The 72089-nt window shown below is 36.9% G+C and overlaps 3 protein-coding genes, 2 long non-coding RNA genes and 1 pseudogene across 6 annotated transcripts; 1 reads left to right on the top strand and 5 right to left on the bottom strand.

Annotated features, from left to right (window-relative positions):
- Positions 1-24938: 24938 nt before the first annotated feature.
- LOC147549481 (homeobox-leucine zipper protein HDG1-like) lies at positions 24939-26578 on the top strand. Its single transcript, XM_086665311.1, has 3 exons — positions 24939-25033; positions 25701-26057; positions 26156-26578. Exons 2-3 carry the CDS (start codon positions 25938-25940, stop codon positions 26576-26578), a joined length of 543 nt encoding a protein of 180 aa, XP_086521437.1. The 5' UTR covers positions 24939-25033; positions 25701-25937.
- Positions 26579-46356: 19778 nt separating this feature from the next.
- Positions 46357-63941, bottom strand: LOC147549478 (uncharacterized). The gene is made up of 11 exons (XM_086667210.1): positions 63712-63941; positions 55783-55909; positions 54659-54752; positions 48939-49203; positions 48775-48835; positions 48375-48457; positions 47488-47663; positions 47312-47398; positions 46991-47116; positions 46735-46890; positions 46357-46609 (listed from the first exon to the last, which is right to left on the bottom strand). The coding sequence occupies exons 7-11, from the start codon at positions 47527-47529 to the stop codon at positions 46586-46588; spliced, it is 435 nt and encodes a 144-aa protein (XP_086523336.1). The 5' UTR covers positions 47530-47663; positions 48375-48457; positions 48775-48835; positions 48939-49203; positions 54659-54752; positions 55783-55909; positions 63712-63941; the 3' UTR covers positions 46357-46585.
- On the bottom strand, positions 52817-54641 carry LOC147549480 (uncharacterized; annotated as a pseudogene). Its single transcript, XR_015237199.1, has one exon. The product of XR_015237199.1 is annotated as an uncharacterized LOC147549480 (transcript).
- Positions 61601-62971, bottom strand: LOC147549479 (uncharacterized). Its single transcript, XM_086667209.1, has one exon. The coding sequence runs from the start codon at positions 62601-62603 to the stop codon at positions 61626-61628; it is 978 nt and encodes a 325-aa protein (XP_086523335.1). The 5' UTR covers positions 62604-62971; the 3' UTR covers positions 61601-61625.
- Positions 63942-65575: 1634 nt separating the features above from the next.
- On the bottom strand, positions 65576-68132 carry LOC147549477 (uncharacterized). Its single transcript, XR_015237200.1, has 3 exons — positions 67877-68132; positions 67692-67756; positions 65576-67038 (listed from the first exon to the last, which is right to left on the bottom strand). It is a non-coding gene; the product is annotated as an uncharacterized LOC147549477 (long non-coding RNA).
- Positions 68133-69199: 1067 nt separating this feature from the next.
- Positions 69200-70066, bottom strand: LOC147549476 (uncharacterized). Its single transcript, XR_015237202.1, has 2 exons — positions 69623-70066; positions 69200-69426 (listed from the first exon to the last, which is right to left on the bottom strand). It is a non-coding gene; the product is annotated as an uncharacterized LOC147549476 (long non-coding RNA).
- Between the last annotated feature and the right edge of the window lie 2023 nt (positions 70067-72089).

Here is a 72089-nt window from a genome sequence, read left to right as displayed (position 1 = left end):
AACTAATCAAAATAAAAGTATAAAATAGACTAACTCATTTAAATTAAGTGACATAAATGTGGTGAATTCACACCACATCAAAGAACAAAAGATTTTTACCAAGTGAAACACCCAAAAAATCACCAACAATACCCTAAATGTTTGAAACAAAATCCCAAATGTCTTCAACATAACTGTAAATGTCTCCAAAAACAACCAAAATGCTTAACGAAGAACAATAGCTTTTTTACCAAGTAAAACACCCAAAAATCACTAACACTACCCAAAATGTTTGAAACAGAATCCCAAATGTCTTCAACATAACTGTAAATGTCTCCAAAACTCCCCAAAATGCTCAACGAAGAACAATAGTTTTTTTTACCAAGTAAAACAACCAAAAATCATCAACAAACCCCTAAATGTTTGAAACAAAACCCAAAATGTCTTCAACATAACTTAAATTTTTTCTCAAAATTTCCAAAATGCTTACGAAGAACAAATGTTTTTTTTACCAAGTAAAACACCCACAAATCACCAACAAAACCCTGAATGTTTGAAACAGAATCCCAAATGTCTTCAACATAACTGTAAATGTCTCAAAAAACCCTCAAAATGCTTAATGAAGAACAATATTTTTTTTACCAAGTAAAACCCCCAAAAATCATCAACAACCCCCTAAGTGTTTGAAACAGAACCCAAAATGTCTTCAACATAACTTTAAATTTTTCTCAAAATCCCCAAAATGCTTAACGAAGAATAAAAGATTTTTACCAAGTGAAACACCCAAAAATCACCAACAATACCCTAAATGTTTGAAACAAAATTCCAAATGTCTTCAACATAACTGTAAATGTCTTCAAAAACCACCAAAATGCTTAACGAAGAACAATAGCATTTTTACCAAGTAAAACACCCAAAAATCACCAACACTACCCAAAATGTTTGAAACAGAATCCCAAATGTCTTCAACATAACTGTGAATGTCTCCAAAACTCCCCAAAATGCTCAACGAAGAACAATAATTTTTTTACCAAGTAAAACAACCAAAAATCAGCAACAAACTCCTAAATGTTTGAAACAAACACTACAAAAACACGTCACAGTTATAACGGCCCAGCCGTTACAAATAGGCCGAAAAGCCGTTATAAAAAGGGTCTTGCAACGGCTTGGAACCGTTATAAAAAAAAATTGAGCCGTTATAAAAAGTCGCGTTGCAAATACAATTGTAACGGCTCCTGCCCGTTACAATAAATCTTTTTATAACGGCTAAGTATGGGTTAGCCGTTATAAAAGACCTCACCAAAATGGCCGGAAAAATGATGGCGCCAAATCAGAAAGAAAAGTTGTAACGGCTCCTTTGCAGGTAGCCGTTATAAATGCTCTTCTTGTAACGGTTCTTTTTTAGTAGGACCGTTATATATGTGTTCTCTTGTAACGGTTGGTTTGAATATGACCGTTATATATGTGTTCTCTTGTAACGGCCTTTTAGAAGGTAGCCGTTATAAATGCCTGATTTGAAAAAAAAAAAAAATTCAGTAGCTCTGCTGGAATCCAACTGCAATTATATTGCAGCTTTTACTGATGACCCTGTTTATAATTCAGAAAAATAAAACAAAAGAGACATTTGAAGCTAACCACACAATAAATAAAACAAAACAACTGTATTTGATTGATAGTAACACAAGTTTCAAGTTCATGCATCGATCCAACCCAAAAACGTATAACATTATATAGAATCAAAATCTCATACGCTTCCTTCACATGGTACATTCAAATCATCAGCAGGAGTTGGACCTCTTCCCACTCGGCCTTGTATAGTTCCACATTGCATCATCTTTAACTCCTATAGCTGTTAAATAAGAGTTACAACACAATTTAACCACATTTAGAATCAGAAAACCCCCAAATTCATGTAATGATATACACTCATCGCTCATTTGGTACTAAACTCATGTTCATCCTAAACAAAGGCTTTATCTGTGTTCTATATTATAGTAAATACTTGACACCTTACTCCAATAAAATTTGACACAATTTTTATAGTTGATTTTAAGTCATTATTGTTTTCAAGAAACAACTGAAGAGAATTTCTTGCCGGAATAGTCTATCTTCCTACTTGTGACTCCCCTGAAATGGAGGTGAATTTCTAGCACTACAGTCTAATAGACACTTGCTGTTACAAAGAAGCGAAAACATATGTGAAACAAAAAGACTACTAGTACCGTTTTTCCAAGTCATTTTTATTGAAGTAAATGTAATGAAACATGATATCCATGCCAAACAACACAATAAAGTTGTAAAGGATTACAAGATACCAAGAAAAAACATGTCCAACACCAAGAATTAAAATTGAGGTCGATCAACATTAAGCGACTGGTTGGTAGGTTTATTGCAAGAAATTGTGATGACTTGATTGGTAGCTAGCCACTATTTTATAGTTCATTCATTAGGTTTAGGTTTAGACACAGCTAAACCATTCTCTACCCAAGCAGCATAACCCCCTCCCATTCATAATGAACACATTAATCTCACCCTAACCACACTAGACTAGACTAAACTAGGCTAGATTCCATCTCCATACTTGCTTAAACAACCCAATATCCTCCATCATACAAAAAATAAAATGAAACACTAAAACCCTTTTATTGAACAAACATTCTTACTAGTTTCGATCCGGGAAGATACAGAAATCATTAATAAACTCCAAAACTAACAACCAAAAATGGGTATAATGTGATCATTTTGGAAATAAAATCTTGGAGTGGAAGATAGAGAAAAAAGATCCATTCTCAATAGTATCAATATTATTCATAAGGTCTTCTTCATTAATGAATTCCAACTAATTCTAACACAAAATCCACTTTAACTCATGAAATTAGTAAATTTCCACCAAAATCCATCAAAAAGAGACAGAAAGAGATGTTATTGATTCCCTTCAACATGTAAGTCTCCATAAAGCAACAACTATATCAATTCTTTTTTCATCTTTTTCTTTTAAAGATATTGATCTCCACTAAAAACCCTAGAAATTTTCACTTCTTGTCAATTCCAATCTGTTATTCATCTTTCATGATCACTTCAACATGATTGATTTTCACAATCACAAAATCAAGAAAAAAAAAGAAAACGAAACTAATCAATCTGGTGTTTACCTTTTTGAGATAGCCGATTGAGAGAGATTCCAACAAGTAACCCTAAAAAAGAATCCTAATTTCTCAAATTTAATGGAGATGGCTATTGTGAGAGATTCCAACAAGTAACCCTAAAAAAGAATCCTAATTTATCAAATTTAATAGAGATTGCTCTACTCACAGAAACAAGTAAGTAAAATTGGTACTTACTATTTCAGCGAGTGGCGGGGACGATCCCTGCGTCGAAGTCAGCAGTGGTGGCCGGTGGTGGCACCGCCGTGGAACTCTAGGGTTTTTTTGCCGGTGAAGATTAATGGGAGAGGAAAGCTTCGATCGCCGGCCGGAAGTATTACTTTCTCTCACTAATAGAAAGAGAAAACTGAATTTAGGACCGTGGGGTTTCTAGGGCTCACAATTATAACGGCCATAAATAATATAGGCCGTTATATATAGTATCGCTTGTAACGGACGTAGGCCGTTATAAAAGTACGACTCATTTATAACGGCTGCGCAGCATAAAGCCGTTATAACAAGTCGTTGTTATAACGGAAAAGCAACCGTTATAATAAAACTACAACACGCCAGACGCGGGAAATTACTTGGCGCCATCGAAAAGTTGGCGCTGAATTAAATAGTTCATTTGCAACGGCTATCTATATGATAGCCGTTATAAAAGAGTACATACGTATAACGGCTCACGTGGAAGCCGTTATGTATACTTTATTTGTAACGGCTCAGCGGAAAGCCGTTACAATTAGCCGTTACAAATAGGACGTATTTTTGTAGTGAAAATCCAAAATGTCTTCAACATAACTTAAATTTTATCCCAAAATCTCCAAAATGCTCACGAAGAACAAAAGTTTTTTTTACCAAGTAAAACACCCACAAATCACCATCAAAACCCTGAATGTTTGAAACAGAATCCCAGATGATGTCTTCAACATAACTGTAAATGTCTCCAAAAACCCCAAAAATGCTTAACGAAGAACAATAGTTTTTTTACCAAGTAAAACCCCTAAATGTTTGAAACAGAACCTAAAATGTCTTCAACATAAGTTTAAATTTTTCCCAAAACCTCCAAAACGCTTAAAGAAGAACATTAGCTTTTTTACCAAGTAAAACACCCAAAAATTACCAACAATACCCTAAATGGTTGAAACAAAATCCCAAATGTCTTAAACATAGCTGTAAATGTCTCCAGAAATGGTTGAGTCTTTTTGTGTTTTGAGGGAATGAAGAGAGATAAATAGAGAGATGGTTTGAGCGTCAGATCAAGTCGCTTCACATTGCAACTTTTTCCCTCGTTTTTCGGGAGGAAGGCTGAAACAAAAAAAGAAAAAGCGGGAAATGAGGGAGGGATACTAGAGGAAGGATGATTATCTGAAGAGGTTAAAAGTGACTTTTCATCTTTTGGGTGTTTTTTGGAATAATCTTCCGTGTTGGGCTGGGTTTGTGGTTTTGGGTAGGATTTTGGGCCTTAGATTTTTGCACTCTTTAAAATATTATGAATTTAAGCTTTCTAAACTATTACCGGGACCTGCCCAAGTATATGGGAGGCCCTATACAATGGATATTAGAAAAAAATTTAAACAATGTAAAAAGTAGGAATCAAACTCTTGACTTTTTATCCAAGATCTAAACTCTTTACCACTAAACTAAGCCTTAAATTATACTTGAAATTGGTTTAAAGTATAATTAGTTTTTCGAAAGTTACATACGAAATAGGAAATATGAGGCCCTTGATTATTTAGGGCCCAAAGCGACAGCTTTGGGGGCTTTGGTCACGGGCCACCCCTGACTATTACTTATCTTTAAAAAAGAAACAACAATATTTGTTTGACAATTAACATATGTAGTTAAGAGCCTGTATTCGCACAATAATTATCTTCTTCAAAACTAGTCATACGTATCGATTTTTTATTTCATACCGTTTTAATTCACGGTCAGCTCAGTCTAAAATAAAATTTTGGCTCCACGCTTGTAGTGTCCCTACTAAAATAGGGGGGTGCCTTTAGTAAAACGAATTTAATACCCCTAACCCTACCTCATCCTTTTCTTTTCTTTTCCTTTCTTTAGCAGTAGTAGTGAGTTGAAGAAGGGAAAGTTACTTAGAGAGAGAAAGTGATTTTTAGAGAGAAGAAGTGTGGGAAAGAGAAGAAGCTTCAAAGGGTTACTAAAGGGTTTTGATTTCTTCTTCATTGTGCTACATCTCAGGTAGGTTTCTTCTTCCCTAGGGTTTATATAGCCCTCTTTAATTTTTAACCTAGTTTTGGATAGTAGTACTATAATAGCTTTGAACCATTGTTGTTTGCTAGGTTATCATCAACTTAGAACTAATTAATGATACCATAGATATATATTATGATTAGGAACTAATTACAACAACAACATAGTAACCCTAGATCATTATAGTTATATTAATGGAGTATACATATACCGGGACAGCAACCTAGATTATTTAGGTTATATAAATATGGTGTATATATACACCCGGACAGCAGCCTAGATATTAAGAATTATTCGTGTTTATGTTATTGTTATTGATAATTGATTGTATGAGATTATTTGTGTGGTATTGGAGCATGAGTGCTACCAATAGTTGTGTGTGATATATTGCTTTAGGTTGTTAACCTAGAAAGCATAGGCTAGTCGGAACCAAGACTGGTTGGCTCGACATGTGAGTCGATTGCAAACACTAGTTATTTATGTGATATTAGATAACTTGGTGGACCATGATCTTGAGTTCCGTTAATGGAATGAACTAAGACTGGTTGGCTCGACATGTGGATCGATTGCAAACACGGGTTTGTCAATGTGATATTAGACAACCCAGTGGACCAGGGGTTTGAGTTCAAATATGGATTGACGATTGTAATCCATAAGTAATCGGTGGTTGGCTCGCTTCCTGCTCATATGTGCTCGTGTTGCACGGATCCCCTTTTTGGGTAGGTATCCATAGTTGATGAAGAGGTCTAAGTCGATGCAAAACACAAGATCATTCTTGTGGACCACATACTTCTAGTTTGAGAAGTAATTACCAACTAGAGGTTGGCTCGCCTCCTGCTCATATGTGAAGTGCTCGTGTTGCACGGATCCCCTTTTTGGGTGGTATCCTTTGTCTATTGAGAGGTTTAAGACGATGCAAACATGAATGGTAAGTGACGCCATCTCGTGGACCTCAAAATTGGTTATGCCCCTCCAAAAGGGAAGTTGTATTGTATGAATCTCTTCAACCGTGTAACAGGTTGACTTCAATTGTGTTAGCACGAAAGGTGTAACATAATGGACTGTTATTATTGTTCTGTTGTTCGATACTTGGTTTTGTGTTGAATTGGTCTATTTAGACCTTAGGTAATTAGAAATCTGCTAGCTGGGTTCTGACCCAGCCTACTATTTTTCAGGTGATAGAGATCGGGGAGCGCCACTAGCTTGATCCCAGTTCGTCAGCTCAGAGCTTCTTTCTTAGTCTTCGCTTTCGAGATTAGGTAGTTATTTGGAGTTTTACTTTCTAGATAGTTATTTGTTTCATTCGTTATTGTCCGACCTACGTGTCGATGATTCAGAACCATTGTTTGAGTTAAGACAGTTTAATGGATTTCTTTTAGATGATTTATTGATTCTTATGAGCTTCACATTTGATATTATTTGTCTCTTTTGATGGATATATCGACTATGTTTACTGTTCTGCGGAGAAATGTTCTGAGTTTAGGTTTTCATGGCGGCCGACGTGGAAATCTAGATTTGGGGCGTTACAAAGTGGTATCAGAGCTCTAGGTTCATAAATCCTAGGATCAGTGTGTAGGGTTCAACCCCTCTAAGCGCATAGTACGTAGTAAATTTTTGTACGGAGCTCTTGACTGTCTAAGTTCTGACTTGGTTTCTCTTTTGGATTTGAATAGAGTTATGGTTAGCGAAGGGGCTACTGGTCGTGGCAGAGGTCGTCGCAGTGCTCGCACTCGAGGGGGTGGTAGAGGTCGAGGTCGAGGTGTCCTACCTGAGGAAAGGGGTTCTACAGCACCAGAGGGTACACATGGACAGTCAGGGGGTCATGAGACTACAAATCCTAATCTGAACGGAGGAGAGACAGTGACAATTGATGCAGCCGCATTGCAAAATTTGATTAACATCGCAGCAGAGGCTCAAACAAGGGAACAAGCTCGGACGCAGAATCCGACACTAGAGACGGGAGGTCCTGCTGTGAATCTGAGGCCACCAACTGAGATGACCTGGTTGAAGTACTACCATGAGTTTATGAAAATGAAACCGCCAACATTTGATGGGACTGGTGGACCGGTAGAGGCATATGAATGGTGTAAGGAGATAGAGAGGATGTTCGTGGCGTTTGATTGCTCTGAGGAATATAAGCAGCGGATGGCAGTGTTCCAGTTGAAGAAGAATGCAGCTACTTGGTGGGACACTCAGTCTAGGCTAGTGGATCCGTTGAGGTTCACCTGGGAAGAATTTAAGAAGGTCTTCATGGAAAACTTTATTCCTTTCTCGGCACAACAAACACTTAAGAGGGAATTTCAGGAGTTGAAGCAAGGGGAGAATCAATCAGTTTTGGAGTATGAGAATGAGTTTCACAGACTCTCCCTCTTCGCTACTCAACTAATTCCCACAGAGGAGGAAAAGATTGAGAGGTTTGTCAATGGGTTGCGTGACAACATTGCTAGGTACATTGCAGGGCAACCTAGTTTCGACACCTATCAGAAGGTGGTTTCTTGTGCTAAGGTTCACGATGCTCGGATACAGGAGGCAAAGAAGCAGAGAGGAATCAAAGTGCAAAGCAAGGGTGAACAAAAGGGGAACAGTAGCAGTTATGGGAAGGTTGGTTGGAATCAGCGCAACAACTATAATGGTCAACGGGATGGTAAGAGGCCTCAGATCGAGGGAGGCAACAGGGATATGACAGTGGTGACTACAGGTAGGCAACCGCCAGTGGCTAATGTTGATGGTGTGGAACAGAGACCATTTAGAGGAGTTTGTTTTAATTGTCAGGAAGTAGGGCACAGGTCTTTTGATTGTCCGAGGAGGACTAGAGCTCAGACAGGAAATCAGGGGCGTCATCATGAGCGTAACCCACAGGGCAGACCACAGGGACGTGGGCAACAACCACAGTTGAATGCCATCCTTCCTAGAGATGACCGCGCACCTACTGATGTGGTGGAAGGTACATTCCTTATTCATACTAGAATGGGTAAAATTTTATTTGATCCTGGTGCCATGGGCACATTTATCTCTGTTTCTTTTGTTCGTAAGTTACCCATAGAGTTAGATCGATGTGGGAGATCTTTTTCGGTGTCTTCTGCTTGGGGTGGTTTGATTGTGATAGACCACATCTGTAAGGGGTGTATCATTAGATTGGGTGAGCGAGACTTCGCTGCAGACCTTTTTGTGCTTGAGTTGGTGCGGTATGATGTGATTTTAGGCATGGATTGGCTTGCCTCATACCATGCACTTGTGGACTGTTATGCCAAAACAGTCACATTTTCTCTTCCAGGGGAAGAAGTGTTTACAGTGTCAGCGTTGACTTGTCAGATGAGAGAGGTTCACCTGAGTCACGTAGAGCTAGAAGAGCATCCGGTAATGAGTGAGGGGCTTGATAGTATTGATGTGGTTAGTGAGTACCACGATGTGTTCAGAGATGTACCAGGGTTGCCACCACGCAGAGAGGTTGACTTCTGCATTCAGTTGGAACCGGGTACTAAACCTATAGCCCGAACTCCTTATCGAATGGCTCCGATAGAACTGCAAGAGCTTAAGGACCAGATTCAGAAATTACTAGATCAGGGGTTCATACGTCAGAGTAGTTCTCCTTGGGGTGCACCTGTTCTTTTTGTTAAAAAGAAAGATGGGTCAATGAGGTTGTGTATCGATTATAGAGAGCTCAACAAGGTTACTGTGAAGAATAAATATCCTTTACCAAGGATTGATGATCTGTTTGATCAACTGAGAGGGACCAAGTGGTTCTCTAAGATTGACTTGAGATCAGGGTACCATCAGTTACGAGTCCGAGAGGAGGACATTCCTAAGACGGCATTTGTGACACGTTATGGTTCATATGAGTTTCTTGTTATGTCCTTCGGTTTGACTAACGCACCTGCGGTGTTTATGGACCTCATGAATCGGGTGTTCCGGGACTTCTTGGATAAATTTGTCATTGTCTTTATTGATGACATTCTTATCTACTCCAAGACTAAGGAGGATCATGAAGATCACTTGAGATTAGTGTTAGAGAGACTGATGGAACATCAGTTATATGCAAAGTTCGAGAAATGTGATTTTTGGCAAGAGGAAGTAAAATTCCTAGGCCATGTTATTTCGAAGGACGGAGTATTGGTTGACCCTTCTAAGGTTGAAGCTGTGCTTAATTGGAAGCAGCCTACCTCGGTTACTGAGATTCGCAGTTTTCTGGGATTGGCTGGGTATTATCGACGGTTCATCAAGGGGTTCTCAAGTATTGCAGGACCTTTGACGAATCTTACAAAGAAGGGAGTGACATTCTCATGGGATACGAGGTGTGATGAGGCTTTCAAAGAACTTAAAACGAAGTTGACTACGGCACCGGTGTTGGTCATTCCAGAGAGTGGCACCAGATTTATGATTTATACAGATGCTTCTATTCAGGGTTTAGGGTGTGTATTGATGCAAAAAGATAAAGTGGTTGCTTATGCTTCTAGGCAGTTGAGGCCACATGAGCAAAACTATCCAACTCATGACTTAGAGTTGGCAGCTATAGTGTTTGCTTTGAAGATTTGGAGGCACTATCTGTATGGTGAGAAGTTCGATCTCTTTACTGATCATAAGAGCCTCAAGTATCTCTTCTCACAAAAGGAGTTGAACATGCGTCAGCGCAGGTGGTTGGAGTTGATGAAGGATTATAACTTCACGTTGCAATACCACCCGGGTAAGGCAAATGTGGTAGCCGATGCACTAAGCCGACAACCGAGGGGTATCGTGGCAACATTGATGATGAACCAGTGGAAGATGTTGGAGGATGTAGCAACATACGACATTGACGTGGTTGGGTCAGGAATTGACTCGTTATTTCTGGGTAGTATGGTTGTTAGACCATCTTTGTTGAATCGTATTGTGGATGCCCAAATTGATGATGAGTGGTGCCAGAAACAGGTTTCGTTAATGCAAGAGACTGAGACTGAGTTCAGTACCGGGCAGGACGGCGTATTGAGATTTCGAGGGAGACTATATGTACCGGCAGATCCGGTCTTGAGACGGGATATATTAGATGAAGCACACCGAAGTAAGTACACAGTTCACCCCGGGGGTAACAAGATGTACAAAGACTTGAAGAGGCAGTACTGGTGGTCAGGGATGAAGAAAGATGTTGCGGAGTATGTGAGGAAGTGTAATGTGTGTCAGATGGTGAAAGCGGAAAATCGACATCCATCCGGACTCTTGGAACCGTTGCCCATTCCGGAGTGGAAATGGGAGAATATATCAATGGACTTCGTCACGGGTTTACCGCGATCTAGTAGAGGCTTTGACGCTATTTGGGTGATAGTTGACAGGTTGACGAAGTCGGCTCACTTCCTACCAGTGAAGACGACAGATAGTGGGGACCGACTGACACAGTTTTACATTAAGGAGATTGTCAGGTTACACGGAGTTCCGGTGTCTATTGTTTCAGACAGAGATTCGTCCTTTACTTCACGGTTTTGGAAGAGTTTCCAAACTTCTATGGGGACATCTTTACATTTCAGTACAGCTTTTCATCCTCAGACTGATGGGCAGACAGAGCGAGTTAACAGAGTACTTGAAGATATGTTGAGATGCTCAATACTAGATCTTGGAGGGAGTTGGCAAGATCATTTGCCTTTCGTAGAATTCGCATATAATAATAGTTACCAATCTAGTATTGGCATGGCACCTTTCGAGGCATTATACGGGAGACCTTGTCGGTCACCATTGTGTTGGACAGAGGCAGGTGACGCTAAACTAGAAGGACCAGAGGTGATTCGGGACACTTCTGAGAAAATTGCTTTGATTCGAAGTAGGCTTCAAGCAGCTCAAAGTCGTCAAAAGAGTTATGCCGACAACCGACGAAGGGATTTGGAGTTTATTGTTGGAGATGAGGTTTTGTTGAAGGTGTCACCTATGAAAGGTATTTTGCGATTTGGTAAGAAAGGAAAGTTGGCTCCTAGATATATTGGACCTTTCAGAATAGTTGAGAAGGTGGGAAAAGTAGCCTATCGTCTTGAATTGCCTGCAAGCTTCACAGGAGTCCACAATGTCTTTCATATTTCGATGCTTCGAAAACATGTGAGAGATGGAGATCAACATTCAGTGATAGATTACCATGATTTGGAGCTCCAGCCAAATGTATCATATGAAGAGGAACCAGTTCAGATTATTGACCGTAGAGAGCATGTCCTTCGCCGAAAGACGATTCCCATGGTCAAGGTTCAGTGGAATCACCACAATGACAAGGAAGTTACTTGGGAGCGGGAGGAGGATATGCAACTTCGTTATCCCCATCTTTTCCTCTCATCAGGTACGTTCAATTTCGAGGACGAAATTTCCTTTTAGGAGGGGAGATTGTAGTGTCCCTACTAAAATAGGGGGGTGCCTTTAGTAAAACGAATTTAATACCCCTAACCCTACCTCATCCTTTTCTTTTCTTTTCCTTTCTTTAGCAGTAGTAGTGAGTTGAAGAAGGGAAAGTTACTTAGAGAGAGAAAGTGATTTTTAGAGAGAAGAAGTGTGGGAAAGAGAAGAAGCTTCAAAGGGTTACTAAAGGGTTTTGATTTCTTCTTCATTGTGCTACATCTCAGGTAGGTTTCTTCTTCCCTAGGGTTTATATAGCCCTCTTTAATTTTTAACCTAGTTTTGGATAGTAGTACTATAATAGCTTTGAACCATTGTTGTTTGCTAGGTTATCATCAACTTAGAACTAATTAATGATACCATAGATATATATTATGATTAGGAACTAATTACAACAACAACATAGTAACCCTAGATCATTATAGTTATATTAATGGAGTATACATATACCGGGACAGCAACCTAGATTATTTAGGTTATATAAATATGGTGTATATATACACCCGGACAGCAGCCTAGATATTAAGAATTATTCGTGTTTATGTTATTGTTATTGATAATTGATTGTATGAGATTATTTGTGTGGTATTGGAGCATGAGTGCTACCAATAGTTGTGTGTGATATATTACTTTAGGTTGTTAACCTAGAAAGCATAGGCTAGTCGGAACCAAGACTGGTTGGCTCGACATGTGAGTCGATTGCAAACACTAGTTATTTATGTGATATTAGATAACTTGGTGGACCATGATCTTGAGTTCCGTTAATGGAATGAACTAAGACTGGTTGGCTCGACATGTGGATCGATTGCAAACACGGGTTTGTCAATGTGATATTGGACAACCCAGTGGACCAGGGGTTTGAGTTCAAATATGGATTGACGATTGTAATCCATAAGTAATCGGTGGTTGGCTCGCTTCCTGCTCATATGTGCTCGTGTTGCACGGATCCCCTTTTTGGGTAGGTATCCATAGTTGATGAAGAGGTCTAAGTCGATGCAAACACAAGATCATTCTTGTGGACCACATACTTCTAGTTTGAGAAGTAATTACCAACTAGAGGTTGGCTCGCCTCCTGCTCATATGTGAAGTGCTCGTGTTGCACGGATCCCCTTTTTGGGTGGTATCCTTTGTCTATTGAGAGGTTTAAGACGATGCAAACATGAATGGTAAGTGACGCCATCTCGTGGACCTCAAAATTGGTTATGCCCCTCCAAAAGGGAAGTTGTATTGTATGAATCTCTTCAACCGTGTAACAGGTTGACTTCAATTGTGTTAGCACGAAAGGTGTAACATAATGGACTGTTATTATTGTTCTGTTGTTCGATACTTGGTTTTGTGTTGAATTGGTCTATTTAGACCTTAGGTAATTAGAAATCTGCTAGCTGGGTTCTGACCCAGCCTACTATTTTTCAGGTGATAGAGATCGGGGAGCGCCACCAGCTTGATCCCAGTTCGTCAGCTCAGAGCTTCTTTCTTAGTCTTCGCTTTCGAGATTAGGTAGTTATTTGGAGTTTTACTTTCTAGATAGTTATTTGTTTCATTCGTTATTGTCCGACCTACGTGTCGATGATTCAGAACCATTGTTTGAGTTAAGACAGTTTAATGGATTTCTTTTAGATGATTTATTGATTCTTATGAGCTTCACATTTGATATTATTTGTCTCTTTTGATGGATATATCGACTATGTTTACTGTTCTGCGGAGAAATGTTCTGAGTTTAGGTTTTCATGGCGGCCGACGTGGAAATCTAGATTTGGGGCGTTACAACGCTTGACTTGATATACATTCATAATACCCTATACCATATAATGTATTTATTTTTATAGTTTTTCTCTAGTTTATTATTGTGTTTGCAATACTTTTTTGTTTGTATATAATTTCGCACTCCTTGGGTCCAAATCTTGATTCTATCGTAATTGGCCAACGTTATAAAGTCCATTTGAAATATTATAGTCCAATAAGTGTACATAGATTCATCAACGAAAGTTGTCAAGTGTCAACCACAGTTATATATTTTTCAATCTTATTCATATAATTCAGTATAGAGGATAAAAAACTTAACGACAACTTTAGAAACTAAGTTTATTCTTCTTTCTTCTTGTTCATGTTCTCCAAGGACTTGTTTATATCAAATCGAAGCAGGTGTAATATTGCATGAGAAAAACAAAACCATAGTGGTGCTGAGGACCGATTACAATATATAATGATAGGGAATCTCTTCCAGAGGGTTCTGGTTCTGAAACATTTTGGTTGCACCTATGTGCGAGCAGGACCACGTGCCCGATGCCCAGATCGAATAACTTGGCGGGTAATGCCTTGGCAGATGTTAATTGTTTCATTGACTAGGACAATTAGAAATGGGTCTTCTACTATCAATCAATGTTAAAACTAAAGACCTCTTGCAACACAAAAAAATATAAAAAAAATCTAATTAAGACTCAAATTATGTGAATAATGAAATTTGACTAATATCAACCTAAATTGCGCCAGTTTTTTCTCCCTTAATTGTTCTTTTCGCTTTCAATTACTTGTAGAAATAAATTTGCGATAACATAATTAATTGATATAGGTGGCCGTATATATATAAGGAAAAGAAGTCCACCACCTCTTGTGGTGCAGTGGTTGATACCCACTCTGCAACACGAAGATTTGAGGTTTGATCTCATGAAAATATAAATCTAGGATTTAACGAACTTGTGTATAAATAAAGTAGATCTAGATTAGATGGGTTTTAACCCTTAAACGCACTTAGGATGGCCTTTGAAGGCAAATGTAAATAGTCTTTAGAGTTTAAATAAGACAATTATAGTACCTAATTATTTCATGAATCTTGATGTGTCTATGTGAGAACTTTGATAAACTCTGTAACTTTTCTCAATTAAAGATTACAGAAGAGATGATATCTATTTATATCATCTAGTGTGTGTGAGAGAGAGAGAGAGAGAGAGAGAAACGGTTCGTTATACAGATAGAGAGAGTGATTAACAACTATTAAAGGATCAGCTCCATATAGGATGTTTCGACTTGATCCTTTCAAACTAGATAATTCGATCCATCTAGTTTATCAGAGACAAGGTTAGCTATATTGGACATCGATTGATAAGAAGAAGAAGAAGAAGAAGAAGAAGAAGAAGAAGAAGAAGAAGAGTAAGCAGCGGAATTGGAGGTGCGATTCATTGTTTAGAAATCTGATACCATGAAAACTTCGATTAATCCTTTGATAAACTCTGTAACTTTTATTAACTTTTCTCAATTAAAGATTACAGAGGAGATGATCTCTATTTATATCATCTAGTGAGAGAGAGAGAGGGAAACATTTCGTTATAGAGAGAGAGTGTGTGTGTGTGTGTGTGTGTAATTAACAAAACTTAACAAATTGTATTAGGTTGTTAATCTTTAACTAACTTATTTAACTATCATTACACTTTAATTAACTTTCTCTAACTACCATTATTCAAACAATAACTTTCTCTAACTATCATTATTCAAAACTAACTAATTGTATTATCATATATATCTCCAAGATATGGATACAGTAGAATTAGGATTATTTCTATATTTACGTTATTATTTCCAACCATTGTAATTCTCTTATTATAAATAAACATAGAGGTATAGGGTTTTCCTCACCCAAAACCTAAATCTTTCATGGTATTAGAGCTACAAAACTCTAAAGAGTATAGTTTCGATTCTATTTTGCTTCTGCTAAACCGGCGGCGGTAGACGCTTCAATGACTACCGTCCGCGGGGATTATGTTATTTTTTCCTCCTTTATTTTCTTTTCTAGTTTTTTAAATAGTTTCGTTCAACTTCTCAATTGATTTAGTAAAGTTTTACTATCAAAGTTTTTTTTGATATTTTTCAATAAGGTGTCAATTGTGGAGATTCCAGTTATCAATATTATTGGTTATGGGGATCGGGAAGTTTTTTGTTATCAATGATGAACGATCTATTTATAATTGAAAGGTGATTTTCAATCTTAATGAGTTTCGTGGATGGAGTTAAATTGGTGTTCAGGAAAGTTTAAAGTTACTTCATTATTGGTACAGGAACAGTAAGAAAAAAAAGTGGTAATTTTGATTTTTCGCCGTTGTTTGTCGTCATTTGGAGTGCAAGGTCGTTGGCTCCTCCTCGTTGATTTTTGTCAGTTTGTCTTCACAAGGCAGACGTCTCTTGTTTTTGCCGTGAGCCTCTGAACCCAGAGTGGTTATGCTCACTAAGTGCAACCTTTCTCGTTATACTGACGTAATATTTCTATCGATCTACACCAAAAATAAAAGCTTCTTCATCAACCAATTCTAGATTGCCTTAATGAAGAATGTGTCAACGAACGTCTCATCAAATTATTTCCCAAATTGAACTTTCGGTTTGATCCTCCGTTCAATTTGCGGGAGGGTAATATGAGTAAAAGTGTTAATCAAGTCAACAATTCCTTCCCAAGATATAAATCAGGGAAATATTATCATATATATCTCCAAGATATGGATACACTAGAATTAGGATATTTACGTTATTTATTTCCAACCATTGTAATTCTCTTCTATTATAAATAAGGCCAGTGTTCTGGGGAAATAAGCAAAATTTTCGGGGCAATACGTTTTGGGTGGAAACAAAATTTTTTTGTTTCCTCCAAACATCACCGTTTCAATTTTTTCTTCTTCTCCTCTCATCTCAACTAAAACTCCGGCGACCTCGACCGGATTCCGGCGAGTTTCACCATTAATGTCGGTAATCACCATCAACATTCTTCTTTCTTCTCTATATTTTCTTATTTCTTCTTTCTTCTTTCTCTTTTCTTCTCTCTCTCCTCTCCCCCTCTCTCGCGAAATTTCCGGCGAAGGGAAAGCCCCTTCGCCGGAACTGTTATAAAAAAAAGGGAGAAGAGACAAAAGTGGCAGATATAGGAGAGGAAAAGAGAGAAGAAAGAAGAGAGAAGATAGTAGATAGAGAGAGAAACACGTCGTTGCCGGCCATTTCCGATCGGCACCTTAATTCCGGCGACTTGGGGGGAGTGTTTGGTTTGATTTTTTTTTAGTTTTTCACCGTCTTCCCCGGAAACTTTTCCGCTTTCCCCAAAACGCTTGGCCATAAATAAACATAGAGGTTTATGGTTTTCCTCACCCAAAACCTAAATCTTTCAAATAAGCTCTTACCTCAGTTAGATTTAACTCTCTTATACTATGTATTATCTCTTCATAATATATCAATTAATGTCTTGTAATGAAGACTTGGTCCATCTCAATAAAAATATAAAGGGGCCCATATGGGTATTTTTGCTAATCTAGGGGGCTAGGCAGGAAGCTGGTCACAAAGTTGGGGGCCATTAGGGAAATAACCTTAAAAATAATAGATGTTTGACGGAGACAAAAATTATTCGATACACATTTATAAATTATACCAATTTACAAGATGATGAATATACGTCTTTTTTTGTATCAAAAGGATGATGAATATACATCTTCAACTCTCGATATGTTGGTTATAATGTTTAGTTTTGTGGTTGTTCATAAGAACGATAAAGTAATACCTTATGATTGCAATGGTCTTCCTGTTCTTATTCACCCATCCCGAAGGTTTGTCTAAAACCTTAAAATGTGATGAAATATACATCTACAACTTGGAGTTCTTGGTTATAATATTTGGCTTTATGTCGCTATATAAGAATATATTAGTAAAATTAATTTAAGGGATGGACGTTTCAAAGGTGGTGGTAAAAAATTGAGGATTAATGAGTTTAAAGGTCATAAGGGATGAGGGAAGGTGAAGTGTTACATCAATTTCAATATTTTGATAGAAATAGTAAAGTTGCAAGATTTATTTCATCTCAGTCAGCCAGAAATTTAAGTGTCTTATACAATAGAAATTAAGTATTTTATATAATATGCCTATGAGATTATCCTAATCATCTAGGATTATTTATTTTGTCCTAATCATATTGATGTTGAAGGAGTAATAAAAACTAAAATCTAATATAATGTGAAAGGAGTAACTACACATTAAAATGAGACAATGTGGAAGGAATACATATTAAAATGAGAAATAATTACAAATTAAGAAATTAATAATGGAGGAGGTAAAGGTAAAGATGGGGGGTTAATAATTATTAAGAAAATAAAAAGAATTTAATTCATAACCTAATCATATATCCTAGTCCTAATCATGTTAATTTTGTCCTAATCACATATCCTAGTCACTTTATTCGTTACGAACAAATTTAAATCAATTCTATAACTGCATCTATATCAATTCAACCTAGACAATTATAAATTTCAGGTCATTTTCTATTTGAGACCATATCAATTTCTTGTGGGATCGAGTTGAAATCAAGCATATTTATCCTATATTAGATTCCATTTATGTTTAAAATCGAAAACAAAAAAGGATTATTGACCCATCAATTTCAAACCCATTTCCTAGTATTTCTAAACTATTGAAAATCAAATAATTTCCTAAATCGAATTCATTTAATGGTGCGTTTGGTTGCAGGATTCCTACAAAAAATGGTTTCTGATAAGAATCACATTTTTGATTGTTTGGCTACTAGAAATCATTGGACTCTTGAATCCTAAAGATTCCTAAGTCCAAAATTTGTATAAGACCATAATCCGACCGCCTAAGATTTGGTAGGATTCTGGATTAATAAAACAAATTTTCAAACATAAAAGCAACAAAAAAATAATTTCTTTAAAGAAATTCTAGAATTTTTTGTTTTTCCCGGATGCATTATTCTGCGGACTCATGAATCTGTGGAATCATGAATCCACGAATTCATGATTCCTCCATCCAAACACACCATAATCTAATTTAAAATCAAAAGACGTCAACCATTTTCAATTCATTACTTAATATCCTAATATTGCAAGAGATTTATAAATTTGTCATCCACTATTATTAAAATTCAAATCAATTGAAAATAAAACTAAATTGGGATCTTAAATTCAATTAAAATCATGTGAAAGAAGAGGAAACAAAATCTTAAATTTGATGACTAACACTGGGTTGGACGAAACTAAGAAATTGGGCCGGATTGGTTGAGATTTGAGTTTATCGGTTGGTCCCACAATTCTACACAACTATTACTTTTCTTTTGTTGTTGCAACTACACGATTATTACCGGGTAACATCTTATACTTTTTTTCCTTAATTAGATTGTTAAGTTAATTATGTTTTAGCTCCCAATTTGAGACTAATTAGTCCATTTGACCCCCGCAGGTGTCTGATAGTTCAATTTGGCTTTCCTTGAGCACCAAAATGGAACTAATCCAAAAAATGAGAAAACATTTATATCCACCTCATCTCCCCTTCTCTCCTCTATTTCATTCTTGACCAGGATTTGTTAAAACCTAAAATCAATTTCAATATGGTTTCTAAGGTTATGCTTGGCCTCCGAAAATAAAGTGCAATTACCAGAAGTCACATTCTAAGAATGTTTATATAATACACAAGAATGAATCAGGAATCACATCCTAACGAGAATGTGTTTCCTCGTAAAGGAGATATTTCACACCCAAAAGGCAGGGTGGATTCGTGCTATCCTTTCTTGGAATCATTAATCAAATATATTTTTGCCATGAACAATCTCTAATAATAATATTTCTGGATAAATAAAACAGTATAAGAATGTATTAGTGTCATGAATCACATTACGACATTACTGTTCATATTTCATAGTAATCTCATTCTTTTCCTTTCTTGCAGGCCAAACATGGCCTACTATTTTGCTATACAACAATTTAGGCTTGAGTTTATGGGTTGGTCTCACAATTCTACACGAGTATTACTTTTTCCTTAATTAGATTGTTGAGTTAATTCTGTTTTAGCCCCCAATTTGATATTAGTTTATTTGACCCCGCAGATGTCTGATAATTCGATTTGGCTTTCCTTGAGGACTTGAATGGAACTAATCGAAAAAAAAGGTAAACCATTTATATCCACCTCATCTCCCCTTCTATCCTCTATTTCATCCCTGGCCAAAAGAATTTGTTACAACAAAAAATCAAGTTCAATATCGTTTCTATGGTCATGCTTGGCCTACGAAAATAAAATGCAATTATTAGAAGGCACACTCTAAGAATGTGTATATAATACACAAGAATGAATAAGGAATCACATCCTAACGAGAATGTGTTTCCTCGTAAAAGGGTCATTTCAAGAGATGGGGTGGATTCATGTTCTCCTTTCTTGGAATCTTTAATCAAATAACTTTTTGCCAATATCAATCTCGAACAATAATTTTTCTAGATAAACAAAACAATATAAGGATGTAATGGTGTCTTGAATCACATTACGACATTGCTATTCATATTTCATAGTAATCTCATTCTTTTCCTTTCTTGCAGGCCAAACATGGCCTACTGTTTTGTATCACAACAATTATGCTTATCTAAATTCATATGATTTTCATGGTTGTCAATAGGTTAATTCCATATCAATGATGTAAAATATTCTCGTGCAATATGATGTAATGACCTTTAACAAATATAACAGTATAAGGACTTTTATGGAGTTTGTTTTGGTACAGGTCGGCCATGAACTTATGTGTGTACATTGCATATTTATCGATCTTCATTCATTTCAAACTTATTTTTAGAAACAATACAAGTTTTGACGTTCGGTCTCTCACGTGGATCGTGAGCGTAATCACGCCCAACTAAAGAGAGTTTCATATTATATTTTCAACTTAATGATCTTAGAACCACATTCATCTTGCTCAGTCTTGCTCGTTATTCCAGCTTAATTTCGTGCACCATTTTCAACCCCAACTATGTAAACTTATAAATAAACGTGGAGGCAATTCATATATGTTAGATTAACTGGGAAATGAGAGAACATTACACTGATATTTCATTTCTACATATGTAACGACATTTCTTTTTTATACTTGCCACCCGATTTACTTGTACCTAATATTTATGCCAAAAACTGGAAATTTATACAAATATATCACATTTTGCTATGTAGACTTCATGACCTAGTGTTGCAACAAAAAAGAAGACTTCATGACCTAGTTGTGACTTGTGACTTAAGGTTTTAGTAATCTACTTTACATTCATAGGTTATCTTACTTAAATTGACAACATTATCATGTTGTGCAATTGTCTATCCACCTCAAGATTTTTCTATTTTTAACTTTCTACGACTTTGCAACTAAAACACTAAATCATTTTATGTCGGCGTAGAGTTCAATTCAACTTGAGGACTAATTAATTTCAATTTATTTCCAATTTCAAAACAACTTCTTCTGGACTTGACCCAATTTAATTTCATCCAAGATCATTTAGTTTAGGTTCAATGTCATAACCGAAAGGCATTAACCAATTTCAATTGATTTCCCTATAGGAAACCAAATGGTTTCATATCCCCAATCAGATTCATTTTTTGTTCAATCTCATGACCGGCATCAATCATAATCATTCTCAATTAATTACCAATTATTCCTGTGCCGAAACAAATCTTTTAATTTTCTCATTCAATGAAGTTCGATTTCTAATTGGTTCCATTCATTACTGCAAGGGGACATAAATCAAACTAGAGGGCAATCTTTCAATTAAAATCATTGAAAAGAAAAAAAAGGAAGCAAAATCTTAAATTTAATGACTAAAAATATTTTTGACCAAACTAAGACACTCAGAGTGGGGTTGGTAGACTTGGAGTTATCGGTTGTGCCTATGAATATCACAATCTCAGATGATTATTACTTGTTTACATATTCTCTTTTTTATTAAAGTGTTTGGCAACATATTTAGAAACTCACCAAAATTTTCTTTTGTGGAATCTGTTACATTATTATCGAGAATCTTTTAGATGCGTGCGTGTTAAGTGGGAGCTTCTAGATGATTTTTGGGTGGAAGCGCTGAATTAGATCTCTCTATATAAAGCTAGTCAGGTTCTTTTGTTTTCATCAGTTTCATCTTGTTTTCAGTAGATCTCTCCATTCCCCTCCTCTAATCTTTGTAATTTTGTACTACCTTGAAATTATTCTCATTGGAGGATTCATAAAAATAGCGGAACCGGAAAGGCAACATCTCAAATATAGGTTTGTGTTTTCTTTTTATTCTTTTGATTTCCAATTTTTCTTTCCCACAATTCATTTATGTATTATTTTTATTCGTTTCTCTTGACATATCTTTTTTAAAATTTAAAATTTTGTTTTCGGTGAGATATATTTGTAGTTTCTTAATACTTATATTTTAGTTTGTTATTTTTGTCGTTCTCTTAATCATTTGTTCATTTCCGTGATTGATTCAATCTATTTTCATATTCACTTTTAAATTATCATTTAAGTTTTACCCCCCCCCCCCCCCCCCCCCATGGATAATTGAAACTAAGAAATCCCCTCAATATTAATCAAAACTAAGAACCTCCCTCCCCCCTAAATTTAACCCGACCGTCAATTTGACCGTTAAGTCAGTCAAAGATAGTTGTTTTTCAAAAAAAATGTCGAAACTACCCTCACAGGACCTACAAAAGAGACCAAAATGGTTGCAACAATTTTTTAAGAGTTTCACAAGGTCTACTATTAAGTCAGTCAACTATGAACATTTTTTTTTATTAAGATAAAAAAAAGCCACTTTTTTTTATCAACATAAAAGCCAATTTGTTGGAGTTTAGGGATATACAACACCTTGTTGTATGTGGGTTCAAGATATTCATTTTATCTATTTTTGAATTTATTTCTCAGTTAAAAGTATTCTATTTAAGTTTAAATTTTACAGAAACATATTAAAATAATTCAAAAATGACGATTTATTAAGCTATGTTGTTTTTTAAATATAAAAAACTTATACTACTATAAATTTGATTAGGTAGTCTTTGATTTATTGAGCTTTGTTAAGTGGTAATGACTATCTTTGTTTGACTTAACGGTCAAATTGACGATCAGGTTAAATTTGGGGGGTTTCTTGGTTTTGATTAACAATAGGAGGGTTTCTTAGTTTCAATTATCCATGGGGTGGGAGGGGTGTTCACTTCATCACCTAGACCCCTAATTCTATGTTGAGTCGTATCGATCTTTGTATTTTCTCTGATAGAATCAAAATCAATTTTATGTCTTAAATCAGATCAATTGTCCAAATCTGTCTGTACCAAATTTATTTCCAGGATCCATCTTCATTTTAGACTTTAGCTCCATAGCTAGTTTGTTGAATAAAGTTAGATTTTTATCAATAAATGGATGGATTCAAGAAACTAGTTTTACAAACGGTTTGTGGTACAATAGTTTCCCCTCCTCACAAAGAGTAGGATCTGAATTTAACTAATACATCTATCTTCACTATTATTATATGGATACATTCATAAAATTAGTTTATTAATCTATTTTAACTTTGCAGAGATTGCGGTCGATTATATGAATCAAATTTTTCGACGAGAAAATGTTCGTCGTTAGATTTAAGCTCATGAAGGTTCGTCTAAATGAAGTTATCTTAACTATGAGGTCACAAATCCGATTCCAACTCACACATATTTCTTTTGGTAAAATACTACTTTCAGATTTTTAGTCTTAGGTGCTGTTTGTTTTTTCATTTTTTCAGATCTGAAATCTGAATTGGAATCCAATTCAGATTTCAGATGTTTGTTTTTAAAATTGAAAAAATCTGAAAATCTAGCTGATTTTGGCTGAGGTCTGAATTGGCTGAAAAAGAGTCCAAATATTTCAGACTTCAAAACAAGTCTGAAAACAAGAGTCAATGGCTGAAATATGTTAAATGTCATTTATACCCCCATAATTAAAAATATTCTCAAGTCCAATCAGATCACCAATTAGACCACCACCAATCAGATCACCAATTAGACCACCACCAATCAGATCACCAATTAGACCACCACCAATTAGACCACCACCAATCAGACCACCACCAATCAGATCACCACCACCACCACCACCACCACCACCAATCAAACCACCATATATACAAATCAGACCACCACCATACAAGTCAGACCACTATCACCACCACAGGTACAAGTCAGACCACTATAACCACCATAGATACAAACGGCCACCACCACCACCACCACCACCAAAAATCGAGAACCACAACCACCACCCTATCACCAACAACACAAACCGAGAACCAACAACACAAACCGAGAGCAAACCCCACTAGAATTCGGTATGTTAGAGAGATTAACTAATAGAAATGGGAACATAAAGAGATCTGGCCGAGTAGGTTTCGCCGGAGAGAGATCTGGCCGGGGGAGTGAGAGGGAGGCTGAGAGATGGAGAAAGAGAAATGGAGTTGTTTAGGGTTTTGGTTTATATTTATTAGAGAGAAAAAATTTAGGGTTTTGGTTTTATATTTATTGGAGAGAGAAAAATTTAAGGTTTTGTAGGATTAGGTTTGTTTGTGAAAAAAATATTAAAGAGGGGGTATAAATGTAAAGTAATTAACTCAGACTTAAAAATTCAGATTCAAAAAACAAACATAAGACTTACGAAATGATTCAACCAATTCAGATTCAACCAATTCAGTTCAGCCAATTCAGATTCAGCCAATTCAGATTCAGACATAAAAAAAAACAAACATCACCTTAATCTTTTTAGTTTTAATTTATTTGTTCCGAGATATCTTTGTTATTGATCTTGAATTTCACAAATATTCTTTTCCTTTCATTTGTTTGGTGGATAAATAACATGTGTACTAGGTATAATAAGTGTGTGTAGCCCGTAGCTTGTAGGACACAAACAATCGAAAACTGAAGCACATTTAATAAGATTCATAAGAAATCAATAAAAACATGTTAGTATTTTATTGTATTTATCAAGCTTCATCACTATCACTTTCATAGTAGGGATTTGAGAACGAATGGACAAAATTTACACCTCCCATAAATTTCAAACTAGAACAAAAACCCCTTATGGCCGCGACTCTAAAAACAAAATTTACACCTCCGATAACTTTCAAACTAGAACAAAAACTCCTTATGGCCGGGACTCTAAAAACCATTTTTTTCTACGCTATAGTTTCCCCTTGATCCATAAAGACATTATCTAGATAGAGTTGTAAATTTTAAACTAATCATCTCATATTTTCTGTAAATGAAAATAATAAACAGTCGAAGATTTACTCTTTAATTATTAATAATATTAAAAGTTATTTCTAGTGTGCTTTTTGGTGGTATGATAATGGTGTATAGAGTTTGTGATGTGGTGTTAGTACTTTGCTTCTTCACTCACAATAATTCCTTATGGTTGACCCTGTATACCTACATTTTAACGAGGTTTGTTTACCATTTTAGGTTTGTTTACAATGCCGGTGGACCCTCTCTGTCGATTGGAATATCAACGACAATCCAAACTCTCGGGAGATATTGTTGGCAGAAGCAGAGAAATTTTACATCCCGAAATGGAACTAGAGGTGATATTAACATTTCTTGTGTTCTGATCACCACTAGATAATACTTGGATTATTCTTGGCAATCATACCGGGAAACATTACCTTCCATTTGCCCTAATTAAAGTGTAGCAAGAAATAAGAACATCACAAAAGATAATAACGTCACGAAAAAAACAAGTATAAAATGTGATTATACATTTTTTATGAACACGAAGGTAATGGCATCCGAAAGTCAGTTGGCCAAGGGAAAATACACGAAGTTGGTAAAAGTTCCCCGTACCAGATATGATACAAGAAAGGTCCCAAAATCGTGCAAGAATTGTTGAAGATGGCCGTTTTAGTTATATTTATGATATTAGCAAGAAGATAAGAATCTTATTTCAGGTAGAGTTGTTTTCATTTGTATGATCATTCTTAGAGTTAAGTAAATGGTATAATTTCAGAGTTAAATCATTGTGAGATAGATTTGTAGTATGTAAGTATTAATTTTGCAATATATAATCATTTATGTTTTCAATTTTACCCTTTTTTTCCATGGTTAGTTTTTTTATTCAAATACAATCATATCTATTCCTTTTCATGTAAATTATACTGACTCCATTAAGACTAACTTGAATGTATCATTTCACATCTTTTGCTTGTAAATTAATTACGATAGTTCGTAATAACTGTTTTTTGTATGATGTAGGGATTTCCTACAACGAGACACAAACATTGTTGAAACTAGCAAGGATAATGTTGGATAATCTACATAACTACGCCAAATAAGTGGAGTAATGTCGACGGCATAAACGTGGGTGGGGATGTTCGCGTTCGGATCCGAAGGGACACCATTGGTATACCCGGTCAACCATCGGGGATTGTTGTGAGCACAGCGACATCGTTTGTTGTAGCTTCTCCATGGGATAAATTGTTCCACTATTTGATGGAGACAAGCTTCAACATCGCCTCCGACATGTTAGCTGATGCTAGGACATCCGAAGAAATAGCACGAATAGTTAAAGGAAGAGATTCAAGGAATGCTGTATCTGTCATTCGTGCTACTGTGAGTTTTTTCTTCTTCACATAACTAAAACTTTCTACCATACGTTTATGTCGATTTTTGAGGCATATATAATAATTTAACTACATTTATAATTTCAGTCGAGGTATCCAAACGGCGAAAGTTTGATCCTACTACAAGAAACTTGTGTAGATTCAACTGGGTCAAGCCTAGTGTATGTGCCAGTTGATATCGTAAGCTATCGTGAAGTGTTGACTGGAGGTGATTCTAACAATGTGGTTTTACTTCCCTCCGGACTCTTCATTGTCCCAGATGGTGTGAACTATATGCGTGTAGATCGTGGTGGAGCTAACAATGGTAATAGTTTTGGTGGTGGTGGCGGTACCTCTGCCGTAATTAGTACTTCTTCGATAGTAACGGTGGCATTTCAAGTATTGGTGAGGACTTTACCGACAGAACAGGTGAGTATGAACTTGGTGGAGACTGTCAATGAAGTTGTATCCTCCACATGGGAGAAGATAAAGAGAACCATCAATGAAGCCTCATCTTCAGTATCAATTTAGGGTTTTTCTAAGTTAGGTTTTATATTTAGTCCCTGGCTTAAAGATCAATGTTTCAGTATAGTGTTTATCTTGTTTGGACTTAGCTGATAGTACAGTGTTTATCTTGTTTTATTTGGCTACCTCTGAATAGATTTACCCTGTGCTACAATGGGAGATTTGCTGTTTGGACCCCCTTTCGTATAATTGACTTGCTGTTTGGACTCCCTTTTTCTAGAGTTGCATTTTGGACCCCCTTTTGACGGAATCACCTGAGAATATTCCGTTTTCAAAGTTATACTTAAAAAAAATTCCTACTTCACCCTTACATAATCAATATTGCAGTTTGTACCCCTAGTTTATTTAACTCAAGTAGTATGGGGGTTTCATACCCAAAAAGAGACCTAATCTTAGGGTATATGGTAGCATGAGTTTTTGCTTTCTAATCAAAAGATTAGAAAGTAAAACAAGTTTAACCAACAATTGTTGGATCATAAAAAATTGCTGGATCATGAGTTGAAGCTCTAAGATTGAAAAAGATGACATTGAAATAAAGGTTTGCCCTAGATTGGGCTTTTGGGAAGAGATTGAGACTAGTTCCTGCCCTTAATTCCTTACCATCATCCACGGAGGACCCATCCACTTCCCCACCCTCTAGACCAAAAATAGCCTGTGACGACTTGGCCTATCGAGCGACCTGTAGACCGCCCTGCATTGGATGGTCTTTCCTACGAGCCGTGCTCCCAAACAGATTCGTTCTAGGCCGTTTTTCTTTCGACTCTTCAAATTCTTCGGCTACTTTACCTTTTTCTTCAGGCACCCGTCTGCATTGTCCTTCCATTTCCCTATCTAGCCCCTCGCTTTTTGGACACTGACCATGTACCCGCGATTGGTGATCACTGTCCCTCCTTCCAACATCCCGGCCTCATAGGCACCCACCTGTCTGTGTTACTGATTACGTTTGTACCGCTTCTTTTTTTTATCTTTTTCTCATTCTATCTTAGACATTTCCTTATCTCATCTCTGACTAACTTTTGGTTGACTGATTTCTACTTCTCATAGAAATTTTTTAAGGTCGGTCAATTTTTTGTTGTCGGTCATTTCCACTTCTGAAATTTTTTGACGTTGGTCATTTCCATTTTTGAACTTTTAAGTCTACCAAATTGACGCATTTGTAACGTTGTCTTAATTTATTAAGCTGATAACATGATCAGGATATGTAATTGTCTATCCATCTCAAGATTTTTCTACTTTCAACTCTCTACGTGCACTCTAGTTGTAGCAAAAAAATATCTAAATCATTCTCACGTATCTATAGCAAGTTCAATTCGAAATAGGGACTAATTAGTTTCGGCTTATGTATAATTTCAAACCAATTTCTTCTCGAGTTGACACAATTCTATTCCATCCAATATCATTCAATTTATGTGGAAAATCATAATGAAAAGGCCTCAACCAATTTACAGTGATTTACTATACCAAAACAAATTCTTAAAAATCCCTAAATGAGATTCAGTTTTTGTTCACCATTAATCCTACGTCAAACACTTTTTCGATTCATTTCATAATATTCCTATTGCGGGGCAAATCTATCCATTTATTATCTTGTGAAGTTCAATCTCAAATTAGTTCCAATTCATTCCCAAAATGGAACATAAATCAAACTATAGAAGAATCTCGATTCAATTAGATGCATAGCAAAGAAAAGAGAAGGCAGTAAATCTTAATTCTAATGACTAAAAATCCTTTGGACGAACTAAGAAAGGACGCCATCTGGAATATAAGTTTGAATCTTATCTTCCCCATATTTACTTTCCTGTAAGATTAGTTTTTCTTCGCTTCTCATGTCCTATCTTTTTTACATGCTAAAATTGTTCTCAGAATCATTTTTTCATGTTCTTGACCTGATTCAATCTATTTTCATAGTCAGTCTTACATTTTTTTTCTTACTTTATGTTCAAATCTCTATCTGATTTAAAACATAATCAAAATATATCTAAAGTTAATTTCACTTACCTAGATCCTTTATTCAATTATGAGTCATATTTTTTTTCAGAACCTAAAGCAATTTCATGTGTAAGATCGGATCAACTCATTAATTAGCTCTTTATATATACCGTGCCAAATGTTTCTCGTGTTCCTCATTTTCGTTGGTCTAACCCTTTCTAGCTCTTTCTTTCCGGTCCAGATTCACTACAAAAAATAGGTCAATTAGGGACGGAAAAAGTCATCCCAAAAGTGGAATCACCGTCCCTAATAGAGTATTGGGGGCGGTATGAATTTGTCCAGGAAAGGGTCGTCCCAAATAATATTTGGGACGGTTAAAGGGACTAATGGCATCTGTCCCGAAGATTTTTTGAGATGGTTAGTAACTGTCCCTATATCAACGATTATTAGAGACAGCATATATTGGTCCCTAAAAATTTGACGGAAATTTCCTCTCGTTAGCATTTGAGACAATTAATATGTGTCCCTAAAAATTTGGCGAGAATTTCTTTTCGTTAGCATTTGAGACAACCATTGTATGTCCCTAAAAATTTGGCAAAAATTTCCTCTCGTTAGCATATGGGACAAATATAACAAAATTATTAGACTCAAATACTAGTTTGAACCCATTTTATGAAAGCAAGGAACCAGATACCAAATTCTTACAAATATCTGGTGCATGAAATACATCGTTGAGGGTAACTTCTTTTCCTGATGTGAATTTCAGAACTACCTTCCCTTTTCCAGCAACTTGAGTAGTAGAAGCATTTCCCATAAATAGGGGTTCTCCTTTTGGAATTTTGGTTTATGTAGAGAACAAGTTTTTGTCTCCACAAATATGTTTAGTGGCTCTGTATCAACCCACCAATCACTTGGATTTCAACCAACCAAGTTAACTTCAGAAGCTACATTACATATATTAAGTTTCTGAAGGTCCTCTGTTACTTCTTCTATTTCTTCCTCCATTCCAGTATACCAAAGCACATAGGTTCTGGAGTTATTCATCTTCCACAAGAGAGGCATGATTTTTAGCCTTCTTGTTCTTGTTGAATTTGTCGTTTTTGGTACGACAATCTCTAGCAAAATGACCATTTTTGCCACAATTGTGACAAGTACCATCAAAGCCGTCATTATTTTTCCTTGATGACTTACCTGGTCTCATTCTCTTTATTTTCTGTTTAGGGTTTGGTGCACCCTCAACCGTGTTCCGTTTACAACCATATTCTCAGACTTCAATTCTTGTAAAAGAAGTTGAAATTCTTGGACTTGAATCATTACTGGTTTAATATCATTCATTTTAAAATCTAGAAATCTACCCACTATAAATTTCTTAACTCCTGTTGTTTCAGTTTTATATTTATTAGCCAAGGTCTCCCAGAGTTCCTTAGCCGTGTATATACCATAATAGACATTGTATAAACCATTTTCCAGTGGTTTAAGGATGTAATTCTTACATAGAAAGTCTGAATGCTTCCATGCTTCAATAGCATATACGTGCTGAACATCTCCATCCTTTCAAGAGTCGGCTTCAGTTCAGATAGGTACTTGACTAACCCTAATGTAGTCAAATAAAACAACATCTTTTGTTGGTAACGCTTAAAGTCAACTCCAGAAAGCTTCTTTGCTTTTTCAGCGTGATTTAGACCAACTTGCTTAACAACAGATTATGTTGTTGTTGCCATTTCTGATAATCAAAATAACACAACAAATTAATTTTCTGTTTCAACCAGAAAAAAACTAAAATATATAAATTTCACTGTCTTAAGATTGTTTTTTCTCTGGTATTATGAAAAACCAAGAATCTGATCTTCATGTTTTAATAAAAATACACTTTAGAGTGTCTTTCTGAAATAGATTCAGAGATAATTTTATTTCTAAAAATTAATACTTTATTTCAAACAGATTAAAAGGAAAAGAATATGATTTAAAAACAAGGATTAAATAAAAGGTTAGAGAGAGAAAGCCGAGTCGAGTTGTCTTTTTCCTTAAGATAGTGAACACACTGGTATTATTACTAAAACCAATAAGGTGTTTGTCTCCTATGATAAAACAGTTGTACCTTTCAGTATGACGACTAAGAGTACTTCGTTTTCTGAAAGCGTGCGAACTTAGAACAAGTAGTAAGAACGACAGATGAATTGACTTCTTAAATTCTAAATGCTAAAATTTTCGTGTTTTGTTTGCTGGGTTCTGTTTGGTAGTTATAGATATATTGGTGACACTTCAGACAGGTGCCTATAAACGAACGAACGTAAAGCAAAGGCTCCAATCGCTCCTCGTGACGATGCGTACGTGCAAAGTGCGTGCGGGCGCCTCTAAAGCGCCCACGCCGCGCGTGTGTGGTTTGCGTGGTGCAAACCCTGTGAAACACCTTTCAATTTCAACCAACATACCATAAATATATGGAAGATTCTATATAAGGAAATAAAACATTTCCTCCATCATAAATGTGGTACTAACTCAAAATCCCGGTTTAGAGTTAATGGTACCCATACCAAACTAGCTTTTTAATAACTCACTCATACGGAATCGTATTTGGACAAAATTTGAGTCTAAATACAATAGTTCGACGAGAAGAATCCAATGAGACGAATCCAACGAGATATCTTGATTGAGATTATGATAAATATAGGTACATCAAATTAAGGAAAAACTGGTCCAGCTGCTTTTGAGCTAGGTACCGATTTCAATAGAATTATTATAGAAATTAATTTTGTTTGTATTAATTAACTCTGGCATACTTACTTTTGTTTATGCTAATTTACTCAAGTTTTAAGATGATATGTTTTGGATTTGATTTTGATTTTGATTTTGCAGACCTAATGATATCCTGTAGGACAGAGATTACTAGGGATCCATGCACTTTTTTCTCTCCAGATTTTTCTCAATTGAGTTTATTAAGATGCTTATGAGTGTGGAGCGGTGATACTTTTACAGAGTTTGATGTTCATGGTTTTAGAATTTAAAGATATATATTTTGGCTATTAGTTTTACTTTTTGATGTATGAGTTGCTTCTTTGTCTTTGTTTTATGGGAAAACTATTTGCGTTGTCACTAAGAAAAATTGGATGAATCTCATGGTACTTGCAAATGAACTTTGTTCGTTATTTCGCGTTCGAGGAATGACTCAAATATTTTGATGTTTGTGGAAATTGTTCTGCATACATTGTCTTGGTTAGGCACTAAGTTCACTAAACATTGCAACAAGAGTACAAGGGATTGAGTTGGGTCCTGCAAAGAAATAAGCATGAATAGATGAGTTTCTGCAGCACTCCTTGTGGATATCACAATGGATGATTAATATCAACCAGAAATGAAGATCTTAGCTATAAGAGACAACGAGATCTTAGCTAGGTCACAAGGGCTACACCAAGCTACATCGCATCTGTAAATGCTAAGGCCCAACTTCTTGGTTGGTAGTTGATAATTAAAAAAAACCGTCCGAGTAGCTAGGGAGGGCAATGATCGATTTGTTTTGTGGAGTTGTTAATAGAGTCCGAATGAGTACCCATTGTTAATTAATTTTCACGCGGACGACGAATTGTTACCTCTTAAAAATTCTAGGGTTATTTTACACTACATTCGGATTTCATGAACATGCAAACTTTTCTTAATTTTATAGAACATCTAAGGGTCCGTTTGATACGCACGAGTGTCCGAGTAAGAAAGTCAATTCTTTCCAATGGGTAAGAAAGTCAATTCTTTCCCATGTGAAATTAAAGAAATAGTTGTTTGGTAAGTATGTTAAGAAAATTGGAGGTGCCTTTAAAAATATTAGAAATCAGAGAAAGTTTTGGGCTGCCTTTAGAAAGTGTTTCATGGTCTCATCTTCTTCATTCTGTAAAAATTCTTCAACACCAAAGACATGGAGGAAAGTCGACGAAGTTCGGCGATTTTGGCTAAGAGAGAGACGATGAAGTTCTGAATATGCAAGTGATATCATCACCATCAAGAAACACTCACGTTTTGTTTTGTGATCTTTGCAAATCAATTCTAATTTCAGATTTGGGTTGAATTTAATCCCAATTTGGTATTAGGGTTTCAAACCATTAATGACTTCATCACTTTCTGAGTAAAATATTAGGGTTCCAAATCATCCCCAAATATCAGATTAGTCTTTGCATCAACTCGTTCCCTGCTTGTTCTCTTTAATGCCCTTTTGACTGTTTACTCCATTTATTCACTTTATCTGTTCTTTGGGTTTCGTGATTTGATTTTTAGAAAAAATGATAAGATCTCTTTGCCTCTTTGATCCTCTGTTTCTGACTTTTTCTACCACATGAACATACTTGAATTAAAATCATTAACCACAATCATGTAACATTACATCATAAAACAAGGTTCAACAGATTTGAGACAACCAAAACGCTTGAGAGAACTAGTTTTTATACGAATTCAAGATCCCTCTGCATCTCAATCCTGCCTCTAACATCTAGCATGGCAACCATTTCAATCTTCAATTAAGGTTCTATGATCTAATTTGAAAGTCGATAGAGGAACAGATGGAATATGAGATTAAAGAGGCAATTTAGAGAGTATAGAGAGAGAAAGTTGAGACGGGAGGAGAGAGAGCGGGACTTTGAGAGGGTGAGAATTCAATTTTACCACCTTTTTGGTGGTAAAATTTTCAGAGTCTTTTTCCTACTTTCTTTTACCATGAGAAATGGGTTTGCCCACTCTTTTGACCCAATCAAACAGCAAACAATCAACTTTCTCGAGAAAACGACTTTCCCACTCTTATTTTCTCATGTATCAAACGGACCCTAACTGAATGGAGTCTAAATATAATGCACAACGTAAACATCCAACATGAGATTATAGTCAAAACACGAAAGACCTAACTTTTAAGATGTTTAGTTTTTTTTCATAATAACTATTTCTAATTACTATTTAATCATTTGTAATTGTATAACATGCCAATGGAGAACTGCATTTTAGTACCCAACATATCTTCTGGCATGACAAAGAGTTGATAATGATTAAGAAACTCTTAGAATAACAATACCTGACATAGCCTTCAATAAATTTTAAGTAATTCTCTCGTATTTAACAAATTCACCCACAGTTGTCAGTTGAAGTTAACTGACAGTTAATATTCATGACCCTATTCCTACTTAATCAAAAGGTAATGTCTCTTTCACAAAATGAAGAATATCCATGCCCATTACGAAAAAAGAATATTTTGTTTTATAATCACATCTTATTAACGTCTATTTCTAGCTATAAGAAAATTAGAATGATATGAAAAGTTAACATTTTACCAAATAAAGGGGAGATTTTTCATTACGTAAGATCCTTGAATAGCAAGAATTTGGATATATTTTTTAAAATTACTGCTTGAGAGTCACGCAAGACGGTATATTTGTAAAAATGATACTCCTACAACGTGTGAAGCGGTATATTAGAAAAATATAAGCACATTGAGTAAGAGAGGTATTTCTAGAAATTAGAATCTTAAGATCCACGTTAGACGGGAGAAATATTTTTTTAAAAACCATAGTTTTTCAAATTTAGGGGCTCATCGCCGCGGTTTGGAGAGATAACTATGGACTTTAGGTCTATATAAAAAGAAACACCACATACACTTTCTCTGCCATCCTAAGAAAATTTCTATCTGAAATAATAGATATGGCGTTTGCGATACACAATAAGCAGGTCAAGGGGCTCAAAAATGATGGTAATTTTCTCTGATTTTGATTTTGTCCATATTATTTTATTTTGAATGAATTTTATCCTCTAATTTATGTTTGAATCTAAAATTTCTTTCATAGTTTTTCCTCTAAAATTGAAATGCCATGCCAGTAGTGATGTTGGTGAGGTGAAACGATCTAGAAATGTGTGGTATGGGAAAGCGACTGCCAAGACATTACCCAATAAATACGGTGACTAAATCTCTCTTTATATTTCAGATTATTTAATTATGGTTAGAGAAAAGTTTTTTACTTTTCCCAATTTATTTTCTTGATTGTCAAGATGTAGGTAGTGTTTGTTTCTTTCAAAACTAGATTGTAAATCTAATTTGATATTTGAATTGACTCGGGCGGATTTAAGGTTGTTTGATCTTTTATCTGACTCATCTATCCGATTCATTTGGATTGAGAGTGATTTTTCCATTCGAGTCATATATATAGTAAGTCCGAATAAAAAATTTATTAATCTGAAATGACTATTCTCACCCTAACAATAATAAGTTCGACCTAGATGACTGAAGTTCAGATAAACCCGACTCAGACTAGGTCATCTTCAGACAAAAAAAATGACCATTACATAACGTTATTTGCAACTTCAATATTATCGAACAATTTTTGCCTATGATAAATAGAATAGGATTATTTTTCTGTTTAGACGGTTGAAATTTATTTGTAACTAACATCCCACTAAAATATCTGAGTGTAACGATCATGATGGGGTTTTTTTTAGGAGAGAGAGGCTCTGAGCTTACGTCAGCAGGCGATTTTTCTCGCCCCTCTCCTTTCCCGCAAACCCTAATCCCCTTTTCACCTTCCTCAACCATAACCCTCAAAATCTCATGAAGATACAGTAAAGATCATCTGCCTCCATCTAATTAACAGAGCATCTAATTCCTACTTTGATAGGGTTTCTTTCTCAAGAAGAGGAAAACCATTAATCGGGTTAAAAAATAAATACATTCTTCAGATCCTTGATGATTTAAGCATGTAATTCACCTCTCCTCACCAATCACAAGCGGACCAAAGTAAATTTCATCAAGCAAGGAACAAAAAGCAACATTACCAGGGAAGTTTTCTAACCCACTTCTTTAAATCTAACTGCACTTAATTTGGCTTATTTATTCATACCTCTCTAAGCACTAGCTAACAATCCTTTCTTATTATGATGGAGTATGAGTTAAACCCAAATAATTAATAGCCACCATCATGACCCCCTCAATCTTTCATCCAACTATAGATTTTATAATTTTTATACTAGAAACAGCCCAATTCTCTGTCTTAATTTGCAGTTTCAGTTGATAGTTCAGATTTTATATTTCTGTCTTTATAGTGTGTCTGTTCTTGTTATCTTCTTCTGTTTGCTGAGCCTATAGTTAATGATAGCAGGTCTTTATTTTGTCTAGTTCAGATAGTCCAGTGTCCTTAGGTTTGACACTATATACCATTAATTTGGTATCTTTTGTCTCTGTGGTTAGTTCATGTTAGTGGTTCTCTTGCTGAGAAGGTTGCATTTAACTTTAGTAGATAAACAATCTGTTTCAGGTTCTTTCTTGATCCCTTTCGAGTATAAGATAGTTAGGGATTAAGATTTTGTTAGTTCTCGACATCATGTTTAATTGGCTTATGTTTTAGTCGAGATAATGAACCAATAGCTTTTATGTGTTAACCTATTCTCCCTAGTTTACTTGTGATTAGTTTTTTCTTGTTCTTCATATATTATCTCTATTAATATTTATCTCTATATCTCTGTCCTCGTGTTGGATTTCTTCTATAGTACTGGGATCTTTTCCTTGGATCAGTTTGCTTTTAATCCTTAATTATGAATAATAACCCTTCTGTTGAGGAAAGCCCCACAATCCTTAGTTGGAATGTGAGAGGTGCGTCTTCTTTCCTCACCAAAAAACACATTCACAATCTCATCATGAAACACCAACCAGACATTATTTTTTATCCGAGACTAAAAACAAAGAACACAAGATGAACAAAATTTTACCTATCCATAAACATTATGTTGGTCACTTTGTTGACCCGATCAACAAAGCGGGAGGCCTTGCGTTTTACTGGAAGCATCACTTAAATGTCAAGGTCAAGCACTCTGACCACAACACCATCCATGCTGAGCTTATTATGAATAAGTCGAATATTCATATCAACATCACTGGATTCTATGGCTCCCCTTATCACAACAACAAGCTTAAGCCTTGGACTACTCTTACCCATCTCCGCTCCAACAATGAGGAACCCTGGATAGTGATAGGAGACTTGAATTGTATTCTTGACCCATTGGAGAAAAGTGGCGGATCTAAAGCTTCAAATGCTCACACCCCTAAGATTCTAGACATCATAAACAGTTTAGGCCTCTTGGATATAGGGTACCAAGGAACACCTTATACTTGGAGCAACAAGCAATTCGGCGAACACCTCATTCAAGAGAGACTAGATAGGGGGTTAGCTAATCTTCATTGGCTACAACATTTTCAAACTTCTGGAGTCACCCATCTAGACGCTGTGGGCTCGGACCATGCTCCTATTTTACTTGACAACAAGGACCTCAGCCAGATTAGGCCTAAACCTTTTAAATTTATCCGTACTTGGATGACCCACCCGGAGTGTTACAGTTTCATTGAAGACAACTGGAATTACATCAAAAATAATCAAAATAGTAATAATATTCAAGGAGATCTAAAAAATCTTAGTAGAAAGCTCACCAACTGGAATAAAAAACTCTTCGGTAACATTGACAACAACATTAAACAGACTATCAAGCATATTCAGGACAGCAACTCTAAAGAGGAATACATCAGACATAACAATAAACTTGAAGAGTTGTACAACCAACAAGAAAGTCTATGGAAGGAGAAGTCTAGGAATAATTTTCTCACGCTAGGAGATAAGAATACTAAATACTTCCACTCCCAAGCCATCCAAAGAGACAGAACCAACAAGATAACAACTATTAAAGATAATCACGGAGATTGGAAAGATGACATTAAAGAAATCCAAGATATCTTCTCTTCTCATCTCCTTAGTATTAGCTCCACTATCAATCCGAAAGAAGATCCCTCCACTCTTAACCTTTTTAACTCGGCGATTACACAAGAACAAAATACGGAGCTTCTAGCCATTCCGAGTAAGGAAGAGATTGATCAGGCAATCCAGAGTCTTAAAAAAGAGGCGGCCCCAGGTCCAGATGGTTATCCTCCTTTCTTCTTCCAATCTAACTGGGATACGGTCGGGCCTGACATCTACACCCTGGTCCAAAACTTCTTTGAAACAGCCTACCTACCTCCGGAAATCAACCATACACACATCTGCCTCATTCCCAAAACACCCATCCCTCAAACCCCTGCAGACTATAGACCTATTAGTCTCCTCAATACAACCTACAAAATCATCACGAAGATCCTTGCAGATAAATTTAAGCACACTTTGAACCCTATCATCTCTCCTTTCCAAGCGGCATATGTTCCTGGCAGACAAATAACAGATAACATCATTATAGGCCAAGAAATTATTCACTCTTACAAGAAGATGAAAGGAGCAACAGGATACTTCAGACTCAAGTTGGATATGTCTAAAGCTTTTGACAGAATTGAATGGAAATTCCTTACAGACATCATGAAAAATCTAGGCTACGAAGATCACTGGATCAAGATGATACATACATGTATCTCAACATCCTCAATGGCTGTCCTAGTTAATGGTCGTCCGGGCAACACCTTCTACCCTACTAGGGGCATAAGACAAGGAGACCCCCTTTCCCCTTTTCTCTTTACTCTGGCTATGGAAGGTCTAAGCCGCAAGTTGATGAATATCAATGACAACAAGTTCCAGGGTTTTCCCACTAATAGAGCTGAACTAGAGATATCTCACCTTCTCTTCGCGGATGACTGTATCATCTTTGGCAGAAACACGATTGACAACATTCACATCCTCAAGAAGATTCTTCAGGAATTCTGTGAGACCTCGGGGCAAATGATCAACTATGCTAAATCCAATATATTCTACTCCAAAAACTCACACCCTAAGTTCAAGAGGATGATTATGCGTACTCTTAAAGTCAAGTATGCTTCCACCTCGGAGAAATACCTAGGAGCCCAGCTTTTCATAGGAGCTCAGAAAACTAAGGTCTTCAACGATATTCTCGATCATATCAATAACAAGCTCAACAAATGGAACCACTCGTTTTTATCCCAAGCTGGTCGCACGGTGGTCATCTCGGCGATCGCGGCGGCCGTACCCCGATATCAGATGCAGTGCTTTGCAATACCGAAAGGAATATGCAAACGCATCAAGTCCATTCAAAGGAATTTCTGGTGGGGTAAGTCAAAAGGAATTTAACCCAAAGCCTGGTCGGATATCTGCAAGCCAAAGAATCTCGGAGGTCTAGGTATTCATCTCCCGGACCAAGACAACACAGCCCTCCTATCCAAGCTGGCCTGGAAGCTTAAAACTGAGCCAAATACTGCTTGGGCCAAAATTCTCAAGGCCAAATATTTCCCGCTCACTGATAAACCAGGTCCGGCGAAACCTCATCATTCTTGGAATTGGAAAATCATTAGGAAGCACTACAGCATGATTGAAAACTTAGCTGTATGGGAAGTGCAATCAGGTAAGGACATCAAGATATGGGAAGATAAATGGATCCCAGATACTACCGGTCCTATAAACAACCATAATCACTCGGGCCTTAACAAAGTTTCCCAACTCATCACGAATAACGCATGGAATGAGGAGGTCCTCAACGCTAACTTTGATATTGAGACGCAAAACCTCATCAAAGCCATCCCGGTGAACAGCGAAGGCACAGATCAGATTAAGTGGAAGCTTACTAAGTCCGGTAAATTCACGGTTAAATCTATGTACCAGCACCTAAGCACCAACAACATTAATCAATATCCCATAGAGCAGAATTGGAAGTTCATCTGGTCTATTCCAACAGTTCCTCGTATCAAGATCTTCATCTGGAAAATCTGCACTAAAGCTCTACCTGTCAGAAATAGAATAGGAAAATACATTGACAACAATATGAATTGTCCTAACTGTACAAACATAGAAACCATAGAGCATGCTCTTTTACACTGTGCTATTGCTAAAAACATATGGTTCCACTTTAATATTATATCGGAAAACATCACTTCAATTACGGACTGGATCTTTTCATGGGAAAAGAACTCAGATCTATGTTATACCAGTGAAGATATCCACTTCGCGATAATTTTATGGATACTATGGAAAGTTAGATGCGACCACTGTTTTCAACATGAGGTTAATGACCTAAACATAATTATCAAAATGATCGAATCGTTTCCTAGGAAAATCAAAATCTCGAAAGAAAAGAATAAAAAAACTACAGAAAAATGGCAACCACCACCCGCTCAATCTATAAAAATTAACGTTGATGCATCTTTTATTAATATAACATCCAATGTGGGAATCAGCTTAATTGCTCATAACTCTGAATCTAAATTTATCGAGGCGCAAGTTAAAACATCGAGGGCTAGAAACAGTGAAGAAAGCGAAGCTATGGCAATACTATACGGTCTAGAATGGGCGAAAGAACAAGATCTAAAGACTATCATCATAGAAAGTGACAACATCAACATTATCAATCATCTCAACAATAAGAAGAATTCAGTTCACTGGCAATCTCTGATTCATATCAAGAAAGCGCGTGAAATCAAAAGAATCTTCGAGAAAGTCCTATTCAAACACACCAAACGAGCGCTCAATTACCATGCAGACAAGCTAGCCAAATGGGCAAGAAAGAAGAATAGAAATAAGAAGTGGCTTAATATTCCTTGTATTTTAATAGATAAATATTGTAATAACGTTATGATATCTTAATGAATGGCTTATTTCAACAAAAAAAAAAACATCCCACTAAAATAATTAGCCCTGACCTTATCTTCACCTGCCCACATTGAAAATTTTTATGAGGAGCTTTTTCATTGCTAAGTATAAGTCAATTACGTTAGAGGAAGATCGATTAATTGCTTTAACGAGAGGTAAATTCAGAAAAGCAAATGTCAATTAATCTATCAACAGACAACATATTTCACTAGACTCAAAATGGGTTCATGGCCAAAATAAACAATTGAGCTTAAGAATCTACATAAAGTTCCTACAAGTGTGTGATAAAATATGTTCAAACATAGTTCGAATAGAATAAGACAATCGTACATTGTAATAATCATGATCTTTAAGTGGGGGTTAATTGTTCAGAACTTTTATCTCTTCAAAGTTCTAAGACCTTTGAAGTTTCGCGTTATTAGTTCAGATTGTTTTTTAAGAACTTTAAAAGAACGCGTTGTTCATCTTTTATGAAAAATTAAGAGTTTTTAATCAAAGATCTGGCTCGGGAACTGTTCGAGACAAATTTACTCATAAATTAGTCAAACAGGTGGATCTTTGAAATTCTTACTTTGAATGTACCTAAAAGTTATTGTCAAGCCTGTGTGGTAGGGGGTGCCGGATGTGAACCACATGGAATTCTGCAAATGAAATCAAAATAATCCATTAATGAAAAGAATGTGTTGAAAATAGAGGAAAACTTTTAACGTAAAAATTAGAAACCCTTTAGGAAGAACCATTAACGCACTTTTAAGCTTCTTTGGTTTAGAACAAGAGGGACAAACCATGAACCAACAAGGACTGGAACTAAAATGGGTTTAAGGAAAAATAGATATATTCTCTGAGAATTGTTTTGATTACACAAAAGAAATCGATTATCGAAACAGTTCTCAGAGAGTATATCAACACACTATTCTCAAAGAGTACATGAAATTTAATCGAATATCGATATCTTTCATGTAATCAAAACAGTTCTCCGAGAGTATATCCATTTTGTGTTAGACCCATTTTGGTTTGAGTCCTTGTTGAACCATGGTTTTGTCCCTCTTGTTTAAAACAAAGAAGCTTAAAAGTAATGGTTTCTTCCTAAAAGGTTTCTAATTTTTACTTTAAGGGTTTTCCTCTATTTTCAATATATTTTTTTCAGTAATGGATTATTTTCATTTCATTTGCAGAATTCCCTATGGTTCAAACTAAACTCATTGATTTCTTCCAGATTGAAAAATCTTTAAGTTATAAGAAGCCAGCTAAGGGTAAAAATGAGAATTCTAATATCTAGTACTATATGTTGTTTATAACCCTAACAATCTCGTGACTAATTCGATCGTGTTGATGGATCAATATTGAACCCTTTTTTGGTTTAGTGGTACAGAATAATGAATTGTTAAGTGTCAGTATATATCAAGGTTAACTAGTCATTTTGTGTCCTAAAAGCAAATGGCTAAGTAGTTGGGATTATCCGGTCCACCGCAGTAACTCCGCTATCCCATAGGGATCAGGGTAGCCTGGGTCGTCTCACGCCCAAACGTCGAGATAGTTGTTAACTTGTTATGTTAGAAACTTTTAATAGTTAGGGTCAAATTCGAATTGGTAGAGTAGAACGAAACACATACACGCGCAGACCCAACAATTAGTGAAACGCGGCTGACGTTCAGCCTGGATGTGGTTGAGATCGGCATCTTCCATTGACCAATCTCGAGCCAATCCCCGCTCCACTTTGAACTGCTTAGTTTATAAGTGATTTTGGTTCACGACATTGATAATTTGGAGGTACCAATGGCAGTGTCAAGTTTTTACTTCATTGTTGTCTCTTCGATATCAAATAGTCATTGTTCCGTTATGATTAATTACTTCTACTTCTTATTTTTCTCTAGTTTTTCGGATATTGGTATCAAGTTTTTTTGATACCAATATCTTGTACCAAAAAAAAATTAAAAGCCAATACTACTAATCCTAGTAGTTTTTTCATTGTGTTGAATGAACCATACTAATGCTCTCAGGCTATTGTTCGCGCTTGGGGTGGCGGTAGGGCTAGCCCCATTTCGGTACATGACGTCGGATCCGTAGGTTTTTAGCATTGGCTTTATACTGGACCAACTCTTTTCCTCCAAGAACAAAGGGAACAGGCGAAAAATTTCGTACCACCAAGTGTGCAAACATTGGTTGTTTGTCTGAAGTAACTATTTGCATTTGGAGAGATTCCACATAATCGCCCCACATTCTGGTAAAAAGTTCGATTATTTCTTCTTCACTAATATGATAACTGCGGGAAAAGTTAAGAAATAATGTGGGTGGTTGTTGGGAAGTTATGAAGTTCATAGTGAGAATAGCTTCATCAGCCAGCTTGTTAATGAACATATGGTGACTTTTCATCCTAATAAGCCATACTATTGAGGCACTCAATGGGTTCCTAAGTAGAACAAAAACCAAGAGAGAGTAAAGCTTCCGATATTCGGTATGGAAATCTCGAAGATCGTCGACAGTAATGGGATGTCATCGACTTGATCCTTAGGGTCCATTAAGTGAAGTTGCCGGAATATTGGTGGAAATGAGGGTATTAGAGAGAATATTTGACATTGTTGGGAGAATCATCTCTCGGGCGAGCTACCCTTACCCAAATCTAGTATTTATGCGTTAGTTGGATTTGCAACCCCTCGTTTTGTTCGCAGTTGATGTGCAATATCATCACATATTTTGGGGGCATACTTGTCCCATAAAACATGGGGATTGACAGGATTGCACTCTAATAAAATGATTGAAAATAACCTGCGCAATTGACCACATGTATTCATAGTTATTGCTTCTTCTAAGCACTTTATGTATTCTCCATCATCTTCTAGAAGTTCGCGCGAAACACACGCTGCTCTGAATGTGTCATATAAAACACCATTGAAAATGCGTAAAGATTCAAATGAGGAAGGCCCTGTAACAACTGTTAGCAATAACCGAAGATAAAATCGTTCCCCGGCATTAGGACGAACAAAGTACATTCGTCCTATTGCGAAACCCTTTATACGTTTGTACCAAAGTTTGCTTTCTTTGTCCCATTCATAGTATTCTGGGAACTCTTGGTAGGTGTAGTTTCTTGCCGTAGCATCCAGTCCACATCGGAAAAAAAATGCCATTAATGTCGACATTTGTTGGTCTGCTTGATATTGAATGACCCCGACCTCACATGCAGGATTGAAAACGATAGAGTGCATACCGGGTAAATGTACGACCAACCTAACAACCTTTCGGTTTTCTTCATGTAACAAATAACCAAACAATCTCCAAGCAGCTTCAGGAGGTGCAATATAACGTGAGTCGAGATACTGTTGAATCTCGTCTTTCTCTCCCACAACCACTGTAGCTCGATCGTCACCCTTATAAATATATTTGTGAATGTACTTAACACATCGTACACTTGCACAAATTTCAACATTAATGTGACAATTAAAGAGTTTGGAAAGATGTGGATTATATGGAACAACATTCCTGTTATCAACCAAGTGTCCCCTAACTGAGAAAACACGTCCATCATTACGTCGTCGATACGTTGGGTATCCATCTTCAGCAAGTGTGGTTGTATGAACAAAACTTCTAGGATATCCTTTCGAGCATTTTCCGTCGATCATACATGGGGACGTGACCCTTTGTTGACCACAAGGACCGTGAACCATACAATTTTTAACTGTCTCAAAAAGCAGTGGGTCCTCATCTTCAGAAAGAAATTCAGCTGAAACGAAACAATCAATTTGATCAGCTTTGTGAATTTTGTCTGATTGTTATAGGAATATGAGGGCGTGCATATGGGGTAATCCACGCTTTTGAAACTCAATTGTGAATACATGGGTAACAACTTTACCGAAGATAGAATCTTTTTGAATTGAATGCATTAACTTTTTCCTTTTTAGTTCAAAACACGAGTAACCAAATCAGAACGATTAACGACAGTTTGATTCGGTAACAGAGCAAAAGTTATCTCTGGCCATTTGGGGTTAGCTGTCATTGTAATAAATATATCTGGACGATGATAGTAACGTGTGATTGCCATAGAGTCTTGGTATATTTGAAACAAATTTCTACTGCTCTCTGTAAATGAAGAAGGCAAAATGAACCTACGACGCACTTGGTCAGGACGTATCCCATCAGCAGATATATCGGTAAGACCATTGTAAAGCTCTGACCGCAATCGAGCCTGATTTTGCCTAATATAAGTTAGACGATTTTGTTCGGTTGAGGCCCAAGCATCCACCAAAAACTCTTGAAATAAGTTGCATGCCTTTAATATAGTTGAATATTCATTGGGGCATTGGAATAAACGGTAACTATAAATTTGCATCTGTGTTAGTCGTATTTTACTTATCCGGTTATTCTTCGTATCCCATTACTTTAATTCTGGATCCCATCCTAGCTCTCCATACAGGAATAGTAAAATATAATGTAACGGCAAGTAGGCTGGGTGACATTCAGATATCCTCAATAATTCTCTTGAACCTTTCAAGTGCAGGACAATATATATCTCTTGAAGTTGTTGATTCTGTACCATCTCCAGGCATTAGAATTGCTATCTCATTTGATGTAGGTAAATTATAAATTCTTCTATCAGTTTCCGGGTTGTAATGTAGAAAAACCGGTAAATGCTTATTAGAAGGATTGAGATGGGATAGAACTGCACGAGCTTGTTTATATATTGGGTAAAAGACATTATACTGTAGTAAAGTATCTTGAATGATTTTGAGAACTCTAATGTCCAACTCTACATTTCTGCTGCGTCGAATTCGTAAAGCGTAAGAAGGATCATAGATATAAAGTTGTGCGTAGGATGGTTCTGTCCCGTCCTCAGGTAATAGTGATCCAGTCCTATGATGCAACTCTCCATGAACCGCCGAATATGGGTTCGAAAGGATGTTGATAATGAGTCAATTCCATCGTATAAAGATTTTAAAGGCAATGGTGGTTCATTCAGTGGTGGAAGACGAATTTTCCCTTGCAAACAACATGTCCCAAATAAAGGACATGTGGAAGAAGACTTTTGCAATATCTCATCAATCCAGTGAAGTGCGTGACAATCACGACATATGAATTCCATTAATCCAAGGTAATGACGATCGACTGAAACAGTAGAGCCGTAATTTGTTTGGGAAGATGAAGGAGAGGTTGGTTGTGGAAGGGCATTACATTCTTCTATAAACATAGATTCAGATTGTGGAGGTTGTTCGGGCTGGAGAGAATGTACTCTTGCCCGCTTAGATGCACGCATAGCATGACTTGATGAGGTTGCCGCTATTAAATATTAAACGTAACATTAGACATCAGAAGATAATTAATATACTAGATATTGAAGTTGAGAACATGTACATGGGGGAAAAGTAATGGTAAATAACCCCAATACCTCATTAAAAAAGTTTGTAGTTGTTTTGAAGGTTGTACGTTAGGGATGTTTATTGGTTTACCTAATCTTAAACTCCGTCAAGGTATGTATAAGGTGTTTCTTTATAAAAAGTTGGTTATCCCTACATCTTGGATGTTTAAAAATTGTTTCAATATTTTCATCAATTAATCCACAACTATATGTATAAATTTTGGGCATGGAAACCCATTATATTTGAATGTGCGTAATAATATGAATGGACAGAGATGTTTTTGTTTGAGGTTAGGTGTAAAGTAAAGAAGGAGGTAAATAACTATGGACTAAATAGAATCAGTTACTGACATACATTAGTAGATATTTTCGGTGATATTCCCTATTCTATTATGGTTAGACGTTTCATTTCCCGACTTCTAGGTTGTCCAATGCAGTGGGTCTAGGTTGATGTGGAAGAAATTAAGTACTTGAGTTACAAATACATGAATGTTGGGAAATAGTGTAAAAGTTGAAATTTAAAGCATATTACCTCATCAGTACATTGAAAAGTTGTTGGAGGTGAAGGTAGTATAGGGATATTGCCTCTAGTTTGACATACATCAGTATGAACTTCATACGTCTTTCCCTTACCTTGTTGTTGAGTACGTTCGCGTGCACGACGCAAGCGTCGTGCTATAACCTGATCCTAGTGGGAAAGTAAGTAACAATTGATATTTTAGAAGATAATTAGTGTATTAGATATTGAATTTTAAGGACAAGTACAATGCAAAAAAGTAATGGTAAACAAATTCAAATACATAGTCGGTGGTAGTTCGATGTGAAGGTTGTATGTTTGGGGTGTCACTTGGTTCAACTATTCTCAAACTCCTTGAAGGTGCATTTTGAAAAAAGTTGATTAGTCCATCACCTTGGACATTTAGAAATATTAAAATATTTTCATTAATGAATCCAAATATATTGTACGAACTTCGGTGAGAAAGAATGAATAAATCTAAATGTATTTAATAATATGAAGGGATGAAGAAGTTTAACTTTTTAGGTTTGGTAGAATTGGAAAGTAAATAACGGGGTTAAATTATGATAGACTAAACAGAACCAGTTAAGAACATACATTTGTAGGTACTGTCGTTGATGTTTCATTTCCTCCTTGGGTTAGACGTTCTTTTGCAAATGTGTCTGTTGTCCAATACAGCGGTTGTAGGTGGATGTTACGAAATTTAAGTACTTAACAGGAAAACATGCATATTGTAGATTATAAAATTTAAAAATCAGTGTAATGGTGGAAAGGTAAAGGAAATTACCTCAGTAATACATTCAACAGTAGTTGCAGCTAAAGGTTGTATGGGGACGTCACCTTTAGTTTGACATGCATTAGGTTGAATTTCCAGCGGGCTTTCCTTATCTTGGCGTTGAGTACGTTCGCGTGCACGATGCAAACGTTGTGCTATAACACGATTCTATTGGTGAAGCAAGTAACCGTTGATGTTGTAGAAGAAATTTAGTGCAGAGATATCTAAGTTAGGAAGATGTACAATGCGAAAAGTAATGGTAACCAACCTCATAAACAAAGCTGGTGGTTGTTTGATGTGAAGGTTGTATGAATGGAATATCTCTTGGTTCACCTATTCTCAAACTTCGTGAAGGTACATAGTTTAAAAAGTTGATCATCCCCTCATCTTGGACCTTTATAAATTTGTTTAATATTTTCATCAATTAATCGAAATATATATTGTGTAAATTTTGTACAGGAATGGGCAAAAAATTCAAATGTACTTAATAATATGAAGGGATTGAGATGTTTTACTTTTTAGGTTGGCTGCAAAGTATAAAAAGGGGTTAAAATTAGGATGGAATAAAGAGAATGAGGTAGTGACATACATTAGTAGGTAGAGCCGGCGATTTTCCCTTTTCTGCTGGTGTTAGAGGTTCCCTTCCCCGACGTGTACGTTGGGTAGTACAACGGTTCTAGGTGAATGGTGCAAAAATTACGGACTCAAATGGAAATACATGAATGTTGGAGATTATTCATTGTAATGGTATGTAAGGTAAATTACCTCAGTAATACATTCAATAATGAGTGGAGGTGAACCTTGCATGGGGACGTCGCCTTGAGAGGGAAGGGAAAATACCTGAGTAATACTTGCATGTGTTTGAATTTCCAACGCCTTTCCCTTATCTGGCGTTGAGTACGTTCTCGTGCACGACGTAAACGTTGTGCTATAACACGATTCTGGTGGGTTGTTTGAAAGAAAAAAAGAATGATGTAAGAGGTTCCATATACTATAGTTAGGAAATCATCTAAAAAGATAAAGTTTTTGAAATAAAACGAATATTCAGTGTTAGAAAATGTTTTAATATTTAGTCAACTTTCATTTAATTGAGGTGTCTCAATGGTGGGTGTGAAGTTGGGGTCTATTTCTGATGGTTGTGGGGGTGGGGATGTGGACATCTGCTTCTGTGGTTGCAATCCTAAACAATAGTATATGAATAATACTATATCCTGCAGATGTGAAGATATAATTGTGTTGTAAATTTTGTAATGGTTGTGTATCTAGCTTTCAGACCTGTTTAATTCCCTTTCATTTATATGTTTTATCTACGGAAGTAAAACCAGAATAGATAACAATCTTGTAATAATTAAAATAAAACTGTGGAAAGAGAAAAGAACACCGTTCAATGGATAGGAAGATAACCTAGTTGGTTTGTTGATGAAAAAATTTAATGAATTTTAAAATTATGTTTGATGATGATGAAGACAATATTCTAATGTAACGTAAACCACATCCTTTTCTTTTATTTATAAAGTACAGAAGTTGGTTTTGTGCAGAAGCTACGGACTGAAAATGTTGCCTCTTATTAATAGCTAAGTAGTTACCCGGGAACGAGTAAAGTAATAGAAGATGGGAAAATGTAAAAAAGAAGTGTTATGCAATGTTCTCACCTTATATAAGATTGCCAGAACATGAGTGCATTGAGATCGTCAAGAGGGTAAAAACTACACACCACAACAAATGATAAAGCTAGCTGAATCCCTCAATCAATAAAAGTGAGTAAACGACAACAGTTAGAGAACAACTGAAGCGAACAACTACAGTTAATGTGTTGTAATGCTTTATAGAGCAACAATTTTACTCGTGATATTGTAAGAAACGTGTAAACTTCTTCATGAATAAAAGTTTAGTCGATGAAATGCAGTCGTTAACTGATATGAGAAGAATTTTAGTAGAAGTCCATGATACATTCAGCAAAAGTGCACCAGAAAATAAATGAGAAGATGAAGTAAGAAAAATCGACCGTATCCCACATCGTAAATGATATGCGGAAGGGTTGTTCTATATTACCTGAAAACGCCTCTTTTACTTGTGGATGCTTACATTTATGAGGGTGAACCAGCAAGGACAGCTACAAAGTCCAAGCAATACAAACAAGCAAATAAACATCTTTAACCTAAATATGAATAGACTCGTAAACTCATGATGAAGAATTTTTGCCATGTGAAGCGTACCTTTCTGTATTGTGTCTTCAATTGTTCTGGTGATGAATCGAAAGGTAGTTTAACAAAATTAAGCGCAATTGGGCAACCCAGTAGTAGATGCCAGTTAGGATGGTGATGTGGCCTCCGATGGCCAATCCGAATGTGACAGCTGGATTTACATGACCGCCTGAGATATTGGCGGCTATGGACACAGTCACAAACAATGCTAAGGCATGTGCCACGGAAATGGCGACTAAACCAGCAGGATCTAATGCTCCACCGGATGTGAGCTTACCTGCAAAAAAGTATTTACATAGATATTGTTCGCAGTAGTTTGACAAAAAAGATGGGACTAGTCTCTTACTCCCAAAGAATGAAGAAGCTCGGCACTCTCGTGATGTCCCTGTTTGTGGGTTTAATTGAGGCATAAGAGGTCATATGTTTAAACAAAATAGAAATTTTTGATGAAAAACCCAATTTTTGGGACCTAATCCTAAAAAAAACCCAACCCGGAATAGTAACTAATATAAAACCCAAATATTATTTCATATCAAACCCAAATACGGATCCATATGTGCCATATCTCACAAAAACGCATCTCCAAGACATCTTATATTTCCATAATTCCTCATTTACCCTCTTACATATACTTCACCAAATATTTCCACTCCCTCTCTATCAAATCAGTTATTGGTTTTCTCTCTCTAAAAAATTTTCATCTTTATCTCTCTACATTTCACTCTTTCTCTATTTGGAATCAGAGACTTATCTTTTTCCTCTCCATTCATCTCTCTTCATCGTGTTCATTCCTCTTCATATCACCATCTTCTTTCGTTTTTAAGAAAACCATAACTTGTTTGACGAAAACATTCATCATCTTTTTCGTTTTCACACTTCTAAAGCTTCATCTTCTTCGTTTTAAGACTTCCAAAGCTTCATCTTCTTCGTTTTCAGACCTTCAAAAGCTTCATCTTTTTTTGGGTTGTCTTTATCTTAATATCTGTGACATCCAAAAAGATCGAGATTCATCATCTTCTAGCTCTAAACTTCTCTATTTTATCATCTTCTTCACCCAAAAGTACAGGTAATGTTTGTATTTCTTTTGTTTTTCTCGTATAGATTTGTAGATCTACTTATTTGAAGCTCCATTAATGAGGTTGTTCTTGGTGCTTTTTTTATCTTATAAGGTTCAATCTTGTAACACCTATTTTCTATATATATCAAATTAGGTGGAAATAACAAAACTCTAGGTCAATTTGAGGTTGGGCCTAATATGAAGAGTAAGTTAGTGTGGGCTTGAGCATCATAAAATAGAAGTGGGTTAGAAGGAAAACTAGGGTTGCTTGAGTTAATTATATAAAAAGGGGTCTAGAGCTCTTTTTGTGGATCTAGAACAAAACTTAGAGAGAGAAAGAGAAATGGTATTCTTTGGAGAAGATTTTGATGAGTAAGTTGAAGAAATCTATGTATTGTTTATGTTATGGTTAGTATATCTTCTTAATCTTCAACAAGCCACTCTTAGTGAATGAAGAATGGATAAAGACGAAAAGAGGTAGAGATGGAGTTCTCCAGAGAGAGAAAGAGGCATGATTGAATATGATTTAGATATTAGTTCTATCTTGAATTCCAAAAAATATCTATATAGGACAATATTTTGATCGAACTTCAAAATTATATCTGGATTGATTGGTAACGAGTCTAGGTGTCCAGCTTATATGGTTGGAATGGTCTGTTTGTCTAATTTCTAGTGGTTCAAACGGTGAGTTAATTGGAGTTCTAAGCGAGGAGTTACAATAGTTTTCGTACGAGGTGTCAGAGCAGTCCCTACTACATTTCTGTCTAGATTAAAAGTAAATCTGGTATTGATTGATAATGAATCTCGGTGCGTATCTTATATGGTTGGAAAGGGCTGTTTGTCTACTTTCTTTTTGTTCAAACGGTTGGTTAATTGGAGTTCCGAGCGAGAAGTTATAATAGTTTTCGTACGTAGTGTCACAACAGTCCTTACTGTATTTGGGTCTAGATTAAAATTAGATCTGGTGTTCATTGGTAATGAATATCGGTGCATATCTTATATGGTTGGAAAGGTGTGTTTGTCTACTTTCTAGTTATTCAGACGGTGAGTTAATTAAAGTTTCAAGCGAGGAGTTATAATAGCTTTTGTACTAGGTGTCGATACAATCTCCAATGGCGAATTGATTGAGATAATTCACATGGTTTCTATTCTTTAAGCAATGTATTTCTTAGGTATATGATACCTTATATTGGTGAGTCTATATTTGTTAACTTTTATTGTTATTTGTTTGTTTGAGGTTGTGATCCACGTGAAGATCTATCATGAGCATCATCCATTTTGACTTGCCTTTTGTTGTTGGCTTCAATGGTTTAGTGAACTTGTTTGTAATTCTTTATTAGAGCCAATGTTTGTGGTGTGATGCTATTATGATTGTATGATGTTATTATGTGTGTGATGCGATGGATGTGATGGAGGGTTGAATGAGTTTATGTGGTTGGTTCGACCCTCTCTACCGGAGGTGATGTAGGTATGGAGCGTATGGGGTCGGCGCTAACACAATGGATGACCTTGTGGACCACACTCTCATTCGACTTATGTTTGTTGTATGATGCTATTGTGTGTGTGATGGAGGGTTGTATGAGTTTATGTGGTTGGTTCGACCCTCTCTACCAGGTGATGTAGGTATGGAGCGTATGGGGTCGGCGCTAACACAATGGTTGACCTTGTGGACCACACTCTCATTCGACTTATGTTTGTTGTATGATGTTATTGTGTGTGTGATGGAGGGTTGTATGAGTTTATGTGGTTGGTTCGACCCTCTCTACCGGAGGTGATGTAGGTATGGAGCGTATGGGATCGGCGCTAACACAATGGATGACCTTGTGGACCACACTCTCATTCAACTTATGTGTGTTGTATGATGCTATTATGTGTGATGTGATGGAGTTGATAGAAGGTTGTATGAGTTTATGTGGTTGGTTCGACCCTCTCTACCGGATGCGATCTAGGTATGGAGCGTATGGGGTCGGCGCTAACATAATGGATGACCTTGTGGACCACACTCTCATTCAACGTGGACACCAATTTGTCATATCATTCGACGAGAGTTGGATGATTGTGTCTTTTGGCATAATGTTTTGTCGACTTAATTGTCAAGTTAGGATTCTATGAAGGTCTATCTTGGTGAATTGTGTGATCTTTTTATATCTATTGAAAAAGAGAAAGAATATTATCACGAGAGTTAATATTGGATTAGAATACAAGGACGTTGAAAGCCTAATAACCAAAAACATAAATTACTAATTTCTACATGCGTGTGGTAAATCTCGTTGTATCATGTTAGTTGTCACGTTAAATTTCAGATAACACCAATAATGAATATGAATGAAATACTTTCTTGATTGGGGATTGAGCTTGCCTACCCGAGACTTAGGTTTAAGGAAATCTACTGCAGTTGGGGTTTTAACCCAGCTATTTTGTTTTTTCAGGTATTGATTGTGCACTCATGGTAGGCGTCGCTCGTGGATCCAGTTTGAAGGTCTTAAATCTTCGATTTCAAGGCGGTTGTCTTGAGATTTGGGATTTGGGGTGCTACAAATCTTCTTATAAAGTTTATGGGTTTTATTTCCACACTATATAATTTCAAAAACAATAGTGTGAGAAAGCTTTACAAACATTTTTCAAAAGAATCAAAAAGTACAATTTCAGATCTATTTTTCGGGTTCTCTCTTTAGAATTACGTTTTTTTTGCATATGTTGGTTTTTAACAGACAAATTGACTGGTGCATTAAACATTTTAAAATATGTTTTTAAACGATGTTAAAACAGCGAGCACACTAAAAAATGCTTTAGTTTTTTTTTTTTTTTATAGATGTTACCATCATAAATCAGGTTTTGTTTTTTACAGAAATCGATTGGTGTTTTAAACACTTTTACGTATGTTTTGAGCACTTGTAAATATTTTTCGAAATTTTTTGTAGTGTTGTTAACATAATGCTTAATTTTAAATATTTCGTCTTTTACATTTTTCGACATTTGTAAACATTTACAAATTAGTCATGTGCATTCTCAGAAATATCTTGTGCAATTATGTCTTTCCCGTAGGCATATAATTCTGTGTTGATTCTTGTGCATTTTTCTTTGTTATACAGACGAAATCATGTTTTCGTGAGTATTTTTTGTCGTGTTATAAACATAAATCATAATCCTTAAATAGTTATTTGTTATACCGACACAAACACATCAATTAGAACATTGTATCTTGTGTTATTTGTTATACAAGCAAATTCGTAAAAACAGTGGATGACCAGGGGGATAATATAATCTGAGAGAATGATAAATAGGGTGTCGTGACAGAACCCACCCGGATAGAATGATAAAGATGGAACCGGATAGAGTACCTGCTACTTCTCAAAATAATGATATGTGAATCATGTCGAACCCAATTGTAGTTGCCATTTCTTTCGTATGTCTCCAACATTGATTAGAATGTTTGCATATATATGTTGTTTATTTGTCTTAGAAACTCTTCTTTTTGTATATGAATTTTATACCAAGAACAATATTTTGAAACAGAATGTTTCCATATGTTGTGTAGATGTTTGAAACAGAATCCCAAATGTCTTCAACATAACTGTAAATGTCTCAAAAAACCCCCAAAATGGCCTTTTGTAGTTATTAATGACATTTACTTGTTCATGGACCAACAGAGGACAATCTCTAGTGGAGTGGTCCATGTTATCACAAACATCACAAACAACTATACGAGCTTCCGGTGCTCTAACAACATTAACCTTTTGCACCTTTAAGGCCTCCACCTGTTTAGTCAAATTGGCTAACTTTGCATGCACATCATCACTTTCATTTAAAAGGTACATCCCTCCCCTTGAGCTCATTTGAGCCTTGGATTTACTTCGATCATTTGTATCGGATATGTTCCAACTTTGGGCATTTTCCGCCAAGTGGTCGAAATAATCCCAAGCACCCTCGGGATCTTTACTCATAAATTTCCCATTACACATCATTTCTACAAGTTGTCTTTGGGTGGAGGATAGACCATCATAAAAGAAATTGATAACCCTCCACACCTCATAACCGTGATGTGGGCAAGAATTTATGAGCTCTTTGAATCTTTCCCAACACTCATAAAACGACTCATGCTCCTTTTGTGAAAAGTTCATGATGCTCCGTCTCAATGTGTTCGTTTTATGAGTGGGAAAAAATCTCTTAAGAAAGTGTGTGGTCATCTCTTTCCAACTCCCTATTGATCTAGGGCGTAGAGAATGAAGCCATTGCTTAGCTCTTTCCTTTAATGAAAAAAGGAAATAGCTTAAGCTTAACGATGTCCTCGGGCACTCCATCGAGTCGGAGTGTCGAGCAGACCTCGTCATATTCCTTCAGATGAAGGTAAGGGCTTTCAGACTCTAAGCCATGGAACTTAGGGAGTAAGTTAATGACACCATGCTTAATCTCAAAGTTGCCAACATGCATAGGAAGGACAATGCAAGATGGTTGACTAGTTCGGTCGGGTTGCAAGTAATCTCTCAAGCTCCTCATAGGAGGGTTCATCTCATGACCCTCACTACCATGTGTGCTCTCTTGGTCCTCCATAGTGTCCGACCGATGATTGTTGTGGTCAGACTCAGACGTGCTACCAAGCTTTATGTTCCTCTCTAAACGATTATGACTATTCCTAATCCAACTATTCATGCACAAAAAGATAGAACTTCGTTACCCCCTTTTGTTGTTTGATTTTGAAGTCGGGTTTCCACTTTTCTCCGAAATCCCCAAACTTCTTCCTTTCGATCTCTTTTTGTTATTTTGTTTTTCTCACAAACATAAAGCAAACAAAACTAATTAGAATCTAGGATAAAAGAAAATAATACTTATATCTAAGCTACACGTTGCTATCCCCGGCAGCGGGGCCAAAAACTTGATGCACCCGAAAAGGTTGCAAACCCAAGCGGAGGTATCAAGTAGTACCCGGTAAAACCGGGGTCGATCCACGAGACGGCAAGTGTAACTACAATACAAGCTAAAGAGGATTATAGTGACTAAAACCTAAATCGCAACAAGTAATAGGAATTTTTGTATGAAAGGATGACTAACGAAGAAAAACAGAAACAAATAAAGTAAAGAGGGGGGTTTTAATTAGGCATTGACCAAAAAGAAATAGAAGAGAAATACGTAAACTTGAACTATTAACTAAAGATTCTCGGGAGACTAGGGTTTTATTCTAAATATGAGAGAGGTTAAGGATTCGGGAATCCATCGAGATATATTTGCGTAGATGCTTGTTTGGGTCGATTCTCAAGTTTGAGTCTTCTCGACTCTAAATTAGATGCTCTAAGTGCTAGATATACCTAATGGTCATAACTAGTCAAAGGGTCATCATATTCCATTAACATCGAGTCTAGATCGGAAAGATCGATTAACAAGTAACTATATGACATATGCTTGACATAAGACATGAAACAAGTTTAACCGATTAACCTAACATGATAGAGATATCAAACATAATAATCTAATCAAACAAACACATACATAAACATATCAAGATTTCATCCCTAGACCTCAACAAATTGATTAGCTACTCATGGTCAAACAAATATTGAGATTCAAGGTTAAAGAAGAAACCACACACATGATTTTATAATTTGAAATACTAAGAATCACAAATGAGTTGACAAAAGTAACTTAACACAAGTTAATATGCTTTTGGAGTTGTTGAATAAGATAAAGAACAAGTGAAAAGAATGGAAGAACAAGGGAGAAAATGGAAGAGGTTTTGGGTTTTCCCAGCTGAAATTCGATTAACACTGCAGCCAAACAAACCCTAGTCCAACTAGATTTTCTCACCACTTCTCCTGTCCAAACAGCTCCAATCCTCACTTCAATTCTCAGCCACAGACCAACTTCAAATCCAGCCAAAACCGCCCTTCAAAAACTCATATCTACTTCTTAAATCTCACCCAAAACAGCCACACTAAACTACCCCTTTCAATACCAAAACAGCTTTCAAAATCTTCCACAAAACCGTCAAAACCACCACCAAATACCAGCCTTCGAAACAACCCAGCCAGATAATCAAAACCGCCACCACCAAATCCTCCCAATATCCGTCCCTGGTTTCTCTATGTAGCCGTTCTTTTCTTCCTTCTCTCAGAATTGCCTCCCTAGAACCCTCAAAACCTCCTTGTTAAAAATCGTGTCCCCTCCATCAGTCTTCTCCTCTCATTTTTGTTTCCAAGACAAAAACCTAAGTCCCTTGCCTTGGGTGTTTGACTTGGGCCAAATAGGGGTGCTCATAAAACTTATCTTTCTTCCTCTTTCTTGGGCTCTTGGGGCTTGGAATTTTGGCTGTTGCTTCTCGTTAAGAAAGTAAAGTGGGTGCCCTCATCATTCTCTACATCTTCTAACTTTTAGCAAAGACCGAAATATCTATCGACTTCTTTCTATCACCACTTTTTCATCCGAACTCCGATTCGATTCTTGTCTTCACCGTTGGACTCATCGTTGGCTCTAGTTTTCATTGGTCCACTGACTTTTACACAAATTTACTGAATCACCCCTGGTCCAAATGACCAATTCGCCCTTCAAGTGCCTTTCTTCCATTTTTATCAGTTTTTCTTGTTCAACTGCATAGATAGTACCTAATCAAAAGAAGTTTATAACTAATCAAAATAAAAGTATAAAATAGACTAACTCATTTAAATTAAGTGACATAAATGTGGTGAATTCACACCACATCAACATCCCCAAACTTAAAATTTGCTAGTCCTCGAGCAAACGAACAAAACAAAACAATAAAGTAAAATCCTAACTCACTTTCGGAGGAATCCCGGTTGCATTTAGCGTATGCAACAAGCCGTTAAACCCCTATGTTACCCCTAGTGGACGAGTTTTGTCTCGTGAGGGTTTCTAGTGAATACACCCACAAAGTTCTAGATTTCTAAAAGACATAAGAGTCCAACTATCGATGCAAATAAGGTGATGATCAACAACTGAGAGACTTAAGTATGCCAAACATATGAATCAAACCAATAAACACAAAAACATGCTAAGAGTCTCCTCACTAATAGTTTTATACTCAAATGCAAGTGTCCGATCATCATAAGTATCATCCAAGTCTAAAGTAACAAAACCTTGTTTCCTATCATAGCACATTTCGCCTCGACTTTGGCCTCACGGTTATACGCTCTTAAACATGAAATCACTCAAAAACGAATCATAATGGTTTACTCTCATGTGTGAGCATGGAATAAAGTAAACTCAACACATACAAAAATTAAATGAGGATATCAAGTTCTAAAACGAAATGATCTCTTAGGAATGGAAATAACCACTAACGGAATGGGGAAGCTCACTCGCCCTTCTCACCCACTCTACCTTCTAATAATGTCTCCTAAAGGTAAACGGATACAAGTGATGGAATGGAAGATGTTTGAAATCCCGAGAATGTCGACGCCTTCAATGATAAAAGAACACTCAAACAACCTTTAAACTGGACTTCTTGCATTGAATACTTTATTTTCCACAACAGTCAAAACACTTAAAAGTTCACATGAACTTTTGCACAAAAACAACTTCCTTTCTTTTTCCTTTTTCTTTTTTTCTTTTTTTACACACATAACCAAACACCAAAACAAAAATACAAACTAGTATTCTCAACAAATCACTTTTACTTTCACACTTTGCTTTCACATTCTTTCTTCTTTACTTTTCATGCCTTCATTCTCGGGAGTAGTATGATGAATGGATGGTGGAGTATCCGTTTCCCTAAAGTTGACACCATTATCGGGTTTCGTGGACTACAAGAGTAAGGTTTATTCGCTATCCTGATGTCACTCCTAGTGGCTAAGGAAGTTGAGCTCATGAGATCGTCTAAGCTCAATTGAAAGTTGCGAAGTTGAGTAGCTCTTCATTCTACTCGGAGTTAGCGCGGAAGAGTACACTCAAAAGCAATAGAAAGGCTCAGATATCTCACATGGGTTGAAGTCTCCACTAATGACTATTTTAGGTCACTTAGAAGTGTTCCTTCTTCCTTAAGATGCTACTCACATGATAAGACACCAACACCAAAGGACATAACATTCATGAAAAGACTAAGAGCATGCATAAGATTTATCAAGAAAGAACCACATGTATCAACATACTTAAAAATACCACTAGAGTCATACCAAATCTACCCAAAAATTTTCAAATTTGGTCAATTTGTTGAACCCTCTTGTCTTTTGAAATCTAAGGTCATGATGTCATGCAACTAAACGGTCGTATCCCCATCCCCAAACTTAAAACTAACATTGTCCTCAATGTTCTAAGCATATACTCACCAAAAGATAAGAGGTACAATAAGTTAAAAAGAAGAGTGGAAGGATATTACCATAGCCGACGGAGTTAAAAATTGATACTACCAAGACTTATGTAATCGAGTTCCAAGTTGATGATAAGCCCATCGCCATCCCCAAACTTGGAACGAACCACGTCCCAAAAGTATACAAAGTGAGAAACACTCCTAACACATCAATATAAAACATAAGAATGAAGCATAAACATGACCATATAAAAATGACCACTCACGCGGGATCACTCGATTGCATGAGAACACGAGTTTTGTCTCGTGGAGGGTTTCCAGAGATGATACCCACAAACATCGACTCCGAGAGGTCTGACTATGAGAGGGGGGTCAACCCTGATGTACAGGATTGACCAACATGAGAGGGAGATTGATCCTGGTACACCGGATCAACCAATGGGGTAGTCTCAACTTCCGGGTCTTCAAGGTCCAAAAATGGCTTTAACCGTTGGCCATTCACTTTAAAAGAATTGCCATCTTTGGGATCCTCGATCTCAACGGTACCGTAAGGGAACACGGTCTTCACAATATATGGGCCAGTCCAACGAGACTTGTGTTTACCGGGAAATAAATGGAGCCTAGAGTTATAGAGAAGAACTTTGTCTAAAGGTTCAAAGGTCTTCCTAAGAATTCGTTTATCATGAAAGGCCTTCATTCTACTCTTATAAATCTTGGCACTTGTGTAAGCCTCATTCCTAATCTCCTCAAGCTCATTAAGATCAAGCTTCCTCTTTGCTCCCGCTTTGTCTAAGTCAAAGTTGAGTCGTTTTATGGCCCAATATGCCTTATGTTCCAACTCTACTGGCAGATGACATGCCTTGCCAAACACAAGGCGGAAAGGGGACATTCCTAAAGGGGTCTTAAAAGCTGTCTTATATGCCCACAAAGCATCGACTAGTCTTAAGGACCAATCTTTGCGATTTGGGTTTACCGTCTTATGCAAAATACGCTTTATCTCCCTATTAGACACTTCCACTTGCCCGCTTGTCTGAGGGTGATAGGGGTGGCCACTTTATGCGTTATTCCATATGTCCGCATCAATCTTTCAAATGGTTTATTCCAAAGTGACTACCTCCATCACTAATAATAGCCCTAGGGGTGCCAAATCGAGCAAAAATGTGTTCTTTCAAGAACTTTATGACCACCCTATGACTATTATCCTTGCATGGGGCTGCTTCTATCCACTTAGATACATAATCAACTGCAACTAAGATATACACATAACCAAAAGAAGAAGAGAAAGGGCCCATAAAGTCAATACCCCAAACATCAAATAACTTAACAATCAATATAGGGTTAAGGGGCATCATGTCTCTACGGGTCATGCATCCTACTCTTTGGCATCTATCACATGCTTTGCAAAATTGATATGCATCCTTAAAAATTGAAGGCCAATAAAAACCACATTGCAAGATCTTAAAGGCAGTCTTCTTACCAGACAAGTGACCTCCACATGCCTCAGAATGACAAAACTTAAGTATACCTTTTTGCTCCCAGTCTGGGACACATCGTCTGATAATCTGATCAGGGCAATACTTAAACAACAACGGGTCATCCCAAATGAAGTTTCGCACCTCGACAAAGAATTTCTTCTTGTCCTGAGCACTCCACTGAGAAGGCACATGTCCTACAGCAAAGTAGTTAGCAATATCTGCATACCAAGGACACTGTGAAGCTAAAGAGACCTCAAACAACTGCTCATCTGGAAATGTCTCGGTCACTGGTATAGCCTCTATAGTGCTATGGGTAACAAGCCTAGACAAATAATCAGCTACCACATTTTCAGACCCCTTCTTATCTTTTATCTCTAAATCGAACTCTTGCAAAAGAAGAATCCATCTAATCAATCGTGGCTTAGCATCTTTCTTGGATAAAAGATATTTCAGGGCCGCATGTTCTGTGTATACAACAACTTTAGATCCTACCAAGTATGACCTAAACTTGTCTAATGCGAAAACAACTGATAACAACTCGTTCTCCGTGGTGGAGTAGTTGAGTTGTGCCTCGTTAAGAGTTTTACTCGCATAATAGATGACACATGGTAGCTTGTCTTTTCTCTGGCCTAAAACAACACCAAGGGCATAGTCACTGGCATCGCACATCACCTCGAACGGTAAAGACCAATCAGGTGGTTGAATAATCGGTGCCGTGGTCAACAAGGTCTTAAGAGTATCAAAGGCCTTCATACATTCAGCACCAAATATAAATCTTTCTCTTTAGACAAAAGAGCACATAAAGGCCTAGATATCTTGCTAAAGTCCTTGATGAATCGTCTATAGAACCCTGCATGTCCTAGAAATGACCTAATGTCTTTCACACTCTTAGGTATAGGCAAGTGCGAAATCAATTATATTTTGGCACGGTCAACTTCTAGTCCACTAGATGACACCACATGACCTAACACAATTCCCTTTGAGACCATAAAATGACATTTCTCCCAATTCAATACAAGATTCATTTCAATGCAACGATTCAACACACATTTCAAATTATGCAAACACACATCGAAAGAATCACTAAAGAGAGAAAAGTCATTCATAAATACCTCTAGGTAATGGCCCACCATATCAGAAAAGATACTCAACATGAGTCTTTGAAACGTCGCAGGGGCATTGCATAACCCAAATGGCATACGCCGATATGCAAACGTTCCAAAGGGACATGTAAAAGTAGTCTTTTCTTGATCTCGCTCATCAATCTCAATCTGGTTGTACCCCGAATATCCATCTAGAAAGCAGTAATAAGGATGACTGCCAAGTTTCTCAAGGATCTGGTCGATGAACGGTAAGGGGAAATGGTCCTTCCTCGTCATCGAATTCAACTTCCGATAGTCGATACACACTCTCCATCCCGTGACTTTCCTAGTTGGGATTAGTTCATTGGCCTCGTTTTTGACTACGATAATTCCAGACTTTTTAGGTACAACTTGATTCAGACTCACCCATTTGCTATCAGAGATGGGATAGATGATCCCGACCTCTAATAGCTTGAGGACTTCTGCCTCCACAACCTCTTTCATGTGGGGGTTCAACCTTCGTTGACCCTCACGTAAAGGTTTGGCATCATCCTCAAGATGGATTCTATAGGTACACATAGTGGGGCTAATCCCTTTTAGGTCGGCAATAGTCCAACCTAGGGCCCCTTTGTGATCTCTCAAGACCTCCAATAGACTATATTCTTGTGAATTGGTTAGTTGTGATGAGATAATAACCGGAAATGATGGCTCTTGGCCCAAATATGAATATTTCAATTCACTCGGTAAGGGCTTCAAATCAAGTCTTGGAAACTCTATTGAAGACGGTTGTGGTTTAGGCTCATTGATTGGAAGTGACTCAAATCTAACCTTTCACATCTCCGTGTCCAATAAAGGTGCCGAATCCATGAGAGAGTTCATTTCCGATATAGTTATCTCATCATCAAACGTAAAGCAATTCATAAGACTAGTCTCTAATGGATCTTGGGTACCTAAAGAAAGGCCTCCCTGAACAAAAGACTCAATCATGTGCAACTCCTGAACATCAGACTCATCATAATCAACATCAAACTCATCATAATCAGAAATAGGATGCTTGCAAGAATTGAAAATGTTAACCATAAGAGTCATATTACCAAATGAGAGTTTCATAGCACCACTCCTACAATCAATTAAAGCCCGTGATATTGCAAGGAAAGGTTTACCTAAAATGACTGGAATTTGAGATTCACCATTCATCACTGGTTTTGTGTCCAAGATAAAGAAGTCTACTGGAAAATAGAACCATTTTACTTGGACCAAAACATCCTCAACCACCCCTCTCAGCATCTTAATCGAGCGATCGGCAAATTGTAAAACTACTTTGGTGGGTTTTATTTCACCTAAGCCCAATTGCTCATAGACCGAATAAGGTAGAAGATTAACGCTCGCACCTAAATCAAGGAGTGCCTGCTTAATGTGAGTCGCCCCTATAGTGCATGAAATAGTAGGGGATCCAGGGTCCTTATATTTAGGTGGGAGGTTCTCCTTAATGATGGCACTCACATTCTTAGCCAAGAAAGCTCTAGACTTCACATGATGTTTCCTCTTCATAGTGCAAAGATCCTTCAAGAATTTTGCATAAGCAGGAATTTGCTTAATTGCATCCAAGAGAGGAATGTTGATCTTAACTTGCTTAAAGATCTCAAGGATATCACTATTATCTTTCATTGGTTGAGTAGAGACCAATCTCTCAGGGAAAGGCACACTAGGCGTAAGAATGTGGTTAGGCCTTGAGGTTTTGTCGGATGCCTTGTATTGACCACTACTACACTCAGATTGGTTAGGCTCCTCAGGTTCAATAACCCTCATAGGATCATCTTATCCAATCGTTTTGCCATTTCTGAGAGTAGTAACTGCCTTAACATGTGCAACCCTAGGGTCGGATGTATTACCCTCACCGTCTCCCCTAGGGTTTTCTTGAGTTTGAGAAGGTAGTTTGCCTTTCTCATCCACACTTAACCTTGCCTCAATTCTAACCATACTCTCTCGAAGGCCTTGCAACATTTGCTCATGATTCTGAAGCATTACATGGATTGGATCCTTAAGGTTCCTCCGTGGAGGTGGTACATAAGCATTGCTTGATGAGGGACCTTGATGATTATGCACATCATTTGCAGTGGGACCATTCTTCCAACTCAAGTTGGGATGGTTCTTCCAACCCGGGTTATAAGTGTCATAATAAGGCGAGCTAAATGGCCTTTTGTAGTTATTCATGACATTTGCTTGTTGATGGACCAATAGAGGACAATTTCTAGTGGAGTGGTCCATGCTATCACAAACATCACAAACAACTATACGAGCGTCCGGTGCTCTAACAACATTAACCTTTTGCACCTTTAAGGCCTCCACCTGTTTAGTCAAATTGGCTAACTTTGCATGCACATCATCACGTACATCCCTCCCCTTGAGCTCGTTTGAGCCTTGGATTTACTTCGATCATTTGTATCGGATATGTCCCAACTTTGGGCATTTTCCGCCAAGTGGTCGAAATAATCTCAAGCATCCTCGGGATCTTTACTCATAAATTCCCCATTACACATCATTTCTACAAGTTGTCTTTGGGTGCAGGAAACCCTCCACAAGTTAATACAAGGGAGTAACTTAACACAAATGAGTTGACAAAAGTAACTTAACACAAGTTAATATGCTTTTGGAGTTGTTAAATAAGATAAAGAACAAGTGAAAAGAATGGAAGAACAAGGGAGAAAATGGAAGAGGTTTTGGGTTTTCCCAGCTGAAATTCGATTAACACTGCAGCCAAACAAACCCTAGTCCAACTTGATTTGCTCACCACTTCTTTTGTCCAAACAGCTCCAATCCTCACTTCAATTCTCAGCCACAGACCAACTTCAAATCAAGCCAAAACCGCCCTTCAGAAACCCAAATCTACTTCTTAAATCTCACCAAAAACAACCACATTAAACTACCCCTTTGAATACCAAAACAGCCTTCAATATCTTCCACAAAACCGTCAAAACCACCACCAAATACCAGCCTTCGAAACAACCCAGCCAGATAATCAAAATCGCCACCACCAAATCCTCCCAATATCCGTCCCTGGTTTCTCTATGTAGCCGTTCTTTTCTTCCTTCTCTCAGAATCGCCTCCTAAGAACCCTCAAAACCTCCTTGTTAAAAATCGTGTCCCCTCCATCAGTCTTCTCCTCTCATTTTTGTTTCCAAGACAAAAACCTAGGTCCCTTGCCTTGGTTGTTTGACTTGGGCCAAATAGGGGTGCTCATAAAACTTATCTTTCTTCCTCTTTCTTGGGCTCTTGGGGCTTGGAATTTGGGCTGTTGCTTCTCTTTAAGAAATTAAAGTGGGTGCCCTCATCATTCTCTACATCTTCTAACTTTTAGCAAAGACCGAAATATCCATCGACTTCTTTCTATCACCACTTTTTCATCTGAACTCCGATTCGATTCTCGTCTTCACCATTGGACTCATCGTTGGCTCTACTTTTCATTGGTCCACTGACTTTTACACAAATTTACTGAATCACCTCTGGTCCAAATGACCAATTCGCCCTTCAAGCGACTTTCTTCCATTTTTATTCGTTTTTCTTGTTCAACTCCATAGATAGTACCTAATCAAAAGAAGTTTATAACTAATCAAAATAAAACTATAAAATAGACTAACTCATTTAAATTAAGTGACATAAATGTGGTGAATTCACACCACATCAAAGAACAAAAGATTTTTACCAAGTGAAACACCCAAAAATCACCAACAATACCCTAAATGTTTGAAACAAAATCCCAAATGTCTTCAACATAACTGTAAATGTCTCAAAAAACAACCAAAATGCTTAACGAAGAACAATAGCTTTTTTACCAAGTAAAACACCCAAAAATCACCAACACTACCCAAAATGTTTGAAACAGAATCCCAAATGTCTTCAACATAACTGTAAATGTCTCCAAAACTCCCCAAAATGCTCAACGAAGAACAATAGTTTTTTTTACCAAGTAAAACAACCAAAAATCATCAACAAACCCCTAAATGTTTGAAACAAAACCAAAATGTATTCAACATAACTTAAATTTTTTTCTCAAAATTTCCAAAATGGTTACGAAGAACAAAAGTTTTTTTTACTAAGTAAAACACCCACAAATCACCAACAAAACCTTGAATGTTTGAAACAGAATCCCAAATGTCTTCAACATAACTGTAAATGTCTCAAAAAACCCTCAAAATGCTTAATGAAGAACAATATTTTTTTTACCAAGTAAAACCCCCAAAAATCATCAACAACCCCCTAAGTGTTTGAAACAGAACCCAAAATGTCTTCAACATAACTTTAAATTTTTCTCAAAAACCCCAAAATGCTTAACGAAGAATAAAAGATTTTTACCAAGTAAAACACCCAAAAATCACCAACAATACCCTAAATGCTTGAAACAAAATTCAAAATGTCTTCAACATAACTGTAAATGTCTCCAAAAACCACCAAAATGCTTAACGAAGAACAATAGCATTTTTACCAAGTAAAACACCCAAAAATCACCAACATTAGCCAAAATGTTTGAAACAGAATCCCAAATGTCTTCAACATAACTGTAAATGTCTCCAAAACCCCCCAAAATGCTCAACGAAGTTAGTTTTTTTGTGACGCCCCGTGCCCCATAACTAGGCACGAGCACGCACCTGTAGAACCTGTAGAACCTGTCATGCAAACCATACATTCGCATACACAAACACAACGGAAGCTAAAATGAAACTAAAATTAAACTAACAGACTCTGGTTCAAAACCGAACCACCAGAACTCACTTAGCTCATCCTGCATAAATCCATACATCCTTATACAACTTATGTGATACATATATATGTTATATGGTTCTTCGTGAAATAAAATATAACTTGAAGCTAAAGAAAACCAAAGTGAAAAGAGATAACACCCAAAGTGGCACCCCGCCACAACCACCGCAATCCATCTGCTAACCCAGCCACTGCAGATGATTCTAACTAAGAACCTGCGCACTAAGAACTGGTAGGGGGTCAGTAACTCACCGACACGAGTTAAACTGGTAGAGGAGTCCCAAAACAAAACTGCGATAAGCCTTTCTCGAGTAAGACATGCACACATATAAATATATATCAATCCTAATACTAGCATACAATAGCAGACTTAACTGCCCACCCTTGGTATGCCTCTCAATTAACAGAGAGTTACCCAGAGAATTCTATAGTACTTTGGCTAGTACCGTCCCATCTCCGGCACTAACCAAGGTACTCAAATTCTCTCGAGAAAATGGCTTACCCCTAGGTAGGTAAGCCCCTCTCCCACTAGGCGACTCCACAGTCATTGAAAAGCTAACCTCGTGATAAATATATACACCTAGCTTAACTAGATACGTTTTAGCTTCACCGAAGTCGAATAGTCAGGTCGTCCCTCCAGTATTCGTGTTGGGACAAAAAGCATATTCTCATCGGTACCCTAGCATGCAACTATTTCTTCTGGTTTTGAAAAAGCATTTATTGTGTCAACCGCCGAAATAATACTCTTTTCTTGCGAAAACATCCTTCACCCACAATCTCAGCAGATTCGGAACTCACCTATTACGCCCTCGACTGAGATAGGCTTTTTAAAACATTACTTATCTTATCACACACAGAAGTGGCACAACCAAGAGTCATATCATCACGTGCAGAGGGATCCCAATCACCAAACCAATCGGGCGGTCAGAGGTGTACAGCCTCTGAGCCCCGAGGGTAAGAACAAACAGGCTTACAGTCCAATCGAGCGGTCAAGGGTAGCAAATCCCTGAGCCCCGGGAGTCCAACCTAAACGAGAATCCTGGCCAGAGAGTGGAGCACTACAACTGCCAATACCCTCATGACTCGTCTCAATCCACTTCACCAATCACATACAACATACGAAATCTTTATGTTTCCAAAACATCGATTATCACAAAGCAGTTCAAAACTATCACTTTGAAAGTCATTTACGAGTAAAACTCATCAAAACAACTCATCGATAATCCCAATGAACAATACAAGCTTCATCGTAAAACAATTACCGAAATAGGCATAATCCACGTTGTAAACCTCATTGAAATCAACGGTATAAATCATGCATATATGATCACCTACCATCTACGCATAATGATGCATGCAAATCTCCACTTCTAGCATGAATCTAGACAATAGTATAAAAGAAAACAAGAGGTATTTAGGACTCCATCCTCCTTCGCTTCGCCTCGAGCAACTCGCTCCCACCCAATTCGGCTTTCATTCCGACAACCTAGACAAGTATAAATCTTAGATTCTTTTACAAGAATCTTAAAATAACACAAATAACCCGAAAGAACAACACGAAAAGAAATAACAAAAGAGGTTTGACTCGCATTAACATCGGAAGAATCCGAGTGACCCTATTCCGTCTTCGACCCAAACCAACCACAATTTAGATCCCTTTCGATCGTACCATATATCGTTGGAAAGATAATTCAGTTTCCAACATTGCATTACTTGGTATCTCGGTCAAAATTAAAGTGTACGGTCCTTGAAATAGCAAAATACAAATAGCAGCAAATCTTTATTTTCTAACAGCGCGCTGCGCACTATAATAGTCGTAACTCTCTCGTCCGAAATCGGAATAACTTGTAACATACCTTTTCGGAAAGCAAACAACCTAAGCTACGACTTATCTCTTCTGTAAAACTTCATCCGAATACTCAGAAAACACAGAAATGCATCGCAACAGACTGCATTGCGCAGTCCGTTGTTTCAGCTTAATCGATGTGCATCTTCAACCATTAAATTCTATCACTAATTTCTTTGGACTCCAACATCTAACCATGATCACATGAACACAAAACCCCCAATTTGTAGATCATAAAACCCTAGAATTTACAGTCCATAATACTATTTGAAGTTAAAGTGAGAATCTCTTACCCTTCTCATGTAGTGATGACTCCCAACAAATCTCTTTGTAGCTTTATCTAACCATCTTCAGAAACCTAATACATATAAAGCTTAACTTCCATTAATGGAGTCTCACACCAAAGTATGATGAAGAAGAAGAATTAACTAAAAAGGTAGCAACAACAATTGAAATCTCTACAATTACTAACATTTACCTTCACCCCAAATAGCTATGACCGAAATCATCACGCACCATCAAGCTTCAAGCCTTCATCTCTCCCATAATTCTTCTCTAAACCATTTCCCTTTTTGTTCTCTCTCTAGAAAAACCATTCATTGATTGAATTTCCTCTTTATCTCTCTAAACCTCTCAATTTTTCAAAACTTCAATCTTTTAGCCCTAACTCTCTTTCCCCCATGATCAATTGATGAGGAAGAACCCTAAGAAATGGAAAACAGCAGCTAAGGATTTCTACCATAAGAGTAAATCTCGAAAATCACTATTTGGTCACTACATTTTTCCATGAAGTGCAAAACAGACCCTGAATTGTACCTGGTTGTGCAAACCATCCTGAAAATCAGCACTAGTTGCAAATTTAACCCTTATTTGTTTGCGAAACAGTCCCTAAGGCAACTTATTCATTGCCTTTTTTTCACCATAAACTCGGGACGTTACATTTTTTACCAAGTAAAACAACCAAAAATCATCAACAAACTCCTAAATGTTTGAAACAAAATCCAAAATGTCTTCAACATAACTTAAATTTTTTCCCAAAATCTCCAAAGTGCTTACGAAGAACAAAAGTTTTTTTTTACCAAGTAAAACACCCACAAATCACCAACAAAACCCTGAATGATTGAAACAGAATCCCAGATGATGTCTTCAACATAACTGTAAATGTCTCCAAAAACCCCCAAAATGCTTAACGAAGAACAGTAGTTTTTTTACCAAGTAAAACCCCTAAATGTTTGAAACAGAACCTAAAATGTCTTCAACATAACTTTAAATTTTTCCCAAAACCTCCAAAACGCTTAAAGAAGAACATAAGCTTTTTTACCAAGTAAAACACCCAAAAATTACCAACAATACCTTAAATGGTTGAAACAAAATCCCAAATGTCTTAAACATAGATGTAAATGTCTCTAGAAATGGTTGAGTCTGATTTCATTTTTGTGTTTTGAGGGAATGAAGAGAGAGAAATTGTGACGCCCCGTGTTCCGAATCACGGTTTGCCCGGCAGTTTATAAAAGAAACTCGGTCTAATACTAATCTCAAACCAGTTTCAAATATAAACCCAAGCCCAAACTCTCATCACGGGTTACAAATCAAGAACAAACACAACGGAAAATCAAATATAGTTTAAACCTTTTGAAAATATGCTCGGAAAATAAGTAACCCAAAATAGTTTTCATAAAGAGAAAAAAACAACTTGAGTTCATGTTTATGAATAGTTCACAGAAGAGACTGAATTTGGACAGAGTCTCCTCTATAAATTGAACATATCAAACCTGAAAAACCTGTCAAACATTCATACATATCTCACAAACTTCTAAATATCAATAGCATCAAATAGAAAGTGATAATGTGCATACTATTTACATGTGTACAATCGCAAACGAGTGAGAGAACGATCCTAACTATTCTAGATGATACATATATAATATTAACGTTGTGATTATGTTGAAAATACAATAGAAGTTATAATCTTACATAATGTGAGCCGTCGAAGTAAACTATGTCACTCCGGGTCACCAATACCTGCAACTGAACAACAACAAATAGGAATGAGATAACCCGAAGGTCAGCTCAGTAGGATACCTAGACATCCTACCCGCACCACACACATCAACATTTTAATATATTAATAGTTATAAGTGTTACATATATACAGATATATATACAGAGATATCGATATGCACACGAAGCAAAATAATATAGCAAGATAATTCTTCTAGCTTACCAAGATCACGACTGAATACGCCCTCAGTCGGGGTCACCTACTATTCGGCTAGGAAGAACCGGTAGGCCTTTGTTAGTGCGTAGGCAGGCGGTGCCTTATCGAACGTTTGACTACTGCAGTGTACACATGGATCCACGTAATACCCCGGTAAGAGCTTCCGTAACTCTCCCTTCGTCATCATCGCCCATCGGGCTGGCTTGTGATCTCAATACGCATCGAATAGTAAATCTCACCCAAACAATGATACGCTTAGAATATGTCATGACTTACCCAGACGACTATAAGAGTATCGTCGCTTAGTAGAGCCATATACCCACGGCGATACAATTATCTCGTCTTGAGGCGCGTCCTATCTCCGGCCAGATCTGACGCTTCCTCGCAAGGTAACTCATTGACCATTCGAAGAATACCCAAACATATGCATGAACCTATAATAATATTAAATGATCTAATAGGCTCCCAAAGTTACAAGAACAGAGCCCTCCTAACAAGTCCCATCAACCGAAGGAGAAGAGCGTTCTTGTGTCTCAAGGTAGGGTAAACCCTGTTTAAAGCCAAGCTTTTACAAGTTTTCACTTTCAGGGATTAAGTATTTTCTTTTAAGAAAACTTGGGTAAACACCCTCTTTCGGTTCGGTGAAACATTGTAAGTATCAAACACAAGACATTACAGAATTCAAACCACACTCACCAGTGGCTTAGCAGAATAAATAAACAAACATGGCGCTGGTCAGTCCCCTAATCACTCCAAGGGTCGGAATACCCCAACTCCCAATCTCTCTCGGACCCCATTCCGGGTAAACAAGAATGGTCGTTACCAAACGGCTGGCCGACGCACCGAGTGTAACCCTTAACATGAATTCATGGCTAATCCATAACAGAAATATAAACAAGGGGACCAACCGATGCCCGGCGTCAAACAATCAATACACGTAACACAGATCAAGCGATTCCGCCTCCATGTTATACACGTAGCTCAAGCGATTCCGCCACCACGTGTTTACAATTCACAAAACGATCACACAGATCAAGCGATTCCGCCTCCATGTGATCATTTTCGGAAAAACTAATTTGTTTTGAAAGAGAAACATCCATAACATAGAGCACACAACTTACATACATATCATACCATATCATATTATAATTGAACTAGAGAACTATAAAAAAGAAGAAAAATGACTATATATATATATAATGGTGAAACGGGGAATACCCGTGCTCCAAGTAAGATTCATAGGATCCTACCTCTCCTTGCGCTTCCAATAGTGTCTTTGACTAAGCTCCGCCTCTCCTCGAGCTCCCTGTAGCAGTACAGTAGTCTCACTGGAATATAAAAGGACAAAACGGTCATTTGACAGTTACATAACTGTCAAGACTCCTCTTGCAAAGCAAGAATTCATAAAATGAATGAAACTATACTAGGAATGTCCTATCGGGCACTAAAGAGATCATTGAGACGTTCCATCGAACAACTGATACACCTTACGGACCAACCCACAAACCCATGAACTCTATTTTACATTTCCGAGTCTTCATAAGCTGACAAATCATATAATGAACCAAATACTATGAATCTAGAACCGTCAAATCATAAAATGAAACCAATGTTACGAATCTATAACTCAACCTATCCATTTACGTTAAGACGGCAAAGTTCGGGTAACCATCTCTATTCCAATTCATTTCCAAAACTATTCCAAATATGAAATTCGAGCAGTAAAATAATTCGGCAGCAACCCGTCTATATTTGGACACCCCAAAATAGTTTATAACATCCTAAACAGGGTCCTGAACACTCATCATTCGACGAAACTAAAGAATAACTGCTCCAAATCATGAACCCAAAAGAAACTAGTACAACTATACAGTATACGAAATAGCTATCATAAAACCACCAAATTCGGACGAAATAGAAAATTCTGAACGGATAGATATGTAGAACAAGTCGCATAGAATTACCTGGAAGAAGTTTCACTGAATTCCGACAACCGAATAAGAGGAAATCAACCGACGAAGTCGAACCACTAAATTTCCTAAGCAACTCACGACCAAATTAGATTAAACCTTCTCTGGTTTGGTGGCTTTGAAATGGATTAAAAGAAAAGCTTTTTAAGTGGGTTGAGAAGATGGGGTCCATATTTAAATATTAAAAGACATAAACCATATCCCCTATGTAACACGTCTCACATGCATGCACGGTGGAAGGAAATAGTGGGTTGGGTTCATTTTTGAGTCCTACATTTACAACACCTCCTAAACAAGTCCGTCGATTTGGCCAGATTGCAAAATGACCCCTGAAATCAGAACAAGTTGCAAATTTAACCCCTCTTTTGACTTGACCCAATTGTCAAATAGTCTTTCAACTAACCTTGAAAACATGGGATGTTACAAAAATAGAGAGAGGGTTTAAGCGTCACGTCAAGTCGCTTCACATTACAGCTTTTTCCCTCGTTTTTCGGGAGGAAGGC

Source organism: Eschscholzia californica, unplaced genomic scaffold, assembly GCF_041429995.1.
Source record: "Eschscholzia californica isolate CP2 unplaced genomic scaffold, dmEscCali1.0.p SCAF_3, whole genome shotgun sequence".
Taxonomy (NCBI): domain Eukaryota; kingdom Viridiplantae; phylum Streptophyta; class Magnoliopsida; order Ranunculales; family Papaveraceae; genus Eschscholzia; species Eschscholzia californica.
The sequence above is the reverse complement of the archived record's forward strand: the minus strand, read 5'-3'. Positions and strand labels throughout refer to the sequence as shown.

Coding starts and splice junctions, on each gene's coding strand:
- LOC147549479 (XM_086667209.1), bottom strand. CDS start 62,603: ATGAGGGTTATTGAACCTGAGGAGCCTAACCAATCTGAGTGTAGTAGT.
- LOC147549478 (XM_086667210.1), bottom strand. CDS start 47,529: ATGCAAGGTTCACCTCCACTCATTATTGAATGTATTACTGAG. Junction 47,399..47,487: donor TTATTGAATGTATTACTGAG/GTAATTTACCTT, acceptor CCATTCACCTAG/AACCGTTGTACTACCCAACG. Junction 47,117..47,311: donor CGCCGGCTCTACCTACTAAT/GTATGTCACTAC, acceptor AAATTTATAAAG/GTCCAAGATGAGGGGATGAT.
- LOC147549481 (XM_086665311.1), top strand. CDS start 25,938: ATGGAGACAAGCTTCAACATCGCCTCCGACATGTTAGCTGATGCTAGG. Junction 26,058..26,155: donor TATCTGTCATTCGTGCTACT/GTGAGTTTTTTC, acceptor TTATAATTTCAG/TCGAGGTATCCAAACGGCGA.